General features: G+C 35.1%; 3 protein-coding genes and 1 long non-coding RNA gene across 4 annotated transcripts; 3 read left to right on the top strand and 1 right to left on the bottom strand.

Annotated features, from left to right (window-relative positions):
* Nucleotides 1-6670: 6670 nt before the first annotated feature.
* On the bottom strand, nt 6671-11106 carry LOC128217218 (uncharacterized). The gene is made up of 3 exons (XR_008258207.1): nt 11027-11106; nt 8208-8278; nt 6671-7541 (listed from the first exon to the last, which is right to left on the bottom strand). It is a non-coding gene; the product is annotated as an uncharacterized LOC128217218 (long non-coding RNA).
* An 80-nt stretch (nt 11107-11186) lies between these two features.
* LOC128217216 (dnaJ homolog subfamily C member 2-like) lies at nt 11187-43437 on the top strand. Its single transcript, XM_052924188.1, has 18 exons — nt 11187-11329; nt 12713-12900; nt 13773-13848; nt 14129-14227; nt 15708-15852; nt 16215-16295; nt 16883-16948; nt 19383-19474; nt 21291-21412; nt 21846-21914; nt 33589-33669; nt 34232-34320; nt 34901-34970; nt 36453-36622; nt 37105-37202; nt 40401-40514; nt 41549-41727; nt 42702-43437. The coding sequence occupies exons 1-18, from the start codon at nt 11224-11226 to the stop codon at nt 42762-42764; spliced, it is 1908 nt and encodes a 635-aa protein (XP_052780148.1). The 5' UTR covers nt 11187-11223; the 3' UTR covers nt 42765-43437.
* On the top strand, nt 25658-30865 carry LOC128217217 (uncharacterized). Its single transcript, XM_052924189.1, has 2 exons — nt 25658-26218; nt 27539-30865. The coding sequence occupies exons 1-2, from the start codon at nt 26124-26126 to the stop codon at nt 28887-28889; spliced, it is 1446 nt and encodes a 481-aa protein (XP_052780149.1). The 5' UTR covers nt 25658-26123; the 3' UTR covers nt 28890-30865.
* Nucleotides 43438-52970: 9533 nt separating the features above from the next.
* On the top strand, nt 52971-55605 carry LOC128215805 (uncharacterized). Its single transcript, XM_052922408.1, has 3 exons — nt 52971-53011; nt 53127-53455; nt 53942-55605. The coding sequence occupies exons 2-3, from the start codon at nt 53142-53144 to the stop codon at nt 55296-55298; spliced, it is 1671 nt and encodes a 556-aa protein (XP_052778368.1). The 5' UTR covers nt 52971-53011; nt 53127-53141; the 3' UTR covers nt 55299-55605.
* Nucleotides 55606-67158: the final 11553 nt, after the last annotated feature.

Here is a 67158-nt window from a genome sequence, read left to right as displayed (position 1 = left end):
GTTTAAAATATATCTTATAAATAATATATTATAACATCAAATCTACATTTTAAATGTTAAACTTTCAACGTTATAAGTTTTTTGGTTTTTGGTGTTTTTCTTTATTTAAATATTGATTAAGCATCAAACTAAAAACTGCACTCTCACAGATTTACCGTTTTGACAACTATTTATTTTTTTGTCTTGGAATGAGCAAATTTTTGCGTAAATATCTGCAAACTACTGATATAAGACTGCTTAAAAAAGATCATATCGCAGATTTTCATATTTCCGTTCGAAAAATAATGTTTTATGGCTTAAACCGTTACTTTAAAGCTGCACTCTCCCAGATTTACCATTTTGAAAACTTTTTATTTTTTGTCTTGGAAAGAGCAAACTTTTGCGTAAATATCTGCAAACCAGTGAAATTAAAGGTTGCTGACAAAAGATCAGATTGCAGATTTTTATATTTCCGTTTGAAAATTAACATTTTATAGCTAAAACCGAAATTCTTGAAACATCAATTTTTGAACTTGAATATAAAAATCTGCGATCTATTTTTTGGTCAGCATTCTTATATAACTGGTTTCCATGCATTTTCGCAAAAATCGGCTCGTTCCAAAATTAAGGAACAACAAGAATATATAATTTTACTTTTTTTTAAATTTTGAAATAATTTTTAGATTATTCACATCTTTTAAATACACATTTACAATGTATGGTAAAATGAATTATGCATTCTCATTGTATGTAATACAATATACATTAACATAGATGAAGAATGTATATTATATGGTAATACATAGTAATAAGGTCATTATGCAGCTGTCACTTATCCACGCAGAACATGCTTTAACATTTACAATCGATTTCAACATTAAATTGATTTTACATCTTATAATGCATGCTTGTTTATACTGTACAATCAGCCATTTTGTACTATTGTTGTATTGGTACCTACTTCTGAAGATAATTATAAATATTTCACTGACAACGTGTACACAAATAATAAATGCAGCAAATGAACAACATAATATTCCACTTTTTCACACAATGACCAAGTATAGCACCCACAAAATTTCTCTTGCAGTATTCTCTGTATCAGCTGTACATGAAACTGCGTCACCTGACCAACCACAGCCACCAGTTTCTTGTCCTGGTACCAGTCAAGCCTGTGACCCTGCAGAGTTTTGTCTATGATTCCCCAAGTAACACGTGAGTTATATTTGAATCTTGAGTATACTTTAAATGTTTATTAATGTAAATTTAGAGACAAAGGATTCTGATCATATCTTGTATGCATGCTCAGTCATTTAAATTAGACTTTCGGATGAACAAGCCCGGATTCTTTTACTATTGCATGAAATCATATTTATGAACAAACCCTGCTATATAAAATTCAGAATTTGGGCAAGTCCGAAAGACATTTTACCAGTGCAGGGCTTGTAGGCTTGTGTTAACTGTGCATGCTTAATTGGTTTGACTGCATTTTGGGAGAGTAGCAGAGTTTCACTGAAAGTGAGTCATTCTGTGGCAAGTGTTGAAGAGGGTATGTGTATCTGTTATTTTTATGTTAGCAATTGTAATAATTGTAAAAATATTTCAGGTATCAGATTGTCATGGACGGTGCAAGTGGAAGTACAGTCGAAAAAACAGACTTCCAGAAAGGTAACAAAATATACCTTTTAAACCTTTTGTTTGTTATGCAACAATAAATTGTTTGTTTGTAAAAAAGAAGTATTTTGGTATTAATAAGACTTTTAAATATATTTAATAAAACCATTTGGTATTTATTGAAATCTCATGCTAATGCTCATATCAGTTTAACCAATGTGTTTTTCTTCATTTAAAAGCTGAATTAAATGGTTACAACACACATAATAAAGACAAAATATTTTTTATTTACATTATTATGTGAATTACAATTCTTAGATAATATTTTTCATTTATCAAGTAAAAAAACTTCCCGCAAGCGCAAAGGACTGTCAGAAGAACGCCTGTTTGCGCTAGAGGAAAAACGGCTGCTTGCAGAAATAAGAGCTTACGACAGCCAGCATCTCTTTTATCAAAATAAAATAAGGAAAGACAATGAAATTCATGAGCTAAACAAAAAACTCCTTCTTAAAAGAATAAATGAAGAATAAATGTGTTCAATTTGATTGCTAGGCGCCGATATCTTGAAACTTCTTAAGTCTCTTATATTATAAACAGAACTAAGCTAATCACACTTTTTTGTTGTTCGATAAGATGCATTATATTTAATTCTTAAAGAGTTTTAAGAAATTATGTAGAAATAACCTATATAATATTAGAATAAACCAAGCTAAGTACGCTGCCTTCTGGTTACACTGCAAGCGTTGTTCTGAGACCGGGCGGACATATATACACATATCTTAAAAATATTACCACTTACCTTCAAATATACATTCAAATATCTTTAAAATATTTCAACTTACATTCAAATATCTTAAAAATATTACAACTCACCTTCAAATATATCTTCAAATTTAAAAAGAAGTGGGGGCTATTTGACCAAAATGGGGGCGTTTTGACCAAATTGGAGGCGTTTTGACCAATATTTTCGCAGTGGGGGCTAATTGACCAAAAGTGTGGGGGCTATTTGACCAAAATGGGGGCTAATTGACTTGGGGCTATTTGACCAGGTTCCATCTTATCTTAGAGACCTCTTCATTCATTTGAATTAATGATAGCATCTGACAATTGAATTATAGAGACCTCTCCAATTACTTTGTCAAGAGAGCTTTACAATTCAATTAAAGATATTTCCAAATCAACTAATTAATTAAAGTCCTCTGCAATTGAATTGTGCATATCAATTATAGAGACTTCTCTAATTCAGTTGGAGCTATCCCCAAATCATTATTATATATTGTTTTATTGTTTCAAATCCAGTGTGCTTTGAACTAAATACAATAAGATAACATTTTGTTAATAGTTTGGTATTTTAGTAATTATGATTATGATTATTGTTATTATCATTTTATTGACGAATCTGATCGCTTTCCGTCGAACGGTTCATTCAAGTTTCCGTTTTTACAAGTGCCAACATTAAATGATGGACATTCGGGAACCTTAGTTAGATACGGGAGGGTTAGGGGTAAGGCGGAGATTCAAGTAGGTTTGAATGAAACGTTGAAAAGAAACAGTCTTATGTTGCGTTGTTTACTCAAAAAATTAAATATTTTGTACGATGATATATTACATTGGATGCTGACTAGTTATAACTAAGATTTGGAGCTTTTAACAAATGTTTATAAAACCTGTGCATTGGAGGTTGAACTGCGGTCTGAATATTGAATAATTTTGTTAATTCACAGCCGCCATGTAGGGATACTGTAATAAAACATTCGATGCTAAAAAGAAACACAAATAAAGACTTCTATTTTTGCTCCAGTAATGATTCTAATGATCTGTCTAGATACAAAGTAGCTATATGCGAGTTCAAATCATATGCTCATTTTAGAAAACAGCACGTGAAATTGAGCTCGTGCAAAACCATGTAAATCTTAAGAAGTTTTGAAATTAGTTGAAACAGTCCGTGGTTGGTATGTGTTACCTGATTTAATCATTTCCCAGCGCTGCTGTGAAATGATGAGGACACTATCATTGATGACCCAGTGGGCCATACCAAAGAAGACAATGAAGATGCTGTTTTAAATGCCCCTTTTAGTGAAGAGGAAGCCTTATGCGCTTTAAATAACCTGTCATCTGGTATAGCACTAGGACAGAAACATTAAGAAATCTATCCATTTTCCTTCGCCATGGAAACTGTAATGTCAGTTTACAGAACACGTCAGAAAGGAAATCAAACAATTGCATTTTTGCAAAACAATTTGTAGAGAAAAATAAAACATGACAGATTGCAGAAATATTTTCAAACTTTTGTTACCCATGTTACAACAGTTGCTGTACCCTGTGCAATAGTTAAGTCTGCATTAAACAAACATGTACATTAATTTTTTTGCTGAACAGTTGAAGTTTAACCAAATAACCTGTCCAAATAATGAAAATGTCTATATGTCTATATACATTATAGCTGTGTACATGTTATTATATATTTCAAATCTACCTTTCCGATCCAGGACTATCTTTGCATCAAAACTCAAGTCTATTGGCCCTTAAGTAGATCCATCAAGTGAATCTGATCTTAAATAAAGAATAGTCTCACCTTCTTATGAGCTAGAAACACTAACTTGGCTGATCTTAGGGTCTCACAGATTGACCTTTTGACATTTTTTTTTGCAGACAAGGTCATTCTTTCATGCCGAATATAATAATCATTTTCTAAAAATATCAGAAGATTTATTATTAGGATGTTTTCAGACGGAATATGTACCTTCAGTCCAACTATACTCGATGTAAGAGGTCCAGAGTCGTTTTAATCTTAATATTTTCCATATTTCTTCTAGGTTTAAAAACATAATTTAATAAAAGGAAATCATGCAAAATAGAAATTAAACATTTAATAAGTTACGAGCGCATTGAGAAAAACTTTAAAATGCATTTTTTTCATAAGTGCATCTTTGATATATGAGTTGAAATAATTTCAATGATATTCATATATTTATTTAAAGGTATTCACAATTTTAAATAGTTTGTACAAGTTCAAACATTAAAAACGCAAAAACATATCCCAAATTAAAATTGGGTCCACGATCCTGCGTCCCGGCTGTACCGGGACCGACTGTTCGGACCCGGCAATTCCTCAATCGTAACAACTCGGCCATCTCCGGGCAAGCTTCGAGATAGACCTCGTAAATAGTAGTAAGGATATACGAAAGTGCGATGCGGCTGCCGGCGATTAACACTGTTTTCAATCCGCGTAAAGAAGGCCCATTGTAACAACAAGGAAATGGATTTTGTTAAATTAAATGTGCTTGTTTAAGAGAAAATATTTATTGTAACCTCAAAGAATGTTCGTTTTATGGATATTTAAATGTTTCCTTATAGTTGAAGCACTCTATTTCCTCTAGAAAAATCGTGAGCACACAGAAAAACCGCAGAAAATGTACTTGACAGTCATTGAAATGATCATACGGTTCATGGCATGCATGAATCATTACATCGGATTAAATGCATGCATGGACTAAATGTCAACATTTTCTCAACAGTTAATACCCTATGAAATGTAAGTTTTAAGTCATACTTTGCCGTGTTATTTTTTCACACCATGTCTTGCCATTAAAACAACATTACTATTCTGTAAAATCATTGATTGCATTGTGCAGACTTTTGTGGATTGTGGTAGGATGGGTGTGAGCTTGGCACCCAGTCAGCTTTACCAGCTGAAATCTATGCATGCTTTTACTTCAGCATTATTGGGTTTGGGCTGCAGTTTTTTTTTGTGTAAACAGTTCTGTGGGGTTGAGGTGGGGCGGTGACTATCTACGCAGTAAGCTCAATTGTTAGAGTACCAATACAACGTTCATGTGGATATGCACCAGACAATTGTAACCACGGCCTCCCCATCTGGGGAATAGTGGGGACTTTGACTTTCAGTACAGCCAACCCCGGCTAAAATCCCCACCCTGCGCGGACGATCCAATGGCAAAATCTCTGCCAAATGCCCCCACACCCAAGGGACTCTAGGTAAGGTCCATTCCCCTCTATATTTTAAGCGAAGATAAAACCAACGCATTCAACCACCACTGCAGGGCCACCTGATAGGTAAAAACACGGCCCATTTCCCCTGGTTAACCCCAGTATTCCCCCTGACCTGGGGTGGGAGGGGGGGGGTTACAATTGACTGGTGCACTAAGTTGACAGATCTTGTCTTAAAATTGTATTTGTTCAAGGCAGATCATGCTTCACTTTACCTCCTAGGCTGTGGATAAAACCCACTCATTAGAAGTGTCCTTACACATTATACTTGTCTAAATCTATAATTATTAGTCTCAATAACTTTGAGTAAATTGTCATTTTTTATTAAAAACAACAACACCAAAAGAGTAACTGATAAGATACTCAACTGATTCATTTTTTTGTAAATAAAAGCCTTAAACAAATATTTAGCCAGGTTACTAAGCTTTTCAGCAATGTATACCAGACAATAATACTTAACCTATTTTGAATAATTAGCCTTTAGATCACTCTTCACCAAATGACTCTTTTATGTCCAACTCCATAAAATGCAAACAAGAATAATTACAGTTTGGATCAACATGTCTCTTAATTTTATTTTTAATATTAGTCAAGTAATAACAGAGCCATGTGTATGCAATCCAATGTAAAACTAATGATAAATTAGTTTTTGCTCCCATTTTTACTTTCATTTCTTTGGCAAGACCTTTTAAGTGCATTGAGTCTTTAGGGAGACTTCACAATATTTCTGGCGCTTAATCCCCATATATGGCTTTAAGTTGCCATACAAATTTAAGTCTTCATTACAAAATATACTGTATGTCTCCTCTTTAACCATAAACACACAATGAGAGGACTATTTAAAGCATTACCATGTGTCAGAATTATAGATCTTTCTTTACATTTTATTTGTCTAATTGTATTACCGGTCTCTTTAGCAATATCCTTGTGCCTCTTTGAGTACTTGGCTTGACAGTTTGGTTTTTAATACATTGTTTTGAATGTTTTATTTGTACACAACAATGGTGATGATGATGATGACACTATGCTATGCCAAAACCTCAACACATTTTCTTCAAACAAAAAAGGATTCAGAATAACTTTTATTACATCATTTGAGAAAATAAACTCATACAATCAACGAAATAAACATGTATCAGCCATCCGTAAAATCACAAGCCATGTTATGTGTTTGTTAAATTCAACTTAATAAAGAAAATTAATATTGGTTGCAGTAAGCAATGCGCATCACTTCTAATAAACATTCCAACAGACTGAAAAATAAATCAACACAAATGGAAAAACTGTTTGCAAGTCAGCTAGTACTTATTTTATGCCTTATCAGATTGCTATGCAAGCTGGAAGCTTACAAAATCACTCTTAAGTCTGTTGCCTAAGAAGAAACAAGTATGGACATCCTTTTCCTGAGGTCAAGAGAAAGTATCTTGGAGGTCTTGAACTCACAACCTTGAATTTGGGGCTTATCCTCTAGACCACTTTCACCTTTTCACATTTTAAAGAGCCCAGTTTACAATATGGCATTTGCAAGGATGTGCTCTATTAACAGATTTTCTGCAGTCTTAAAAATTGAACTGAACAAAATAGTTCTCCTTTATTTGGTCTGCTGATGCCATCTGTTTCTGTTTTTGAAGTTATCTTCCCTCCATAATATAGGAAAACCACTTAAAGCGTATATAAATCCTTTATCATTTTACCCTTTTAAAATATATGTTTGGATTTATTTAATAATCACGGACCAACAGATGACTTTTATCTTCAACTTCACATCAATATGTAAGTCATCAAATATTTGAGATGACAAGATGTTCCACTGAACGCTTTGTTTCCATCTTGCACTCATTTTTCCAAGGAAGGCGTTGCAGTTGTGTTAAGATGATTGCCATGCATTGCAGGTCAATCCTCATACAATGGCATTTTTGATTACATTTGGATTCCAGTGCCTGAAATAGAAAACAGAAAATACAACAATAATAGGAATTATATTTTCAGATCAATTATTTTAAAAGCCTGTACAACAACAGAAAAGTATTCACAAAACATTAAGTGCAACACCAATTTAAAGCTGCATCCTCACAGTTTTACTGTTCTGACACCTTTTTTATTTTTGTCTTTAAACGAGCCAATTGGCAATTATTGAGCAAATGTATGGAAACCAGTGATATTAGACTGCTGACATAATATCAGATCACAGTCTTTCATATACAAGTTTGAAAATTTGGTAAAAATTCCTCCAACTAGTCATATAAGGTCACACATAATAGAACAGATTTCAATTGTTTGGAAAATATTTTTTTGCTATTGCTTTAAGCCATATAATTAATTATATGTGTAAATTTAATTTAATTACTCCTTTGGGCTTTTGAAGAATGACCAAGAAGAACTTGTCAATCTGTGAGAGAGCAGCTTTTAGCTCTGGACTGCTGGTTAATTAAAAAATATGAAATGAAATTGTTATCATGTTTAAATTCATCTACTATGTTGATATTTTAATACTGTCAATCCTTGTTGGTTAATTGTACAAACATGCAGGTACTTTTGGGCTTAAACCAATAGGATACTTGACTGTTAAATTATTGTCCGAATTTCGAAAATAGCACAACCATTACCTCATCTGCCTTTTTTCATTAGAACAAGCCGGGAATCAGAGTCAGCTGCACCCCTGGTACCATACTCTTCTCTGAAAATGACAATAAGATTAAAATTTAAATGTCTGCATTTCATTGGCACAGTAAAAATGTCAGCATTTTTCAATGTTTCTGCATCACCACCACTGTTGGATATCAAAGAATTTAGTCTTGAAAGAAATGTGTGCTGGTTTTTGCGTTCAAACTCATTTTGTTAAACCAATAGAATGAAGATCTAATTAATTCATTTAGAGAACTATATTAGTGAACAGGGCCGAGGTATTCAATTGTGCCATTACATTAAGTTGTTTGCTACCAACACTCACGGAAATATAAACCATACATCCTTGGTTAAAAGAATGTAAATTTTAATTATAAAAAATTAAAGTTAATGATATGAAATGTATGATAGTATCATACATTGTATGAGATAAATACACTGAGAAAGAAAGTCTAACCTATTATCGATATAAGTAAAGTCAGATTCAGACTTATTTGTTATTTAAAAAACAAACAAATAGAGTATTTGTTTTCTTAATTTTTGCCACTGATCACTGGAGCTTCAAAATTGTAATTTACTGAATTAGAATCTGTCAAATGAAAGAAGACTTTACCCCACCCACTAAGAATTAATGACATTTCCAATTACAGGGATGATAACAGAGCCAAGTTGCCAATCCTGAAAATGTCTGCATGGGGTTCAGGGGGCCGCTTAAGGCCCCCGATGGGTCCAGGGCAAAGCCCTGGTGGGGGGACAAGGGGGGCGAAGCCCCCCGAAGCTGTCCGTATTTCAGGGATTCTAATACCCTTTTTTGCCTTAGAATAGTGTTCAAGGAGTACACCTTTCGGTTTGGTAGATATAATTATGTTCAACACGAGACATCCACAATCAGAACAATTATCAGGAATCTTAGCAGTGAAGTTTAACACCTTTGTCTTTAAACAAAGTTAAATTTACTTTTTTCTACCTGAAGTCACAGGCATTAGACATGTACCTGACATTTTGATTCAGTTGTCCACTTCCCATAAAACTCAACTGGCTATGATCAAATGGCTGTGTATGAACAGTCTACACTGTGGGATGTTTGATTTATAATAATGAACAACATATCGATTATCATGCTTGCAAATGTTTATTGTAAGTGTTAATTATTCAATTTTTATGTATCATATAAAGAATATTTATTCCATTTCTGCACATTTGATGAAAATATAATGTTATTAATTATTATATATATTATTCCAAGTAATATCCAAACTGGACTTAAATGCTTTGACAGCGTAGCCGTTGTGGACATGGTGGACTTTGACGTATTATGGTCTCTAAGCCAGATTCTTTCCCCTCATGGTGTTAAACGAGTCCAGTAGCACACAAACTAGATTGTCCCACGGCAGTTCAAGTCTCTCAAACTGGCTTTCAATTTCTATGAAAATTGATTCAGAATCAGCCCTTGTGATTTTTAAGGAGGCCAAATGTCTCAACACTATTTCTTTCTCTATAGCAGAAAAATAGCTGAAACAGTTTTCTCAGTGTGTTTGTTGACTTGTCTTAGTTGAAACAAAACCGAGATCCATTAACTCCTCCACATGTTCATCATTGAAATGGCTAGCCACTCCGTAAGTCATCTTGTATGATGCTGTACACCTTTGAAGTTTTAATTCGCTGAGAGCTTTTGTACCTTTGGCAAGTGTCTTAAGTAAGACACACTACTGTGGTGCCAGGGAGCATGTTCTGTCATAAATCCAAGTATCATGGCCTCTGGATTGAATTGTCAGTCAATGACAGGAACAACTGGATGCATTGGCTGAGGTATCTGTTCATCCCTGACTTTTGTAACCATCAACATACCTGGAAATACAAATTACAACTATATAATTTAAATCTCACTCAAACTGGGTCCTCAAGAGGTTTTGTTGAACTGTCTCAAATAGAAAATAAAATGACTGCCTCTACGTAATATGTATTACTACTACAAAATATTTATTCTTTTTTTCTTTTTTCTTTTAATTTGAACCAAACCAATTTTCATTTGAACCTCCCATTGTGGTCAACAGCCACTTCTTATTGAGAACAATGCTTCAGACATTATGAGAATAATAAAGAAACGGTTTACAGCGTAAAATAATAATTTGTAAAATAAAAATCGATTATTATGACACAATCCGAATCGGGATGTCCGAAATAATGCTACATGCGCAAATTTCATTATTAGTTTGATCACTTTCTATAAACTTAAAAAGAAACGTTTCGGGAATTTCTCTTAAAAATAAATGGCAAATATACCCTTTAAATCGACGAATCTATGTTTCGAAGTTGGTGGTGGTCGTTTTTTTTCCAATTTTCCAATACCCGTTTATTCGTCTGTCATATCCGGATACGACCATCCGGATATTGTCTTCTAGTCCCATCGGTAATTTCCGTTATCACCGGATGCTATCTTAACCAATCATATAGCTCGATTGCCAAGACGTAAATAGGTTCGTTAATTTCCGGCTTTACACTTCCGAAAAACTCACCTTTCGTACCAATCTGATTAAAATCATATCCCCTATATTGCTGTGCTTTTCTTTCGTACCCATGTTGTTCAAACTGAGCTCGATTCGGTCCCTGTACCCCCCCCCCCCTAGAAAAAAACTCAACGGATTTACATTAATCTCAAAATCGATCCGTGAGGCCTTAAATCCGGAATTCCGGATTAATCCGGAATTTTATCATCCCTGCAATTAGTTTCTCATTAGGGCTCTTTTAAAACTATTTTTATATTTTATTAAAATATAATAAGTATAAAAATAACACTTACACACAAATAAGTGGTAAAGGTTCGTTCCTCATTCTGTCTTTGGACTAACATATCTCTTGGTTCTTTGAACATCTTCTTGGTCGGCCATGATGGACTATTTTCTTACGACCCGTATTATATCCGAGGCCATATCTTGATACTAGCCGAGGAGTTCCGATTGTCATTTCCTGCACTGTGACCTTATCAAGCGTTTTTGCATGAACTCTGTGTCAGCAAGCGCTTTCTCAAATTCATGTGCGACAAAAATGATTTTGCCGGCTGCAAATAACGAAGAAGGGACAGTTGTTCTCAGCAAATTGTCAGGTAACATTTGTTCTTAAATCCAAGGCAGTATCCAATTTATTTTTTAAATCATAGGCCTTGGTTATCTTCACGCCAATGTGTTTGTGTTGAGTGGTGGTGGGGTGGTGGGGGTTGTAAATGCATTACTTGTCATTCTCCTGGTAATATTGTAAAGCATAGTCACTAGAATTGGGGATAAAACAGTTCTTTGACATCTCTCAACCTCATTTACTAGCAATACTCACAGTGGCTGGTTCACGCTCAATGATGTCAACTACACTTATAAAAAGAATCTTGATGTGGAAGGGGAAACCCCTTCCTAACCCTCCCCATTAGTCCATCCCGACAAGCCTTTGGAAAATCTTGGCAGAAACCCTGTATGGCATGTGTTAAATTCACTATTTAAGGTATTTGAGCAAGTGCTCCGCTAAGGCTCATTCAATGCACATCAAAAGTGCCCTTTCTGTTCTAGCACTATGCCCTTTTCAAGTTCTGGCTAGAGAACTGCAGCTCATACCAACAAAGACAGTATTTCATAGTTTTCATTAAACAAATGATAAAAAAGAAACTGTCAGGTGTCTTATTATAACACTATGTCATGATATTTGGTGCTAAAGGTACTCGGGTATCTGCGGGTAATTGACGATAGGGTACCCTAGTCCAAACTTTCTGCCTATCCATGCTCCTAGTCCACTTAAATGGCCGTCAACGAGTCTTTTGACGATTTTTTTAATATGGCAGACTCGTGACGTCCACCATCCCAGGAAAAAAAAAGTAGCAAGCGGTCCTTGCGCAGAGAATCCTCGCGGCCACAATTTTGAAATTATCTCCGTTATAAATTCAAATTTCTACGCAAATATTATTGCCTACTATTATACACATATAAAGTTATGTCAGTATGCCCAAAAAACATGTTAAGTTATCATAAAACACGTACAAGTGTTGATTGTTTATCAAGTATCCCGATATCGGTATATCTGGGACAAATCTGACTGGTTGTGTACATGTATGACGGTATTTGTGACCCATAATATATTAATGTGAAAATAACAACTCTAATGACAAATTAAATCCAGTTCAGATCACTGTCGGATAAAAATTGAAAAACTTTGTCATTATTATTCAACATCAATGCATATTATTACAGTACAATGTATATCATTTCGCCCGTTGTTAAATGGTAGAAAATTGTAGCGTTGCAGGGATACATAAGAAATGTCAAAATAATAAAAAAAGTATCCCTGATCGCTCATTATTGTAGCTATCCATGCTCCATGCTTCCAATGTATATAATGACATATTTAATAATGTATTTTTCATGTTTCTTAAGTGAAAATATTACAACTGAATCTACACTGTCACTGCTTAAAATATTAATTTCAATTCTTTTTTATGTTTTGTCAGGATGTAGTCGCGTTGAAGTTGAGCCAGTGGGTCGATGGTTCGAAGCTGTGAGCCTGCGGCGACGACACAAACACACCCTGTCCCAGCATTCCCTATCGAGTTCAAGCTCGTCGGAAAGTGAAGATGACCTTGACGATGTACAGGATGATGACAAGCTTCTTCTTAGCCTTGACCCTAAAGACTGGAAGGTCAGCTGTGTTCTTTTCCATCATTTTATGAATGGGGCTGGGACCCTTTGAATTGTGAAAATAGCGACACAACAGACAAAATTGATGGTTTAAACAATTCATATATATGTGTTTTTCTTTTCAAATAAAACATAGGCTGTAATTTTCAAAATTCCAAAAGGTGTACTTTTTTCACGTAAAAAAAAAGTAAATTATTTCTGATTTCCAGACTACATTGACCCTAATTTCTTCTGCTTGATCCAATTTGTTTTAATTGCGATATTACTATTTTTGCACACATTTTTTTCCTTCTCCTTTTGGTAACATCTTTTTAGTAAATTCTTGCTTCAGAAAGACGCATAAATGGATTGTTTTTATTAAACACTAAAACTTAGGATAATACAGACCTTGACCGCCGTTAACAATATGACAAGGATATCAAAAGACAGCTTACATAAAAAAGATCGAAGGGCAGTATTCATAAAACTTTTTAAAATTCATTTCCTAACTTAAGACACATTCCTAATTTAAATATCTCTTTTTAATAGTCATATGAAATAAAAAAAAATAAGGAATTACAAAAATAAAGTATTTTCATTGACCTTATTGAAAAATGTTAAAAAAACTTATACATTTCTTTTGATTTGACTGAAATAAAAAAAATAGGAATTACAAAAATAAAGTATTTTCATTGACCTTATTGAAAAATGTTAAAAAAACTTATACATTTCTTTTGATTTGACTATGAAATCGACTTAAGTTAGAAAACAACTTAAGATGCTTTATGAATACTGCCCCAGACCTACAAAGCCTATTTTTGGGGGAAAGTGAGATCAGAAACAAGATGTTTGTTTGGCCTAATTTATAATTATTAAATGTTTTAAATATTTCAGAATCAAGACCACTATGCAGTACTTGGGCTTGGCAAACAGAGGTTTAGGGCATCAGAAGCTCTTATCAAAAAGGCTTGTAAGTCTAGGGTAGTGGTCGAAAATAAACCTTCACAAGCCCTCTCCACTGGTTAAATGCTTTCAGGATTTGCTTAAATTATGAATTTGTAATGCAGGGCTTGTTAATTGGTTATTTTTAGCAAAGGGTAAAAATGAGGGCTTATTCATACAAATGTTTCGATGACTGCTCATTTAAAAATAATATAACTATGCATTTTAAGGATCTTTTCTCCCCTAAGTTATAGCCCTTTATTTGGTCAATTGAGTGATTGAATAATAACCAAAGGCTGTAATTTCAGACAAGAAAGCAGTGCTTCATCATCATCCAGACAAGCGGCGCGCACGTGGCCTACAGGTGAAAGAGGGGGAGGACGACTACTTCACCTGCATCACTCGAGGTATTCATAGAAGAGCCATTATACTTGGCTATATATGTGAAATAATTGTGCACTTTCTGTAACAAGCACCAAACTTAGTATAGTTGTTGTACAAACAATCCTCTTTCATTTAAGGCAAGCATGGTAGTGCAATTGAGGCCCCATTAAGGTATCTCAAATTAACTGTAAAACAAGATAAAAAAATCATTGTGAATTAAATAATTTATTGTTTGATTTATTTTCATTGTTAACAATTACTTATAATATTATATGGAGCTTCCAATTATTTCACATGATAAACTTTTTTATATATAATTGGTTATCAATTCTAACCGAGGCCCAAAGGGCAATTTGAAAAAAACAACAGAAAAAGTTGAAAATATTTCTTCAAAACAAATAAGAATCAAGACACATAATGATTACATTATCAAGTTTGGTGTTGTTACAGAAAGTGCACAATCCAGCCCTTTTTGTCACATAAATAGTCAAGTATTAGGGTACTCATACAGGTTTTCAAGCCTGCCCGACTTTCCTACGTTTTGTTATGATGCTACTTTGTCTTGAAAAACTTGAGAAAATGAACGCTCTTAAATGCACGCAATATTGCCCAGAATGCCCGATATGAAGTGCTCCATTTCAAAATGTATCTTAATGAAAGGGGGAAATTTTGGACAGTTCAACATTGATATGGGACACTGCACTATATGTACATCGAAATTGATGAAAAGGTTCGTTAGTTTTGTTTCGGTAAAGAGGTCCCTTCTTATTCATTCAAATCTCTACTTATTGCCGTCCAAATCCCTCTTAATTGGCCTCCGAATTCCTATTTTATACTCTCCAAATCACTACTTTTCCATATCTATTGCCTTTCAAATACCTACTTATTGCCCTTCAAATCCCTACTTATTGCCCTTCAACTCCGTACTTTTTACCCTTCAAATCCTGTCTTGTTGCCTTTCAAAGCCCTACTTATTGCCATACAAATCCTTACTTATTGCCCTCCAAATCCCTACTTATTGCCCTACAAATCCCTACTTATTGCCCTCCAAACCCTACTTATTGCCATCCAAATCCCTACTTATTGCCCTCCAAATCCCTACTTATTGCCCTACAAATCCCTACTTATTGCCCTCCAAATCCATACTTATTGCCCTACAAATCCCTACTTATTGCCCTCCAATTCCCTACTTATTGCCCTTCAATTCCCTAGTTATTGCCCTTCGAATCCCTACTTATTGCCCTTCGAATCCCTACTTATTGCCCTTTGATTCCCTACTTATTGCTCTTCAAATCCCTACTTATTGCCCTTGTAGCATTTTTTTGCCTGAATGGAGACCAGCATGGGCACCTCTCCCCCTCATAAAATTAGTTACTTGAGAAAATCACATATTTTCTGTTTTGTTTAAAATTTCTACCCGGTAATAGGGTTATAAATACGAAAAACTTGACATACTTCCTAACATTTTCTGTCAAATTCATAATGTACGTGTTATCTTCTAAGCCTGGGAGACGCTGGGAGTCCCATTAAAGCGGCGGTCCTACGACAGCATAGACCCGCAGTTTGAAGATTCAGTACCTTCACAGAACGCCAACTCGAAGGAAAACTTCTTTCAAGTCTTTAGGCCGGTGTTTGCAGAGAATGCCAGGTAAAACAAGATCTTGTGAACACCAGCCCTTTTTGATAAAAAAAAATCGTGGCCCTCATAGGAGATTTATCCACATATTCATAATAATCAAAGGATAAAGCTTATTGCCCATGACCTTCTAACAAGTAAATCTACAAATATAAACATAGGTTTTACCAGAGCCACATAAACATAGGTTTTACCAGAGCCACATAAACATAGGTTTTACCTGAGCCTCAGAAAAGTTCCGCCATTATGAACTTTATAGAATGTTTGCCTTTTTGCATGTAGTTGTTGAAATGCACTACCTATTGTTATAAATGCAAATTATTACGGTAATACAACAAAATTGGTTATCTCACGCTTCATCTGGATATGTTTAGGTGGTCGAACAAGAAGCGTGTGCCCGACATTGGAGAGGACAGCTCCAGCTTTGAAATAGTCAACAGATTCTACTCATTCTGGTAGGTCCACATTCCGGTAGGTCGTCTTTGTGACATTGTATAGGTGATGAATTCCATTTTTTTTAATTAGTCAACAGGTTTTTCATATTCTGACAGGTCCCCTTTGCAATAGACATTGTATAGGGGACGAATTCCATTATTTAAATTAAGCAACAGATTCTACACATTTTGGTTATTCCTTTTTATGATAGTCATTGTATTTGCTGTGAATTCCATTATTTGAATAAGTGAACAAGTTCTTCATGCTCAGTCTTGATATTCTACACATTCTGGTAGATTCCCTTAGTGATAGACATTGTTAAGGTGATGACTTCAATTATTTGAAGATTCAGATTCTACACATTCTGTAAGTATACACTTGTACATCTTTAGGTATTACAGAATTCATATATGTACATGATCAATAATGTTTTTCTAGTTTGGATAGAAAAATCAGACCCTGCCTAGCCCGTAAATGGCAAGCCGTGTTACTGGCTTACAAATATGCTTTGAGGTTTTATTTTTTTTTATCCGGATCATAAACACATGATAGATCAATTATACATAATGTTGTATGGCCTTACAAAGCCAGGTTTTATCCACTTCAGGTATGAGTTTGATTCATGGCGGGAGTTTTCTTACTTGGACGAGGAGGAGAAAGAAAAGGGGGAAAAGTAAGTAATGTCCGTCTTCTTATTAATAAATTGTAGCCAACTATTAGCTTATCTTTTTTTAGGTCACTACGTGAGCTATTGTGATAGGGCGATTGTCCGTCGTCAGTTGTTGGTCGTCCGTCGTCAACATTTTTCTTTTATCATCTTCTCCTCCTAAATCACTGGAACAATTTCAACCAAACTTCTCAGGAATGTCCCTTTGGTGGTCTTTTTTCAAATTCTTTCACTACAAGTGGTTCCATGCAGAACTTGGGTTGCCAAGGCAGCCGAAAGGAAAACATTCAGAAACCACTGACCAAATTCAACATAGTTTCAATTTACTTCACCCAATGTTGATTCTAAAACAATGGCAACCTGGTGACGGGGTTACTTCTCACTAGATATGTCTCTCTGGAAAACTTTGAAAATATTCTCTTCTCCTTAGAGTCTGTTGGCGTGATTTAAAAATAATTTCACAGAAATGGTCCTTAGGTGGCATTCAACTGAATTCCATCAGCCCATGTTCATTGGTAAAAAATCATGGCCGGCAGCTGTCGGGGCTACTTTTCTCTATATGTCGATATGGAAAACTATGAAAATATTTTACTCTTAATTTGCTGTTCTGATTTTAAAATAATCTTACAAAATTAGGTGACTGACTCTATCAAATTCATTAAAACAGCATGGGCGCCAGGGGATGGGTCTACTATACACTATTTGCATACATGTGATAATTTCTTGGGTCGATTCCGGGACACCCATCGTAATGTCAACGCACACTAGGGGGGTCCGGGGGCATGCCCCCCCGGATTTTTTTTTAAATGGGGAACGTCTGTGGTGCATTCTATAGCATATCTGGGGCTATTTTAGTCGTTTTTAACGTCGGGAAAATGTACCTATTTTGACTGCCAAGACGTATTTTTTACTTGACATGGTTGTTTTTTTCTGCATTTTCTTGAAAAAATAAAACCACCAGATATTTTCCCAGGCTTTAAATGAAGTGCTAACCAGGAGGATATGCAGTCTACTTTCGGTTTCATCAAAACAGGAAATAAACAACTATACGGGCACCTGTTTTCCCGCGCTTTTGAGAACATGCGTTACAAAATATTTATTTTTTCATCACATTTAAAACGTTTGCAATTTATGACACACAATATTTTTCAGACGATAAAGAAGATTTTCCAGTCGATGAGCTTTTTTCCGTTTGGAGATGCATATAATTTTGATAGAGACGTGTCAACAATCGGCTGTATAAAGCGATCACGTGACTTACCATGGTCACGTGATTAAAGCACTCTATATAACCACCTGTAAACCCCATATCGTCAGTTTTATTTCGGCGTAAAAATACACACGATAGTTCGGAAAAAAGGTCAAAACACTAAAATTCCTTATGGACGCATAAGTTGTTAAAAGTATGACGACGTATCGACTTTGAAATTTGAAAGGAATATGGGATGTTTTCCGTGTTTTAATTTTGTTTTTTTACTCATTTTGTCACTTTCTTTGAACTTACCTTCATGCTCGTTTGTTGGTAAAATGTGTGAAAAATATCAATTCATCAATTAAAAGCTATCATTCATAAGACCAAACAAATCCATATGAAAACAATGAATTTGTATACAAGAACCCTCCCCCACTCGTTAAGCACAACAATAGGCCGATAGATCAATTATCGGGTGATTGACGATGACCTCGACGACACACGTACCGTAACGGATTAGTGTCAACATGTCCTGTGTTTTACGACCAGTGTCCCGGACAGGCAAAATAGCTGACTTACATTGGTAAAATTAAGATAATCGATTCCGATTCCGAGATTATTATTTTTTTCTTTTTTTTTTATGACTTTCCGGGACAAACATGCACCCTCCGTGACTCCGTGACAGAGGTACGATTTCCGGGACAATCCCGGACGTCCGGGACGTTATCACATGTATGACTATTTGTGTCAATATGAGAAACTTCGGAATTCTTTTTCAGAAACTAATGGCTCGATTTCAAATAATTTCACTTTAATGTTCCTATGGCACCCTTCTGTCAAATTCAAATTACTTCACACCATATAAAACATGGTTGCCAAGGATGGACTAGTTACCCTTACATGTCTTTATAGATTTATAGAAATCTTCCCTTCAGAAGGCTTTGTCTCGTTTTGAAAGTAATTTCATAGAAATGTTCCTTAGGTGACCGTTTTATTTATTTACATATGTTTTTTTTAAAGTTATTTTATTGTTTTGTAACCATTAATATCAGCTAATATAAATGCAACGTGAATATTGTAAGAGTTCTTGTTTTCGTACAAGTGAGGATTTTTATTTATGACGACACATAAAACATTACACTTGTTATGTTTTAAATATATAATGATATTTTATAATGCTGTCGACATCATTTAAGATATAAATATGCTTATAAGCTTTACTGTTTTATATAAATTATCATAATTCAGTCGTGACGAACGTCGTTGGATTGAGAAACAGAACAAGGCTGCGCGGCAGAAGAGGAAGAAGGAAGAGATGACGCGCATACGCCAGCTTGTAGGTATGTAAACTAAACTCAGGATATAAACAGATAAGCAACCTTGTGACTTAGAAATCAGAGGGTTAGGGTCCAATGTTTTTATGATCAAATTTTGGGCTGGAGATTGACCCCATTTTCAGTGCAATCCAAATGTGAAAATAAAATTCACTATTTCTTTTTTAAAGCCCCGAATGTGTATTAAAATTGCACTGTCCATCTGTGCGTCCCGCTCAACTTCTCGTGTCCGGGCTGTAAATGACTCTTGTATGGACAAATTTTGAATTAACTTGTAACATGTGTTTGGCATATAAAGACGATGTGTTGCGTGGGTTCCTAACTTTAAGGTCAAGTCACACTTGTTTGAATACTATGGAATGCTGCATATAAGGACATAAGAGTATTTTTTATCATGTCCGGGCTGTAACTTAATTGATATTAATGTCATAACTATGTCTCCCCCATTCATGGGGAGACATTTTGTTTTTGCCCTATCCGTCAGTCAGTCCGTCAGTCAGTCCCTCACACTTTGTTTCCGCTCAAAAACTATAGATTGCTTAGACCCAGGAACTTCATACTTAGTATGCTAGTTGGTCATGACTAGAAGATGACCCCTATTGATTTTGGGGTCACTAGGTCAAAGGTCAAGGTCACCCTGACCTTGAGGTGAAGAAACGGTTTCCGCTCAATAACTAAAGAACGCTTGCACCCAGGAACTTTATAGTTGGAATGCTAGTTGGTCATGACTAGAAGATGACCCCTATTGATTTTAAGATCACTAGGTCAAAGGTCAAGGTCGCCGTGATCTTGAGGTGAAGAAACGGTTTCCGCTCAATACTTGGTATGCTAGTTGTTCATAACTAGAAGATAACCCCCTATTGATTTTGAGATGAAAAGGTCAAAGGTCAAGGTTACCTTCAGGTAAAAAAACGATATGTTGGCGGTGACCTTAAGCTTAAAAATGGTTTCTGCTCAATAACAAAAGAACGCTTGTACCCAGGAACTTCATACTTGGTATGCTAGTTGGTCATGACTAGTAGATGACTTTTATTGAATTGAGATCAGTAGGTCAAAGGTCAAGGTCACCCTGACCTTGAGGTGAAGAAACAGTTACCGCTCAGTAACTAAAGAAGGCTTGCACCCAAGAACTTCATACTTGGTATGCAAGTTGGTCATGACTAGTAGATGACCCCTATTGATTTTTTTATCAGTCCGTTAGTCAGTCAGTCAGTCAGTCCGCCAGTCTGTACGTCACACTTTGTTTCAGTTCAATAAATAAAGAACGCTTGCACCAAGGAACTTAATACTTGGTATGCTAGTTGGTCATGACTAGTAGATGACCCCTATTGATTTTGAGATCAGTAGGTCAAAGATCAAGATTGCCATGACCTTGAGGTGAAGAAACGGTTACCGCTCAGTAACTAAAGAACACTTGCACCCTAATACTTGGTATGCAAGTTGGTCATGTAGATGATCCCTACTGATGTTGTGATCAGAAGGTCAAGGTCACGATGACCTTGAGCTGAAAATTGGTTTCCAATCAATAATTGAATAACGCTTGCGCCCAGGAACTTCATACGATGCTAACTTCGTTTACATTTTCCAAGATTAATCAACAACACTTTTTTCTCCTCACTATTTATTACAGGTGAATAAACCAAACTTCACTGTTGGTTCGTCTCCAGTCCAAAATTGCAAATTTCATGTCCATCTTTTATTTTTTCTCAGCTACGACCACACCATAGGGGAGACAAGCGCTTTTTCAAAAAAGCAATCTCTTGTTCAGGCAATGTTTTTGCATGTGACCCTCAGATTAGTTGACATATATGTCATATTTCAGACAATGCATATGCGTGTGATCCCCGGATTCAGAGATTTAAAGAAGAGGAGCGCGAGAAGAAAGCATCGCAGAAACGAGCTAAACAGGATGCGGCACGGCAACGACAGGAAGAGGAAGACAGGGTAGGGTTATTGCCCTTTTGAAATAATTTGATAAAGGATAAATTCATGTGCTATTTTACAACCATGTATTATCTATACTAGAATTGCATGTCAAAGTTTGGCTGTAAAAACGTGACTTGACATCAGCAGGATTTGCCTGAGAGGTCCTGGTTTTAAACTAGAGACTATACTAAAGTCAAGGGTCAAAGCAATGTGTGCCATACAGAGTTTAACCACTTAATATTGCATTTCGCTAAGTAATGCTTTTCGCTGAAAAGTAACAACGTTTTGAGTCCACAATCAGAAATTTGGTTGTAAGCCGAATTAAAAATTAACACTGATTTTTATGTGTTCATGCATCTTAGTGAGCTGGAGGATGCATTTAATCACTGTGCTTATGTCAGGGTGATGTGAGCTTGATCAATTTACTTCTATTATATTATATACTATTCAGCGCCGTCGTGAAGTGGAGGACGCTGAAAGGAAGCAAAAAGAAGAGCAGGAAGAAAAGGCCAGGCAGCAGGTATGTAGATCATAACCCTGAAGGTGGCCATATTAAAACTGCACTGACAGCCTGTCCATCCATCGTGAGTCCAGCTCAATTTCTCTCTTGTATGGACATATTTTAAACTGACTTTTCTCTGGTATGGACACATTTCAAAATAACCTTCTACATGTATTCGACAAACCAAGTCGACGTGTTGACTCGCGTACAAACCCCTTGTCCTTACCTCTAAGGTCAAGTGCACACTTAGTATTTGTTCGCAAGGGAATGCTCCATTTAAGGACAAGGAGTAGAGGTGGTCGTGTCTGGGCTGCAACTTTCTCTTTTATGAACACATTTAAAAAAAAATCGCCACAGGTGTTTGACATACCAAGGAGACGTGTCGCATGCAAGACCCGTGTCGAGGTCACACTTAGTGTTTGTTTACAATGGAATGCTGCTTATAAGGACATAAGAGTATAGTTGGTTGTGTCCGAGCTGTAACTTTCTCTTGTATGGGCAGATAACAACATAACTTGCCACATACATTTGACATACCACGAAGACGTGTAGCTTTCAATACTCATGTCTATACCACTAAGGTCAATTTACACTCAGTATTTGTTCACAGGGGAGTGCTGCATATAAGAACATAAAGTATAAGTGGTCTTGTCTAGGGAGTTTTTCTTGTATCGATAGATTTGAAATTACTTTTCGAATGTGTTTGACATACAAAACGACATGTCACTTGGAAGACTTCGTGTCCCTACCTCTAATGTCAAGCTCACACACCTGTGTTGCTTATAAGAACAAAGAGTATAGGTAGCCGTGTCCGAGCTGCAACTTTATCTTCTATGGACAAATTTTAAAATAAATTGCCATAGGTGTTTGACATACCATGAAGACGTGTTGCGTGCATGACCCATGTCCCTACCTCTAAGATCGAGGTCACACTTAGTGTTTGTTTACAATGGAATGCTTCTATAAGGTCATAGAGTATGGGTGGTCGTGTCCGGGCTGTAACTTCCTCTTGTATGTAGAGATTTAAAGAAACTTGCCACATGTGTTCGACATACCAATACGACGTGTCGCGTGCAAGACCCGTGTCTCTACCTCTAAGGTCAAGGTATACTGAATGGTGTTCACTATGGGATGCTGCAAATTAGGACATAGAGAGTAGGTGATCCGGGCTTCAACTTTTTCCTTTATTGATCTTCTTTATAGGTCAGTGTCACATTAGAGGGAATTCTTTACAAACTTTGACAGCTCTTGTTTTTGTGCATTTTTTTTTTAAATTGACGAACAAGCCTTGCGTGTCACGCTTAAATCGAGTATTTAGTTTACGTACATTGTTTTGGGGTTGTTTGTGATTGTACTGTTTGTTCGTCTTTTAATATTGTCTAATGGATTTATAAATGCATGATGTTATGCATCATAAAACAGTTTTATCATATATCAACAGAGAAACATGTTTTACTACTACGTGGGCAAATTTGCACCTGGGATATCAGTGTGCATATGGTATTCAGAACATTGAATTTATGTAGTAAAACGCAAATAGATTGTATTGAAAAGAACATTTGAGAATAATGCAGCTAATATTACGAATGTAAGATATAAATATCTGTATCTGTAACTCTTATACACTGAGCGATATCATGTTTCAGTCATTTAAGGAAGGTATAACAGATATCTGTCTTTCAAAAACAGTAGTGTCATACTGTCGGAAAACATTTAAACTGTTAAACTTCACTTATTCACGTTTATTTCATTCTAAAAATGGAATCAAGAATGTGTTTAAACATAATATTATCTTAAATATCAGCTGCAATAGGAGTGCGATAGCTTCTATAATTAAATGCTTTTGAAATTTTGGTCGAAATTAGCTCAAGCCCGCAAGCCCTGCACTGGTAAAATGTCTTTCGGGCTTGCTCAAATTGTGAATTTTATATAGCAGGGCTTGTTCAAAAATTTGATGCCAAGCAATAGTATAATAATTCGGGCTTGTTGATTCAAAAGTCTAATATCAATGACTGGATAGCACATGAACAGTCAAGGGAGACGATATAGCTTAACTTGAACACAAAACATGATCTTTCGACCATTCCAATCCATTGTTAAAGAAATTTCAAAAAGGTTTAACAGAATGAACAAAGTTGTATTATAACAATTTCTCTATGCTTTTAGGTTTTCACTGTAAGGTTATACACTACTAATTAATTTCCTGATACATTTCAATGTAAACAGGAAACAGAGTGGTATCTTTTTCAGATTGGAAAAATGCATTTTTTAGCATTTTAACGTATATGACCATATGTTTCCTAAACATCCAGCTCAAAACCAATTGATTTAAACGAGGTATGCCTCATTTCTCCTTTTAAAGTTTATACACATTGAAGTTTAACTATGTCAATTTTTCGAGAAATTCGTGTCTTTATCCGGCAGAAGAAAGCCAACGTTCGTTCGAAACAAAGAATTAGCGGCAATAGCCATTTCATTGGCTTGTAAAAAGCACGTGATGTCCACCTAACAATTTGTTTGGTTCCTGTGCCAAGTGAATAAGAATTGACAGTAAGAGCGCGAAAGAAATTTTTATATGCGTGTCGTTACAAAGAAACAGTTTTAAAATTTTATTTATGTAAAAATAGGCGTTCTACCAAATCAATTTTCAAGTTTGAAAAATGTTTGTACTTAGAATTATGGGCTATAACGATTCAACATATTACATTGGAAAAAATTGACGTGTGAGTGAAATGTATGACAAAAAATGAAATGGTAATGCCATATGATTGTCTCCAGAGTTTATGGGTTCACGCCCACAAAGGTCAATCGATATTATGAACACTTAAAATGACAATTAGTACCGGGGCCCTGCTTCAGTAAGAAAATGCGGTGATGTTGTTGTTGTTGAGTTTATAAAGGTCTGCTCGCGCCCTATAATGGCTGCATTATGGCTTGACCCTGTCACATCTCCAAGTGTGACTTAAACAGAATTTTGAAGCCAAAGGGGGAGTTTTACTCCCATCGGTTGATGGGATATTCGTCAAAGGAGTCATTTTGTACCCAAAATGCTGCAAAACCGGCGATGAATGACATCGAGAGTGATCCCACAGCTCTACACTACTGAATGTTGTTATTGTTAGGGTTATAGAGGTTTGCCCGGGCACTAGGGCTGCATTAAGGCTTGACCCTGTCCCCAAGTGTGACTGAAAAAAAAATGCAGTCACACCTGTAAAGTTTAAGACATAATATAATCCACTAAATGGGATTACATCTGCAAATTTACGAACTTTACGGGCTTAAATTTTCCAGGTCCTTTCAATCAGTTACAGGATAAATCCTGAAATAAAGATTGAAAGCTTTTATCTCAAGGCTATTGCATCATAGATGTTTGTTTGTTCTTGTAAATTCACATGAAAATCAATGGAAAGTTACTTGAAATATAAATGACTTTGGAAACAATTCAAACAGGTCTCAATCGCTTATAAAAATGGGTCTGATGGGGATAAAAACTAGGTCACAATATCAAATTTTAGAGAAATTTTTGAACACACTAGAGGCATTATACTTGGCTTGTGGGCAAAAACAAAATTAACATTGTTCAGATATCTTCGCCAATATCTATTTTACTGAGTAGCATGGCTCATTGTTGCATAAATGTAAATACCACACTTGACTCTTTATAAATATAAATGTAATTGAAATCTCTAGCTGATCATGTTCTACTCCTATTATAGTGTGGTTGTTATGTTTATCTCCGTCTGTTAAGTTTGTCGATGAAATAGATCATTGAATAATTTTACTTCCTGGTCTTTTGAAATTCACAGGGGAAACTAAGCAAAACAATGGCGTCCAATGCTGTGTTCCACAAACATATGTGAATTATAATTCTTTGAATGCTTAATTATGTTAGTGAATGCTTTGTGAATTGTCATCATTTTCGAACAGTTGTGATAATATTGTAACATACATTCAAGGAACATTTAAGAGTTTAAATAAACTTCAATTTAACAATAAAAGTATGAAAACATAGCCTCAAGAAGTTCATCTTTTTACAAAGGATCTGATCTGATTCACGACTACAGTTGTTTTAATTGTGAGGAAAGTGACCTGAACACAGAAGCCCAGCACTTCTGCCCAAAGTGTGAACACTATCTGTGTGACAAGTGTGTGAAGTTGCATGGGGATTATTTTAAGAAGCATGTTGTGTATGGGCGCGGGGACATTCAGAAGTGGGCGGGGTTCTCCATGGACAGATGTGCCCAACATGGCAAGGAGCTGGAGGTCCACTGTGATGATCACCAGGAACTTTGCTGCAGTGTTTGTGTGGCCCTTAACCATAGGTGAGAGTTTAACCACATGTGATTACTGTTATCAGTCTTATTATAATCCTAAGGCCTAAAAAAATACATTTGGTTCAGGTTACCCAACCCTACCTACGGAATAGGTGCCGACCTTATTGTTTTTATAGTCAGTTGGAAAAAAAAAATGAAAAACTAAAAAAAAATATATATTTTTTTTCAATTGCTTTTCAATATGTAGTTTAAAACCTTAAATGCTTACTCAGAAGGTAACTTTAACACCATTCTCCAATGATGAAAATGACAGTCTTATATAAAGCCTAATAAATATAAAAAAAAGCCTACCTACCCTACCTATTTTTGAAAAGAAGTAACCCTAACCAAACAATTATTTTTTTAGGCCTAATAAAGTTACATGTACATGTAGGTGTGACACCTCTCCTTTTGTTTGTTTGTGGTGTTTTTATTTAGATCAGTAGGACAAGGTTATCAAGGATCAAGAGTCATATGAAATTTGTTTGTCTGCCAATCAAAGGGTGAACTATTTGATTTCACTTTCCTGAAAACTATGTCCAATCAGTAAAACACCTTTATTCGTGTTATTCCTGTTCAGTATGTTTCAAAGGGGGCATACTGTTTAAAAGACATGCCTTTTCAGGGCTTTTTCACCAAAAATTGTGAAGAGGCCTAGCCTTTCAATTTGGGAAATTTAAATGCGTGAAATTCTGCAAATTGGGAAATTCAAATGAATAAAGTTCTCAAATTGAGAAATCCACATATGAGGATTGACGACACCTTTAAAACACTTTTAAAACGTACGGACTTCCAATTAATACACATGTAGATCTTATTGGGGGAGAAATCATGTCTGTGACATCCCTTTTGTAACATGACGCAATGAAAAGAGAAGGAGAGAGATTAGTTTTAATCTTCATAGAGTTGATTCTTAACTGAGGGGAAGAATTAATAACAATATGTTGACTAAATAGTCCTCGAATTATGTTTTAATTATACAGCATTCTTCGTATGTTAACTTAAAAGATAAACATAATAATTTGCGCAAATAGAATACATTTTTATTGTAAATTTTTGAAGAAAGATCTTCCTTTTTGGGAAAAATATCTGGGAATTGGGAAAAAATATCTGGAAATTGGGAAAATATGCCATTTTTCCCAATTGTGAAGTAGCCTACTTTCGGCCCCTAGCAAAGAAGGTGAAAAAGCCCTGCTTTAAAAAAAAAAAAATCAATAAAATTGAAATACATCCAATGATAAATGTATTTGTTAATAAGCAGACATGCATCCTTATATTAATTTCATGAACTTGTGTTAGCCAGCAATCACTTGAGTACATGTATTCTAGGCTGTGTAGCAGCATCAGCCTCCTACCTGACCTGGCCAGAGGCTTCCTTGATACAGCAGAGTTCAAGCAGCTGCCAGCTGCAGTAGACAATATGAGGCGCAGGCTGGATGAGCTCAAGAATGACTGTATGAAAGACCAAGCCTCACTGAAAGACTCCTACAAAAACATCACTGCTGAAATCAAGGCCCTCCGCAAAGAAATAAATGAGATCTTAGACAAGCTTGAGAAGAAGACAGTTGAACAGCTGGATAGTATGATGGAAGATTTAGAAAAGCCTTTAAAAGATAATTTAGAATCCTTTGCCAATATGGATGATCAAATAAGTACAATGATTGAGAAACTCCGGCAGATTTCTGGCAAAAACAGGGAAAGCAGTTCTTACATTGGATTAAAAAAATGCCAGTCTAAGTTGAGTGAAGCCAATTGTCTTGTACAAGAAATACGGGAAAAAGAACAAATGAAGTTTAAATCTGATGAAAGTGTGTTATCATTTCTAAGAAATCTTAACAGCCTTGGAAATGTTGATAGTGTTAAAGACACTGATAATATTCATGTGTATAAGAGTAAGAGTTCAAGTGAGTTTGAAGTAAAAATGGATAAAGACAAGAAAGAGTGCTATATTGAAGGTATATGTGAGTTGCCAAGTGGAGAGGTGGTAATTGCTGATTATAGTAATGACAGAGTAAAGCTTCTGAACAGTCAATTTGAGGTCATTGGTCACTATGATCTGCCTGCTCCACCCCAACACTTGTGTCACACCAAAGGCAGTGAAGTAGCAGTAGCTGTAGGTGAGGTCTCTACATATGAGATCCACTTGGTCACAGTGACGAAAGGGAATCTGCAAGCATTGAGAAAGTTCACCACAGACCATAAGTGCATGTCCGTTGGCCACCACCAGGGCCAGCTGTATGTGGGCTCGGGCAAAGCCCTGTACTTGTACAGTTTGGATGGTAGTCTCATTAAGAAAATGTATGAAGACAATTCCTATTCCCTCACAGTGTATAGTTGTGCTGTCTCTCCTGATGGGGAGAGAATTTATGTGACAAATTATAATGCTTCTAAATTAATAACGCTTGATACATCTGGTCAAGTGTTATATACAGTAGATGATCCTGACCTACAAAACCCAACTGGACTATGTGTCAGCCCAAGTGGCCATGTGTTTGTGTGTGGGCAGGAGTCTCACACTGTGCTACAGGTGGACCAGGAGGGGAGAAAGAAGCTGGCCACAGTGGCCAGAGAGGCTGATGACTTGTGTTACCCTCGTTCAGTGTGGTTTAGTGAACAAACCTCCACCCTCATTGTTGGGAATCTTCACCAGGACAACATCACTGTTGTCAAGTTATGTTGACCTGAGTATAAATCAGATTCTGGTATGCAAAGAAAAAAACATTGAAAGAAGATGTCCATCTTTTCTTCCATTATTCAATCTTGCTAGGATGGCAGTTTTTCTCTTATTTTTGTAAATACATTTTCATTGATATTTTGCATTAGTTCTTTTACAAGTGATGTTTAGCAATTGAAAATAGTATGTTGTGACGTAATAATGTATGATGTATACGTCTCAAGGAATGCCTGTTCTGGGATCTTAATATTTGTAGACATGAAATGATTTTAAAAATAATTAGATTTGTAGAAATTGAGATGTTTCAAATTGTCAAGTTTCAGATTTATTAGTTCAGTTTAAACATATTTATTTTACAACGATTTTGAAACAATTTATTACAACATTATATTAATCACTCTCGTCGGCATGATTTAACGCGAGAGTGTGGTCTTGTGTTGTGGGGGAAACCAGAGATCCCGGAGAAAACCCACTTCTCCGGCTTGGTGACCACATACCAAACATACATGCGCCCAAGTCGGGAATCCAACCCGGGTCGCCTAGGTGAGAAGCGAGTGCGCTAACCACTGCGCTAACCGAACAACCAGATTTATTTGAGATTCGTCATCGCAATTGCTTTATCGAGTTCCCGTTGACCAAATGACAACATATTCCATTGTATAGATAACAAGTTTTAGGTCAGACTTTATTGTATAGATTAAGAATGTCATTATATATATAACATATTTCATCGCATATATAATGAATATCATTGTAAATAAAATCAATTTCATGGTGTAGAATTTTCACGGTATATAATGGTGAAAAGGATTTTTTTAATTCCATTTTTGTATGTCCAGAGTCAACTTCTTAGATGTAATTTTTATTTCTCCTAACTTTAAACCTAAGGTAAGTTGGGTTGAACTTGTTATTTTGAAAACGTATTTAAACAAAAAGTATTATTATGCCTCTTTCGAAGAAGAGTTATTGCTTTTCACATGTCGGTCGGTAGGTCGGTCGGTCCGTCCGTTCATCCGTCGGTAGACCAAAGCTTGTCCGAGTGATAACTTGATACTTCCTGGACTTATGGTCATCAAACTTGACATAATGGTTGGGTCTGACCAGCAGATGACCCCTATTGATTTAAGGGATCATCGGGTCAAAGGTCAAGGTTACATTGATCTTTAACAGGGAAAGATTGTCAATTCTTGTGCGAGTGATAACTCAACGATCCATGGATCTATGGTCATCAAACTTTACATGGAGACTAGGCCTGACCAGAAAATGACTGCTTTTGAATTAAGGGGTCATTGGGTCAAAGGTCAAGGTCACAGTGACCTTAAACTTGAAAAGGTTGACAAAGCTTCTCTGAGTCAGCAATGCCTGGACCTATGGTCATCAAACTCTACATGGAGGCTTGGTCTGACGGGCAGATGACCCCATGATTATAGGGGTCATCGGGTCAAAGGACATAGTGACCTTGAATTTGATATTTTTTTCACAGTGTTAACTCCACAACGCTTGCACCCAAGACATTCAAACTTGACTTGGAGGTTTAGCCTTTACAGTAGATGACCCCTTATGATTTTAGGGGTCATTGGGTCAATGATCAATTTCACAGTGACCCTGAATGCAAAAAGCTTGTCTGTGTGGTAACTCGTCAATGCCTGCACCAATGGCCCAAAAACTTGACATTTAAGTTTGGGGTGACCAGTTGATGACCCCTCATGATGAGGTCATAGAGTCAAAGGTGAAGGTAGGTCACAACTCAAATTGGTCATTAAAATGAATGTCATATTTACTTATTTCCTGCTGCTAAAAGGATACATTTTCATCTGCAAATATATTTCATCTGAACATGATTAAAAACTGTACCTACTATCCTCTCACTTGAATGGTCAAAATTTTAAAACAGCCTCAAAGGCATCCAATGTCAATGACAAATCAGCTGTCATTTTGGTCCATGCAAATTTCATTCGTCCAAATATTTCTAACAACATGGCGCTCGGGGGGGGGGGGGGGGGGGGGGGGGGGGGGGGATGTTGTGAGAAACAATTGTACTAAATTTAGTAGCAGTGGTTATCCTGAAAAATTCACTAGCAACTTAATATGCAATTGAAAGTGTTATTGATGTTAGAACTTTTTAATGAACAATTTCAATGTTAATGTTATATTGGAATAAACTTTATAATAAATTATTACAATATTACAATGTCAATGTCAAACTTTGAGGAACCTTTTAATGGACTTAATTTCAATGTTGATAAACAGGTTCAGTGGTAATCATGTTCTGTAAGGAAATTAATAAACAGTTTCGATGTTAATGATGTACTGTTAGGAACCTTTTAATGAACAGTTTTAGTGTTACTGATGTACATATGTACTGTTAGTAATTTTAAAACAGTTTCATTGTTAATGATGTACTGTTGTGTAAGCCGTTATAAAAAAAAATTGCACCGCGAAAGTGTTAATGTATGTCGCTGAAATGTTCATTCACATTGATTAAATGCTGTTTGAAAGTTTGCATGTTTTCATGATTTATAAATTCATTATCACGTTAAAGAAGAAGGAGAGCTTTTTTACTCACCCTGGCATCGGCATCACAACTTGGCTAAAACTTGGCTTTCCAGGTCATATCTCAGTAACAGATTGACTATGATACCTTATACAAAGTTTCCACAGAACTTCTAAAAATTTGAAATCTTAAAAATAAAAAGAAAATAACATAAATTTTGCCATGAAAACGATCAACCTTATTTGTAAACAAGTTTCCCGAATGTTTTCTTGGTGGTCCAATTTTATTTATTATACTTAACTTTACATAATACAAAAACATAATTGTTGACTTGTTGAATGTTAATAAAATGTAAAATATTTTTTCTTTTTTATTCTTTTTATCTCATGATAATTTTCATTAATTGCATTGTGCTGCACTTGGCTATAAAAACAGGAATTGTCAGAATTCATTCATGACTGGATGCTTCTTTTGTTATCTTCAACTTGTCTGTTTTGCAAATTTGAGTTGTTATTATTGAAAATTCTTGGTAATTTGGTCAAAGAAAATCTTCGCGACAAAAAGAGGCAGTATATACGCTCCAATTTTCATAAAACTTAATTAATCACAGTACGTCCTTGATGAAATCTTGAATACTTTTTTTAAATCTAAGTCACATGGGTCAAAACTAGGTCACTAGGTCAATTGTTATAAAAAATGAAAACACTATATTGTTGCAATACTTCCAATCAAACCTTCATGCTTTAATATATAAAATATATTCTTTTATTTCAAACAAGTGCAAACAAACTCATTTCTCGTATTCAATGTTCATACAATTCCATCACTCTGCAGCCATATTGCATGTTTCGTTTGGAAGATATACAAAGAAATGATGAGGTTGCTTGGGAGTAACTCAATAATCATAACGCTTAGTATACCCATTTGTTAAGATAAACAATGTACTGAAATAAACGATTTTGATTCAAGTTTTATTTACCGGATGTATGATTCATGTATGATTCCAATCAAAAGAAAAACAGCTTGATGTTCTTCACCCTTAAACATTTATTATGTCCCTAGATGGTTGAAAACACAAATAACACGTTTTTTATATTGCCGCCCCCATGTTGTACTATTTTCAAAGACCTGAAGTATTTTCGTGGTCGTATTTGTTGGATAATGGCCCAGGTGTTCTGACTCCGTTCCGATCTACAACTCAGTGCAAATACAACTCGTGTCTTTGTCACAGAAGTCAGACTCCTGTGTGATGTATATCCGCCTCTGAAATCTACCAAGTCCCTAAAGATTTTTTATATAATGGAAATATCACAATTAATTCAAAATTTCTAAATTTACTGCTGAAATGTCATTTTACTCAGTTTGTGCTCAAAATGTTTGAAAAAGAAAATTTCCAAAAATGGGGCCATATTCAATGAGCAACATAGATTGAATTAAGCTCAGAAATTAGGTGTTTTGAATGACCTGTATATTGAGCCAACCAATAGGCTGGAGCCAATTTTCAGCTTATAAAGACTTCCAAAAAGTTACTTTATATTCCGCAAAAATACCCCTACAAAAAAAGGAATATTTTACAATAGCATTGCCAATTGGTTTGGGGTTAAATTATGTTGTGTAGAACTAGGGTCAATTGACTGTAAAAATTTAATAATGAAGTTTTATTTTTAATACAAGTTCTAAAATATTTGTGGTGTCGTCATCGGAAATTAGTTGTTGATTGCTTGTTCGATTTTTCCTCTGGTTAAGGAGGCTTTATCCCCTTTAGAGTGATTGAAAATCTTAAACATTTGTGTACATATTTAAAGAATGTATACAAACTAAAACAGATTAAAATGATATACGTACGCTCTCTTTAGTATGTAATATTTTGGGAAAACTCTATAAAAAATGCTTTAAAATTAACTTTAATGTGATGCAATCAAACAAAAGGCCATTGAAATAATCATTTAAACAATGGTAATGTTCTGATTGTTGTCTGACAGGATACTCAATATTTATGTATCTGCAGGGCATGGTCAATTACTTTCACTATTCACTAGCATCAATTCACTATCATGTTTCTGCATGCAGTAAGCATAAATATTTGGCTTTTGACCGACAAACCATTTAAATAATTGTACATTTACATATCCCCAGCGGCGAGGGCAAATAGGTTTTACTAATGACTGATAAGCCATTTGATACATGTATTATATATATATACATCTACAGGCAGCAGAAGCCAAAAAAGAGAAGGAAGCACAGAAGAAACTGCTTAAGAAGGAGCGTAAAACACTGAGAACAGTTGTCAAGGTAACAAGTTAGCTCCCTTTCAACCAGTGCTTTTCTATGCACATCTATTTTTGTAGTTTAAGTTCACATAATTCTTGTTTTAGTGGATGAATGGTTAATCAGGACAAACGGAGTAGCTCATTGGTTCAATATTAGAAAAATTATTGTAAATTAAAACGTGTGTGGCAGTTTTTCATAGCATGACTTTCAAAATGTTTCTCTTGATGAAGTCTGAGTCAAGTTTAGTTATAGGACCCGTTAAGTCAAGTAAACAAGAAGGTCAATTGTACTTGCAAAATAGGGACTAATAGAGCATTTTGCTTTATTTTTCAAATTTTCACGTAAAGTTTCTTTAGCTGGTGCTGTTAAAATAGCTGTCAACATGAACATTACTCAATTGTAGTACGGAAAAAATGAATTAAAAAAAATATTAGGATTTTTGAGAAATATGCACAGCGGGTAACCTTCTGGTATCGTTCTAGCATACAGCCTACTAGTTTTTCATGGAGGAACATTCATATAAACCGGTCACCTTCTAGCATCTTCCATACATAAGTCCCATAATGTGTCTGTTATATTTCAGGAGTATGGTTTCTTCACAGAAGAAGATTCACTGCGAGTCACCAACATGGCAGAGTTGGACAAGCTGGCGGAGCTCCTGGAACTCACAACGTAAGTACACTCTCCTTGAAAAGTTCATTAGGAACTGATGAAATGGGGGAGGGGAGGTGGCCGTAAATGGTTAGGGATGTAACTAATGTAATTAATAACTTGTGGCTCCACCCTTCTACAGCGTAAGTACACTCTCCCTGAAAATTTCTTTATTGACTGATTAAAGAGAGGAAGGCCGTAGATAGTGTAACTAAAAACTTGTGGCTGCGCCATTCAACAACGTAACTACATACTCCTTGAAAATGTCTTTTGTGACTGATTAAATAGGGGAGGTCAAGCAGTAAAAAGGGTGGGCCTGAACTAATGAAGTTATATTAAGTACATTGAATTAGTTTACTCTGGGTAGTTCAATCAAATCTCTGAGCTCAAATTCAGTGCATGCCATAACTGGGCCCTGAATATGTAGTTTAAAGAAAAAACCTTTATGCTCTAATATTTGTAACGCCGTTTTCAAATGATGACAATAACATCCTTACATAAAGACTACTTTCCCTACCTGTTTGTGGCCAAGATGTAACCCTATCCATACAATTTTATTTTGGGGACTTATTTTGATGAATAAAATGGTGTGTTTTTTCAGGTTACAGACATTGAATGAGAAACTTACGTGTGGAGATAAATCAAAAGCCTCGGAGGCTTTTACAGAACAGGTAAAACCTTCAACATCATTGTCAAATATGGATTACTTTGTACGGCGTCATCCATGTCATCAGTGTTGTCATCCTCTGTGGCACATTTTTGTTTCTAATCAATTGCTTAAAATTGATATGGCATAGAGTCTTTGAACTTGGTATGCACATTGGTCAAGGGAATTAGAGAACCCCCTTTTTAGTTAGTGGTCAGTGGGGCATACGTAGAGGTCTTGGTTCTCTAAAATAGTTTTGATATGATGACACTATGACCTACTGACTTCAATGTTTATATATATATATAGGGGTCATTTAATGGCTAGCTGGAATTCTAGTACTCGAAGAATGATATGGAATTTATTTTGCTATTTCAAGACTGATAAAGAATTCTAGTATTTCAAAAATGATTAGGATTTCTAGTATTAAAAGAATGATAAAAAATCTTGTATTCCAAGAATAATTAGGAATGTAAGCATTCCAAGTATGATGAGGATTTTTAGTATTCTAAGATTAATCGAATATTCTTGTATTCCAAGAATGATTAAGAATTATAGTATTCCAAGAATGATTAGGAATTCTTGTATTCCAAGAACTCTTGTCTCTAAATTTTTAAGAACAATTAGGTGTTCTTGTATGCAAAGAATGATTAGGATTTTTAGTATTTCTAGAACGAGTAAGAATAATTTCTAGAACAAGTAAGAATAATTCTATTCCAAGAATGATAAAATAATTTTAGTATTTCAAGATTTATTTTTTAAGAATTATTAAGAATTCTAGTATTCGAAGGATGATGAAAAAACAACCATTATTTAAAAAATGATTAACACCTCTAGAATCCATAGAATAATGAAGGATTTTATTAATCTAAGAATGATCAAGAATTCCTATATTCTAAGAATGACTAAAAATCCTAGTATTTAAAGAATGATGGAGAATTTAAGGAGTCCAAGAATGATTAATAATTTTAGTATTTCAAGAATGGTTAAGAATTGTAGTATTTCAGAAATAAATACATTTCTAGTATTCCAAGAATGATTTAGAGTTTAAGTATTCCAAGAATAATTAAGATTCTTAGTTATTCAAAAGTGATAAGGAATTCTAATATTCCAGGAATGATGAGTGTCATGTTATTAAAATGACACTTACTATGAAAACATGTGTTGTTTTAGTGATTAACTTAGCAATGTTTAATAAAAGGTTCATTAGTTCTTCACTTTGGTCGAAAATGTTATTTTTGACTCGAGTGGATATTTGCAGATTTTGATTTCTGTCGGCTTTGCGACTCTTGAAATCTACCTGCTATAATCCACTCGAGTCGAATACAACCTCCTGGATCAAAGTGCAGTACTAATAACTGTATTATATTTTAAGATTTCTTCAACTATGTCAACTGTATGTAATCATATGATTCGTGGGGAGTTAATTCCATAAGGTAGCAAGGGACATTAAAATATGGAAGGTTCTGGGCATTTCTGACAACAACTCAATTTGATTATATTGTAGGTTCGTCAAATGAATGCAAAGTTGGAAGAAGAAAAGAGACAACAGCTCGAAGAGATAGCCCAACGCTCTTCCGGTGATAAAGCATCCCGCGCGGGTAAGCCTTGGCCCGCATCTGAACTCCAGACGCTCATCAAGGGTGTGAACATGTTTCCAGCTGGCACTAAAGACAGGTGATTACTTTAATAAGCATGTCTGACTTTCGAAGATGAAATTGAGGTATTGTGATAGTCTTGGTGTCGTTGGCCTCAACATTGTAGTAATGATACTTGAACAGTGGTAAGGAAAAAATCAATATTCAAAGAAATTGGTACACACCAGTGACTAAAGGCAATTGCATAGCAAGGCCAATAGCTATGGATTTAATAAATGCAATGTTAAAAGCGTTCTCCACAAAACAGTAAACACTTGCTATTTGGAACTCCTGAGGGCTTTCTTGTCACGTAATTTTGCATTCACGTTGGTGATAAACAACCCAGTATTCCTACACAAGCGCTCAAAATAAAATTTTCAACAGGACCTGCTGTATAAAATGCAGAATAAGAGCTAGCCCGGCAAGCATCATACCAGTGCAGGGATTGCAAGAATACACTTCCATCACATTCGTGCAGATGCATCTTCAGAAAAAAATACATATAAATTTTACCATTTACAGATGGGAAGTGATATCCCATTTTATCAAACAACACAATCCCAACAGTGACAAAGGACCAAAGGATGTCCTCGCCAAGGCTAAAGAGCTGCAGAAAAACGGTGAGTTGAAAAGGTTACAAAAGCAAAACTTGAGTTTTTTTCCCAAAGGAACACCGTTGTGAATATTAATGTTGTTTACTTCAACTTCAGCTATACTGCTCTGAAAATTTAATGGATACATTTAAGACAAATGTCTCAGGTGGACTTTTTGATTTGAAAGTGTGAGCTCATCTTCCAATATTTCACTTTTAAAAGTTTACGATTTTATTGAACACGTTGTTAATTTTTAGCTTGACTATTTGAAGAATAAGGAGGGCTATACTACTTGTCCCAGCATTGGCGTCGGCGTCTGGTTAAAGTTTTAGGGCAAGTTGGGATTTTCACTTATAAGACCAATACTAGTCATCAATCATTTAATTGACTTAATATGTCACACAGTTGTTCAGGGCCATCACATAATGCGGTTAGAATACTCCATATTATCCTTTATACAAAATATGGCCCCTGATTGACTTAGGTTAAAGTTTTAGGGCAGGTTGAGATTTTCACTTATAAGTCCAATACCCTTGATTCAATTGACTTAATACTTCACACAGTTGTCCAGGGCCATCACATAATGAGGTTAGATAACTCCATATTATATTTTATACAAATTATGGCCCCTGATTGACTATGGAACTTGATAACTTTTATACCCTTCATTCAATTGACTTAATACTTCACCCAATTGTTCATGGCCATCACACAATGAGGTTACATAACTCCATATTATCCTTAATACAAGTAATGGCCCCTGATTGACTTAGGTTAAAATTTTAGGGCAGGTTAAAGTTTTAGGGCAAGTTGGGATTTTAATTTAAAAAACCTTCTATACCCTTCATTCAATACACTTAATACCTCGCAGAATTATTGACGACCATCTTACAACAAGGAACATAACTGTATTTTAACCCTAAATACAAATTATGGCCCTTGAATGAGTTTTTCTTTTAATTTCTTTTGAAAGGCACATTTTTAGCTCGACTATTCGAAGAATAAGGAGAGCTATACTACTCACCCAAGCGTCGGCGTCGGCATCACCCCTTGGTTAAGGTTTTGCGTGCAAGCACACATAGGTTAATATCTCAGCAACTACTTGAGGTATTGTATTGACACTTTATACTATGGTACTCAACCATCCAACCTACTAAATAAATGAAGTAAGGTAACACTTTTTTGAACATAATGCAAATTATGGGCCTTTATTAATTGACTTAGAAATTCTGGTTAAGGTTTTGCATGTAAGCACACATAGGTTAATATCTCAGCAACTACTGGATGTATTGCATTGAGACTTTATAAAATGGTACTCAACCATCCAATCTACTTAAATAAGCAAGTAAGATAACTCTAGTTTGCATTTAATGTAAATAATAGGCCTTTATTATTTGACTTAGAAATTCTGGTTAAGGTTTTGCGTGCAAGCACACATTGGTTAATATCTCAGCAACTACTTGAGGTATTGCATTGAGACTCGATACAATGGTACTCAACCACCCAACCTACTTCATTAACCAGGTTAGATAACTCTAGTTTGCATTTAATGCAAATAATTGCCCTTTATTATTCGACTTAGATATTCTGGTTAAGGTTTTGCGTGTAAGCACACATTGGTTAATATCTCAGCAACTACTTGAGGTATTGCATTGAGACTTTATACAAGGGTTCTTAACCATCCAACCTACTAATTTAATCAAGTTAGATAACTCTAGTTTGCATTTAATGCAAAATAATTGCCCTTTATTATTGGACTTAGAAATTCTGGTTAAGGTTTTGCATGTTACCACATTTAAGTCAATATCTCAGCAAATATATCATGTATTGCATTGAAACTTTACATATGTATTCCCAACTATATAACCTACTAAATTAATGAAGTAAGGTTACACTTTTTTGAACATAATGCAAATTATGGGCCTTTATTAATTGACTTAGAAATTCTGGTTAAGGTTTTGCATGTAAGCACACATAGGTTAATATCTCAGCAACTACTGGATGTATTGCATTGAGACTTTATAAAATGGTACTCAACCATCCAATCTACTTAAATAAGCAAGTAAGATAACTCTATTTTGCATTTAATTCAAATAATGGCCCCTTTTTTATTCCACATAGAAATTATGGTTAAGGTTTTGCATGTAACCACTTTTAAGTCAATTCTTACACTTAAAAGCGGCGGAATAGTCGAGCGCGCTGTCTCTGTGACAGCTCTTGTTATATTCTTAACCACATTTTCATAAAGGGAAAACAAGTTATTTGAACGACTTGTGTCATTGTTCAGGCGGGCTGGTGGGAGGGCAGCATCAAAGTCACCTTATGTATGGAATATTTTAGCTAGGTTTGACATAAAGAGACCAAACTTGGTGTATATGAAGAGTTTATGGAGACCTTTTATGGGAATGCGTTTGAGGCCCCTAGGATCAAGGTCAAGGTTACTATTAATAGAAAAAGGGTTGGTATTGAGTAAGTAAGGGTCTACATATTGTGACCAGACTTGGTATATAGGAAGAGTAATCCAGACCTTTCATGAGATTGTGTTTTGGGCCCAGAGAGTTATGGTCTAGGTCAAGGTCACTGTTGCTATAAATAGAAATATGGTTAGTACTGAATAACTCAAGTAAGGGTTGACATGGTGTGACCAAACTTGGTATTTAGAACAATTTTATGCAGAGCTTTCATGGATTGCCTTTTGGCCCCCTTGGGTCAAGGTCACTGTTGCTAAAAATAAATTACTGTTTCAATTATGGTTGACATACTGTAACCAAACTTGATATGTGTTTATGGAGGACTTCCATTGGATTGTGTTTGGGACCCTTAGAATAAAGGTCACTGCATGTTACAAAAAGTAGAAGAAATCAGTTGAAACTGAATCTCTTCTGCCAATCATTAAAAACCTGGTTTTGTCACTGCAATTCTTGTTCATTTTTTTATTTTGATTGTTTTATTGCTGTTGACAGGCACACATTACACATATAACATCATTGTTGCATTCACTTCTAAGTCAAAGTGGTGTAGTCCAGCGCCCTCTTCTGCCAGCTCTTGTTTACAAAGTTCTGAACGTTCGGCCAATGAGTAACAACTTATCATGTTCTGTTTAAAGGCACAAGAAAGGGCACTGAGACGTGATTTATATGCTTTCAGAAGTTTTATATATCTCAGCTAAAATAAATTAGTCTATTTTAGTGAAATCTAGTTAACATTATGCTGTCCACCTTTCAGACACTCGCCTCAAGTCGCAGGCAACGGATAATGCGTTCCAGAACTTTGAGAAAACTCAGAAAAAGGAAACTGGGGCCAAGCCAAAAGAAGGCGTTCTCAGTGAACGCACTGAAAGTAAGGCTTTAATTTAATACTTTTAACAGGAAAGTGATTTTTCCAGGGATTCAAGCATTCCCGCGGATCGGCAAGGGACCATTTGTTGCAGTTTTTTTGAATGATTAAATAAAAGTTCACCGGGTACTTTTGGTTGCAACGGTATTTTTTTAGATCTGAAACTCCAGTTTGCCTTAATTTTAATGGCTTTTTTAATATCACAATATTGCTTCTGCAGCAGCGCTGCCAAAATGGTTTCAGCTGTAAAGTTGTCAGGTCTATCGGACAACGCTGACTTTGCAACGTCAGTAAGCTTATTTAACTTGAAAAATGGAATTAATTTTATCAACGGTAAGAATGGTGCATTTATTCGAAATAAGGCATATATCTTTTAATACGTTTCATCATACTCTGAGCTTGTTATTTTAAAACAAAACATAATTTTTATTCAAACACATTGTTATTTGAATCAGTATCGGTCATATTTTGAAGTTTATGGACGTAAAACAAGCAGGGATACAAGCGCTGTGAAATGTTCCATAAAATTAAAAAAAAATCGATAACGCTGATTTGTATCAGAAAAAATATAACAGCATCCACATATTCCTAAAGTTTTACTTTAGGCTTGTTATTTTTTTTTAAATAAGTAAAATTCCATAATATTCAAACACGTTGCTTTTTGTATCAGTATCAAATTGTATTAGTTATCTGTCATATTTTAAATTTTAAAAATATTAAGTCATTTCTTAGCTTAAATCAATTTCCTAACATGTTCAAAGTCAAACTAAAAATGGTGTACGTGTTTTAATAAAGAAGAATTTGTATTCAATGAAGAAAATGCAGATGGAGTATTTATGAACTCATTAAATTATGATCATCATATAACCAGTGAAATCCCGAAGATAGGATTGAAGTTGCTTATTAATACGGCCCCTGGTCTTATGCTGAAAGCATAAATATCTCATAGCAACAATATTATTTGTATGCGTTGTAACTATGTAGAAAAAAAACACAACAGAAAATCATAGCCCTATACTATAATTTTTTTGTTATAGCTATTGCAGAACAACAGATACGAGAGACAGGTTTTAATCCCGCGCCCTGGACGCCTGACGAACAAAAGCAGTTGGAACAGGCGCTAAAGACATTTCCTGCGTCGACCACGGATCGCTGGGACCGTATTTCAGAGGCTGTCCCCAATCGCAGCAAAAAAGACTGCATGAAGCGATACAAGGTAATTTATATCATACATCACGGGGCTGGTTTGTTCAAAACTTCTATTAGTTTAAAGGATATATATTGTACAACAATTGTGAAGAAACTTACGATAATGTGTAGTCACTCTTGTTGGCAAGATGTTGCTCGATTGTGTACTCTTGTGTTGCAGGGGAATTAGGTGAACGAAGTTCCCGGAGAAAACTCACTTGTCCCGCTCGGTGACCACTAACCAAACTCGCTTGCTCCCAGACCAGGAATCGAACCCAGGTCTCATTGGTTAAAAGGAGTGCATTAGGGCCTTGTTAGTACTTTGTTGTCCCATGAATATCAGTCATCAATGAATTCTGGAGAAAGCATAAACTAGGAAAACAAAAAAATATATCATGTTTATTTTGTGTGCGATTTAGAAGTAAAAGATCGTAATAAACATGACAACCTTAAGAGGAATTTAACATAAGACAAAAAACACAAAATAGGGCAAAGTGAATCGACATCATTAGAAATTCAGTCATGTGTTCCTTTGTCAAGCACTCTGAGATAGCAACGTTGTTTGATATATTACACATCATGCGCAAGACATGGTGTGTCTTCCAGGATGGATTATGTAAAGATTCAACTTATAAACATGTTAAAGATTTATGTTTGTAGGTAACACTGTAAGACCAGAACAGGAATGCTTTTTGATCACATATGTTTTATTAATGACCAAAGATACATTATTGATTAGGTTTTTTCAAAATGTATTTTTTTGTTAATTATTCATCTGTATTCAGACATGAAGAGGCCAATTTTACCAAGACCCAAAAATGTGTTTGTAATATTTTTATTGCTGCAATCATTATACATGTATGTTCCTTCTATTCACAAAAAAACCTTTAAATTGATTCCATATTTTATAAAATAAACAGGCATCCAAATATCACACTATTGTTTATATAATACATAATCGTGCGTTAATATAACTTATTAATAATAAGTGTTCTATTGCAGGAGCTGGTTGAGCTAATTCGAGCCAAGAAAGCCGCCCAAGATGCGGCAAAGGCTGCAAAGTAAGCCCATCCTACTGCTGGCATGTACACGACCAACTCCTGGCAAGAATTGCTCGACCTTTCAATGATGGATATAATTGAGATGCTGCCAGAAATATCAGCCCTGTGAAGATATTCATGTTGTTGACAAATTGTGAAAGTTGAATAAACGTTATTGGAATAATACAAACTCATTTAAGAATGTGTACAATTGAATTAGAATAAGTCTTAAAAATGTTGCAAAATAGGTGAAATTTATGATGACAAAAAGGTGTCATACATGGTCTTTTTATAACAATGTACCTTAACAGTATACCTAGGTCGTTTAAACGGAAAAAAAAACAACAAAGTCTTTTTAACGAGTATCCATCTCGTTTTAAATCCTAAGTCGTTATAACGAAATACATATGTTGTTTAAAGATGTTGATAAGCCGTGTAAACGAGAAACTTCAGTCATTATTAGATTAATAAAAAAATATACGTGTCACTTCCATGCCACCGTAGAATTTGCCGTTATATGAGGCACAATATTTGCAAAACGTAAAAATGTCCTTTTTTCCTCATCGCGACTTATTTTCCCTGTTCATGTCACAATAATGCAACAACCATTTATTTAAGTATTTTGGATTTGGATCATATTTTTTCCGAGAACATTTGTGAACTGTGATTAAAAGTTTTGTATTAAATGTTTCATGCGATTTTCTTGATTTGTTGTATTTTATTATCATCCATATGTTGATAAAACAGTCACAAGAGCACTGCGGGGCGAACAGCAAAGCTCGCCTGCTTTGTTTTTGAAGTCAAATTGAAGAACTAGACATATTCTTTTACAAGAAATATTTATCCAGACCAACCTCTGTCTTTCCGACCGGATGTTGTTTTGGACCTAAGCGATGTATTTATTATAAAGCCGTTTACCGGCTGAGCCTGGTACTCTTTAAGAGAAGTAGGCGTAGTACCACATAATATGTGTTGTAGGTGATAAAGGTCACCATGCCGGAAAAACTCATGCAGTCGTTTAAAGCACATCCAATTAAAGCCCTGAAATCCTCAAAACTCGACACAAATCGTGTTTTTGAGTTGGACCTTGTTCTTACTGGAGTAAGGTAGGCGGAGTACCACCTAGTGTGTGTTGCAGGGTACATAAACACCTACCACTACTTAGAGATCACCTTAATAGGAAAACGCATTAACTTGTTTAAAACAACATTTCTGCCTAAGACGGCTTTGTCTAGTACTCGCGCTTGAGGTAGGCGGAGTACCATATATAAGTATAATAGTGGACACGTTAAAACAACCAAGCCGTATAGCTGACCATCATGAGAAAACTTAGCACGTTTAAAGCACATCCAATAAGTCAGAAATAAACAAAAAAGTTTTCCGGCTGGTTCTTGTACTCACTAGAGTGAAGTAGGCAGACTTAATTCTAGTTGGTGTGGTAGGAGACACATTCCTACTAATCTATAGTGAATGCTAGGAAAACCCCTTAACTCGTTTAGAGCACTCGCAAAGTTCGGCCTAAGACGGTAGATAACCCGTTTTGCGGCTGGGTCTGTTACTTGTTAAGAGTAAGGTAGGCGGAGTACAATCTTCTGTATGTAGTAAGGAACACAAATATCAACCAATATAGGTCACCAAACTCGGAAAACTCGTTTGTTTGTTTAAAGCAATCCCATCTTTCGGCCTAAAACATTAGAAACCCTCTTCTCCGGCTGGGTATGTAACTCATTATAGTGAGGTAGTGGTAGTTCAACGTAGTAACACCTATTACCCTATATAGATCACCATGCACAGAACACTCGTTACTTCGTTTTAAGCACATTCAAAGTAAGCAACAACTCCACACAACAAATCGACACAAAAACCGTTTTCCTGCTGGGTCTTGTACTCACTAAAGTAAAGAATGCGGAGAACCACATTGTGGATGCTATAGTGGACATAAACACATACCACCTCATCGTGAATACTAAAAACCTCATACATTCGTTTGAAACACTAGCAAAGTTTGGCATAAGACGGTAGGAACCCCTTTTTGTAGCTTGGTCTGGTACTTGTTAGAGTTAAGTTGGCGGAGTGCTACCTAGAAGGTGTTGTAAAGGATACGTACATCTACCATCTCGTATATGTCACTATGCTGGGAATACTTGTTAAATCGCTTAACTTAATTTTCCAAAGTTTCTTTAAAAAATCGAAAGACAATATCCTCTCCTACTGGTTCTGATACGCACTGGAGAAAAGTAGGCGCAGTTTCACTTGGAGAGTAAAACATGGCCTGCAAGTAGGTTTCATATATATATATATCAAAGTTCGTAACACACCTGGCTTGCAAGTAGATTACACAATTGCTGTGAGCTGCACAGGTCTGGTATCTCAGTTGATAGAACACCTGGCCTGTACCCAGGTTTGATCCAATTGTTAAATCATGTACGAATCTGGTAACTCAGTAGAACACATGGCCTGTAATCAGCTCTGAGCATAGTGTTATGGGTTGCACGGGACTAGCAGCTCTGTAAATAGAAAGACCGGCCTGCAAGCAGGTTGGATTCAAGTGGTTTGAGAAGCATGGCTGGTAGATCCCCTTGCCTGCAAGCAGGTTAGATCCAAGTGCTGTGAGCTGCACGGGACCGGTAACTAAGCTGATAGAGAACCTGGCCTGCAAGCAGATAAGATCAAATCGATGTGAGCTGCACGAGTCAGGTAGCTCGGTTGATAGAACATCTGGTCAACATTCAGGTTTGATGTGTGCTGCATGGCTCTGGTAACTTAGCTGACAAAGCACCTGCCCTGCAAGCAGGCTACATATATCCAAGTGATGTGAGCTGCACGGGTCTGGAAACGGAGTTGGTAGAACACCTGGCCTGCATGCAGTCTCTATTAATCCAAGCGATATGAGCGGCATGGGTCTGGAAATTGAGTTGGTAGAATACCTTGCATGCAAGCAGTTACAAATACGAAGTGATATGAGCTGCACGGATCTAGTACTTCAGTTGGAAGAATACGTAGCATGCAAGCAGGTTACATACAGCCAAGTGATGTGAGCTGCACGGGTCTGGTAACCCAGTTTGTATAAAATCCTGCCATATAAGCAGGTAACATATGTCTAAGTGCTATAAGCTGCCCGGTTCTGGTGGGTAAAACACCTGGTCGGCAAGAAGGTTAGATCCCAGTGTTACATACACTTAGCGCTATGAGCTACACGGGTATGGTCGCACAGTTGGCAAAACACCTTGTCAGTAAGCAGGTAAGGTCCCAGTCTAACATACATCCGAGTTGCTCTGAGCTGCACGGTTCTGTTAACTCAGACGAAAGAACACCTGGCCTACAAGCAGGTAAGAACAAAGTGATGTGAGCTGCAAGTATTTGGTAACTCAGTTGGTAGAGCGACTGGCCTGCAAGCAGGTTACATTTACCCAGGTAATATGGGCTGTACTGTTCTAGTATCTCAGTTGTACATCAATATATTGACTGGATTTACAGTTAAATGTTGTCTCGTTCTTGTATAAGGAGCTTGCCAATGTTTTATGTATTATACATGTATTATACGTAATATTTTAAGACATATATTGGAAAATTTACTTGTTATGTTTCAACTCCTCTGCTCTTCCATGTTAATACGTAAGTTTATTTCATGTAATTAAAACCTTACTCTTTTAACTTTATGTTTTTAATCGATCAGTTTGTAATATTTTCACATGTGCTGTATGATTAATGTATATTTGTTTAAAATAAGTAACATAATCACTGGTTAACGTAATAAGATTCGTATTACCACTTAACAAGTGAAAATCGCAAATCATAAGTAGATAACCAGTTGTATAAATATATCTATAGATAAATGGTTATACGAATCTTATTACGTTAACCAGTTAGTATGTTACCTATTAAGTGGAATTCGCAAACCATAACTAGATAACCTGTTAGCGCCTGAATCTGGAATGCATTTATAGCTAAGTGGTAACTGGAATCTTATCACGTTAACCAGTTAGTATGTTACTTATTAAGTAAAATTCGCAAACCATTACTAGTTAACCTGTTAATGTTGTGCAGGTAACAGGTGGCAGTTCTGGGCACTTGCAAGCCCGTTTTTAGTATTGTGATATTTAGCTTACCTAAAACGTTTCGCGAATATTTACTATATAGCTAGATAAATATCGCGAAAATTAATTGGTTCACACGAAAAATTAATTGGTTAACACGGAACAATTTGCGAACGTAAACAGCTTATCTTACGGCAGTTATATGCCACCAGAAGCTTTCAAATACGTTCCTATTTCAGCTGATACTTTAGATGTTATCGTGTTTAAACACATTCTGCATTCCACTTTTAGGAATAAGAGTTGTAAAATATACAGATATTGATATATTATGTAATATTAGCTGCATCATCTTCTTATGCTCTTTTCGGAACAAACTATTTGTATTTTATTAAACAAATCATATGTTCTGAATTACTATATGTATGCGTACAAAGAATACACCAGGTGCAAGTTTGACAACGTAATATTTTTATATATTTTTTATGGATATATGATAAAACTGTTTTATGATGCATAACATCATAGCATTGATACATTACTAATAATTTTTAATTAATTTTCACCTCTTATCCTAGTCATTCTAAAATGCCGTCCAGGCTTTTTTTTAATGATGGTTAGCCTGGACGTCATTCATAACAAAATTCAAAAACATGTAAAAACTGTCTATGAAATGAAATGTTCTTCATTTGTATTCGGTGGCTTAAGACTGCCAATAAATACCTTAATTCTTATCAATAACCATATCCATTTTGCAAATTCACAAGCTATTTTTTCAAAAAAGTAATTTAAATACCTGATTTCAGTTGACAGGAGCTTTCTTACTGCCAAAAAGAAAAAGGTTACACACAACTATACTTTCGGGTTTTAATCTGAAGTAGTATTTTTAGTCTGGAGTACCTTCCCCTAGCATTATCATTATTAGTTACCACACTATTGTATTATATGAATTTGAAAAACATTTATCGTCACATACAGGATTCAAGATTTATTTACAAACTATTCTAAGGGCAATGTGGACAATGCATACTATTATACATATATGTATATAAAATAAGACTAGATATTTAAAAAACAACAACATGTATATCAACGACATTGTACGCTAAGTGAATCAAAATGTTTTATTGTGTAATCTATTAATCACAATTAGACTTCAACATGACAAACCAAGTTTACAATAATCAGAGATATTACGTTTTTGCTGACTTATTAATTTATTCTGTGTGTGTGTGTGCGTATATATATATATATATATATATATATATATATATATATATATATATATATATATATATATATATATATATATATATATATATATATATAGTTTCCCTAAAACAGATGTTTTATGATTATATTTATATTAACAAATACCTTACTCCTCATATCAGAAAACCTATACAAAACTCAACTAAAGGGAATCTTCAGGAAATTACTATTTTTAATGGAATTGGTAGAAAAACGTAATTGCAGAACATTGTTGTTTGCTTTTTCCGACTAGAGTGCGTTTTATCATCAAGCTTAAAGCTTATAGGAAAACAACTAGAGTTAGAATTGTTGTGTGTGTTTTTAAAAGAATTATATTGGTAAACAGTTATAAATGAAATAACACTTACGTGTTTAAGAGGTTAAAACATGACAAAGCCGGGCCTCTGCGTGATAATTGGCCTTCATGCTCGTATAGAATATGCCTCGGGCTGTTATGAGACACTTGTGCAATTTTTGCCGACTAAACATTTAAATTGTCATCTTATAGAAGGTCAGATGCCCAGTTTGTGACGTAGATGACAAAAAAAACCCTCCAAATAATTGCAGAATTTCAAACCGTCATTGCAGGTTTTTGTCACCATACATACAAATGGTCGTTCACTGGGGAACACCAGAAAACTAACTCGCCTTCTGGTAGGAAGAAGGTAGGGAGGAGAGACCTCTTACAGTCACTAGTTTGTACCTGAGGTTGCTCTTACCACAAGTTTGTGACAAGTACTTGAAAAGGTTTTTTTGTTGTGTGTCAGAATCTGGATGCTTTAAAGACACCAAACAAAGGATATGAAGAATACAAAAGTCCAAAGACATCCAAGTGAGCGCAGATGAGGGGTAAATTACAAAAATAGAAAATAATGAAAACGAATTGAAAAAATGCCATGCTTGCAAATGAAAATTCTTCCCATACTTTGATAACATTCCACAAACTGAATGATATTGCTATTTGATTCATTTTGCAAAAACTAAATGCCTTTATTCCAATATACTAACAAAAGTAATTAATGTTTGAAAACACTTCATTCTTAACTAATAGTCATGTGTAACCTTAACCAGAGAAAAGGAAATGCATTTGGATATTCTCGGCTACATTCGTTAACAAAAACAATGGTGTTTGGTGAATTTTGATGGTGTTTGAAAATGCATGTTGTTTTAACAATTCGGAACATGATTATTTTATGATATATAGTGCAATTGATGTAAAAAGGATCAGTTTTAACAGGTAAAGTGTTCTTTTTTGTTTTAATAGACTAAATTGGAATAATCTCAATAAATGTGCGACCAAATTCTGATCGGCATTTTGAACATGTTTTTGAATTTTGTTATGAATGACGTCCAGGCTAACCATCATTAAAAAAATAAGCCTGGACGGCATTTTAGAATGACTACTCTTATCCAATAATTAAAGACATGCAAACCATACAATATCCCTACCAGGCGCAAGTATCACTTTTTAAGTTTATCCAGTGTTTTCTCCAGCCTGATGTGTTATTCTACACAAACAATCCAAAAACTACAGTACATAAACTGAATACTTGAATTTTAGCGTTTCACGCAAGGCTTGTTCGTTGGAAACGAAGACATAATGGCGATCGCGAATTCATTGGTTTGTAAAAAGCACGTTATGTCCATCTTACAATTTGATTGGTTTGTGAGCCAGTTGAAATGAAATTGCAGTACAACTGCGAAACAAATATTTTATATGCGTGTCGTAACAACGAAACAGTTAACATAAATGAAGGGACATTCCTAGCAGGCTAATAAATGCTTTTATGTCGCATTCAATTTTATATATGTAAAATAGGCGTTCTATCAAATTTAAAATAATCAAGTTTCAACTTTCAAAGAAACATGTATGCAGCTCTTAATACGATATTTGCACCATTCCGTGCCAAACAAACCTATGTGCAGCTCCATAAGCCTACTCAGTGCTAAGTTGTCCAGATATTTGCAACCTTAAAACCCATCCAAAGGCAAACACGCTTATGTACAGCTGTCATTAAGCATTTTCAGTGCTTATTTGACTATCTGTAGGCAACAATGTAGCCCATTCAGAGCCAAATAAACCCAAGTGCTGTTCTTATAAGGCATTTTTGGAAAACATTAAGCACATTCAAAGCCAACAAAACCAATGTGCATACTAATTTTGCGGCATTTTCGTTCCTTGACCGTGAAATAACATTGACCTTGAACCTGACGTAGTCAATACAGCATGCAAATTTAAGGTACATTTATCCATTCAAATAAATGTATTATATATTTAAATGTTTGCAATATTTAAAGATCGTAAATACTCAATTAGAAATTTATGGTGGTCATTTTGAATTCGATTTTGTATTTTCTTGGTCCTCATCATACAAAGATTATGTTCAAAAACGTCTGTAATAGTGCAACACATTTGATGGAAAATTTCGTCATAATAAGCATCACAATTAGAAAATATGGGGTTCTTTGTCGTTAAAACTGGAAAATTAATCATTTTCAAGGATGTAATGAAAACCAGGGCAACACAAGATCTTGTTTTGAGGAATATCTGTATGGATTTTTAAATAGTTCACTTCCAACATCTTAATAACCTTTAAACATCACTAAATAAGGCATTTATTCAGGTCAAAGGAAGCACCAAAAACACTATTTATTGACATAAATTTGGTATTGGAGGCTATCTTGAATATGGCAGCCATTTTGGATGAATCAAGAGTAGGTCCCGAGCCTTTTCAACGATACGCTGTTTTCTGCAAGTGTACAAACTTTCTAAACTCTTTACAAGTGTGCACATGTTTTCACAATATCAACCAACTATTTGTTTTGATAACATTAATAAAGAAAGTATTTCAAGTATGTCGAGCGTACTACAAAATATCGGGTGTACTACAAAATATCGAATAGACTATACAATTACATAACATAAGGAATGTTTAAATATTAAAAGAATGTCGAAAATTAAAATCAAATTTACCTTGACAAGGTATAACTAACAAACCGTGTTTTGACTAAAAAAGTACAACTGAAACAGCTGTCTCGCAGATAAAATGGGTCACCATCAACATTCCAGAGCAGTAAAGGAGCCTGGCGGGCCCCAATTTCTCGAAACTTCTTAAGCTTAACAGGCTTAAGTCGCTTATTTCAATTAGTCAAAATACATACTGAAAATGGATTTTGATAAATGAAAAATGGTTTATTCTGATAATAATTCAGTTTATTCCTACATAATTTCTAAAATTTCTTGAAAAAGTTAAAACAACACATTTTATAGAACAACAAAAATAGTGAGATTAGCTTAATCCTGTTATAAGGGACTTAAGAAGTTTCGAGAAATTGGGGCCTGAAGATTTTTAAGGGTTTAACTTTAATTTTCCTTATTTTGTATTGGTACAAAAAGACTGGCTGGACCGGACATAATTCAATTACGCATTGCTATATTTTATAGATATTATATCTATTATAAAATACATTTTATTATGTCTGTCTGTGCGTCTGTTCGTGCGTCTGTCTGTATGTATGTCTATTTGTGCGTCTGTACGTGCATCTGTCTGTGCGGTTGTCTGTGCGTCTGTATGTACGTCCGTATGTATGTATGTCCGTATGTTTGATTGTCTGTGAAACTGCCTGTGCGTCTGTATAAATGTCTGTCTGTATGTATGTTTATTATTATTATTATTATTATTATTATTATTATTATTATTATTATTATTATTATTATTATTTTTATTGTTTTTATTAGTATTGAAACCTAACATAATAAGATATATTAATCAATAAATAATATATATATATGAAACATAGCAATGCGTATTTTAATTTGGTTCGGAAATTAGGTTAACTTCCGAACGATTTCCGTAACAGTTTGGAGATTTCATTTGGTCCGGATTTTACATTCTGATTGAAGAAGCTGAAACAAAGACGGGTATGTAATTAATGCTTTCTTTTACGGAGTTATTGCGTTGTTTCGTCTATTTGTTGTAAACTGAAGGCATGTGAGTACTGAACGTTCACCCGGTCTGACAAGTGGCTTTCCTCTTAGCTCTCCATTTTATTCCCTGTACAATTGCAGCTGCTGATCTACGGCCAATGTCGTTACGTCTGAATGGCATAAATAGACACTAAGTTAACATTCATTTATCCCATTTCAAACTAATTATTTAAGACCGATGAGTTTGCTATTTCTCAGTTTTTTATTAGTACCTGTATATGTTATGAAACTGTGTATAACATATGTTGCATATTTCATACTTGAAGGACACATCTGTGTTTCAATATCATATATTGTTGATTGCATTCTGAATATCATGTCACACTCATTTCTAGTCACTTCTTTTTTTAACTTGCATTTATATTGTTTCAATTTCAAAATTTTGAATAAAAGTGCCACCTTTTATTTCTCAGTTCATTTCGTCTCATTTTCCATTGTGTCCTGACTAACATGACTAGAACAAATTAGCCTTATAGTCATTTATAGTGCCTATTCGTTCTAATTTCAGCATTTCAAAATGCAGCTTTGTTATTTTTACAAACAAAGTTCTCATTACAAAACGTTTCAATGTGTATTACTCAAAATCTGTCTTGAAGTAAAATAAAGCTTGAAAAATGTCCTGCACTATTTGAATACTCATCCATGTTTGCATTATATATATTTAATAAGACAAACATAGGCTGATTAAAATTACCATGTGTCAGTACTGAAACTGCCCATTTCGCCCCCACACTCAACACTAACTGTACATTGCTATAGATCGATTTAGAGCGAGCCTTTTTTGCTGTCTCCTACAGCAATTTTGTGCTTGTTTCTAAGTGTGATTGTTATGTTTGTCTCGATCTGTTGAGTTTATCGATAAAATTGATCATTGAATAATTTTGCTTCCTGGTTTTTTGAAATACAAAGGGGTAAGCAGTTTAATCTTGTCACAACTAGGGTGCCCAGTACTGTCGTCCACAAACATATGTGAACTATAATTCGTTAAACGTTAATTATGTAAGTGAAGGCTGTGTGAATTGTCATTACTTTCGAATAGTTGTGATAATATTGATTGATGTAACACAGATTCAATGGACATTTCAGAGTTTTAAACTCCCCATTAATTTTACAGTAAGAAGAAGAAAACATGGCCTCTGGAGGTTCATCTTTTCACAAGGGATCTGACATGATTCACGACTACAGTTGCTTTAAATGTGAGGAAAATGACCTGAACACTGAAGCCCAGCACTTCTGTCCACAGTGTGAACACTATCTGTGTCAGAAGTGCGTAAATATTCACGGGGATTATTTCAAAAAGCATGTTGTGTATGGGCGTGGAGACATTCAGAAGTGGGCGGGGTTCTCGATGGACAGATGTGCCCATCATGGTAAAGAGCTGGAGGTCCACTGTGATGATCACCAGGAACTTTGCTGCAGTGTTTGTGTGGCCCTTAACCATAGGTAAGAGTTTAACCACATGTGATTACTGTTACCAGTCTTATTATAATCTTAATTAAGTAACATGTATATGTACACGTAAATGGACACTTTGTTTGTGGTGTTTGTTATTTAGATCAGTAGGTCATTTTTTGGAGGAGGGGGAGGGAGGGAAAGTGATGGTGGTCGGTACATCACGGTCAAGGCCATGATCAACAGTCTTGTGAAATGTATTGTTCCGCAGATCAAATGTTGACTTCACTTTCCTGCAAACTATGTTCACCCATAAAATACCTTTATTCGTTCTTCAATATGTTTCTTACTAAGTTGCGATAAGGGGAAATACATACTGTTCGACAGACTTGCCTTCATTAAAAAAAACAACACATTCAATAAACAAGAAATGTATACAATGATAGATGTATTTGTTGATAAGCAGAGATGCACCCTTAATATGTTCGTTTTATGAAATTAGGATAGCCTTTGATCACATGAGTACATGTATTGCAGGCTGTGTACCCGCATCAGTCATCTGCCTGACCTGGCCAGAGGCTTCCTGCAGACAGCAGAGTTCATTCAGCTGCCAGCAGCAGTGTACAAGATGAGGGACAGGCTTGACGAGCTAAAGAATGACAGGATAAAAGACCAAGCCTCACTGAAGGACTCATTCAAAGACATCAGTTCAGAAATCAAGGCTTTCCGCAAAAAAATAAACCAGATCTTAGACAAACTTGAGAAAAAGACAATTGAACAGTTGGATAACATGATGGAAGATTTCGAAAAGTCTATAAAAGACGATTTAGAAACCTTTGCCCTTATGCATGACCAACTGAGTACAATGATTGAGAAACTCCAGCAGAGTGCTGGCAAAAACAAGGAGAGCAGTTGTTACATTGGATTCATAAAATGTAAGTCTAAATTGAGTGAAGCCAAAAGTATCGTGCAAGAAATACGGGAAAAAGAACGAATGAAGTTTAAATCTGATGAAATTGTGTTACCATTTCTGAGAAAACTGAACAGCCTTGGAAATGTTAAACATGTTAGAAAAACTGATAGTATCCATGTTTATAAGGCTCAGAGTTCAAGTCAGTATAAAGTTAAAATAAAGAAGGACAAGAGCATTTGCGATATTGTAGGCATATGTGAGTTGCCCACTGGAGAGGTGGTTATTGCTGATTATAACAACAAGAGAGTAAAGCTTCTGAACAGACAGTATGAGGTCATTGATCACTGTGATCTGCAAGATCCTCCTGAACAATTGTGTCACATCACAGGCAGTGAAGTAGCAGTAGCTGTAAATGGCATCTCTGTTACATCATATGGGGTCCACTTCTTTACAGTGACTAAAGGGAAGCTACTGGCAGTGAGGAAGTTCACAACAGACCATGAGATCCACGCCATTGCCCACCACCAGGGTAAGCTGTATATGGGCTCCCACTTTGACCTGCACCTGTACACTATGGATGGAAACATCATAAAGACGATTTGTGATGAGAAGTCTCCTTACCACATAGTGCATAGGTGTGCTGTCTCTCCTGATGGGGAGAGAATTTATGTGATAAATCCAAATACATCTAAATTGATAACACTTGATACATCTGGTCACGTGCTATCCACAGAAGACGATTCTTATCTTGAACGTCCATATGGACTATGTGTCAGCCCAAGTGGTCACATGTTTGTATGTGGGCAGAGGTCTAACACTGTGGTACAGGTGGACAAAGAGGGGAGAAAGACTCTGGCCACAGTGGCCAGGATGGCGCATGGGTTGTGGAACCCTCGGTCAGTGTGGTTCAGTGAACAAACCTCCACCCTCATTGTTGGGAATTTCGAGGATGACAGCATTACTGTTGTCCAATTGTGTTGAACTATCAATCAGATTTTGGTATGCAAAGAAAATTCAATGAAAGATATCTAGTATTATTGTTAAATCTATCAAGGATGGCATGTTTTCTTTCATTTGTTGTAAATAAATTTTCAATAACATTTTACATTATTACTTTTACCAGTATTGTACAGGAATTGAAAATATTATTTTGTGTCAGTAATAATGTATGACGTGTATGTTTCAAACAATGACTGTTCTGTGAACTTAAAATTTGTAAACATGAACTCATTTTAAACATCATGTAATTTAAATTGTGTCTGATTGTCGTACTTCAGACACATGTATATCAAAGAATCGTTATCACAAATTTTATCCAGGTCCCGATGATTATTTAAAATAGATTTCATTGTACAGATAACGAATTTTATTATATAGATTACATGTTATATTGTATAGATTAAGAGAATTATTGTTATTATTGTTTAGATAACATATTTCATTGCATAAAAAAATTCGATTTCATTGTGTAGAATTTCCATTGTATATTATGATGAAAAAGAGTGTTTTAACTCCTTTTTTGTGTGATATATGCATAACTAATTCCAGAGTAAATTCTGTTTTTACTTTTATTCCTCGTTGTAACTTTTAACCCAAGTTAAGTTAGGGTTGATCTTGTACTTTTGAAAATGAATATAACGAAAAGAGAATTATATTTCAAAAGAAAAGAGTGATCATAAATAAAAATGAGGAGCCAGTTTGAAAATAAATAAATATAGAGAATGCTGTACGAAAACAGTTAGTACTTAATTTTGTAGCAGTGGTTCTCTTGAAAATAACACTAAGCTACTTAATATACAATTTAAAGTGTTTGACGTCAGGAACTTTTCAATGAAAAAATATTTATGATGTACTGACTTTTCAATGAACTTTTTCAATGTTAATGTTGTACTAGTGGATTTTATTAATGAACTTTATCAATGTTAATATTGTACTGGAGGAACATTTAAATGAACCATTTCAATGTTTATGTTGTACAGAAAGAACTTTTTAATTAACTATTTCAATGTTAATGTTTTACTGAAGAAACTTTTTAATGGACTTTATCAATGTTAATGTTGTACAGTAAGGAACTTTTTATTGAACTATTTCAATGTTAATGTTATACAGGAGGAACTTTTTAATAAACTTTTTCAATTGTTGTACTGGAGAAACTTTTTAATTAACCTTATCATATTAATATTGTCCTGGAGGAACTTTTTATTGAACTTAATCAATATTAATGTTGTCCTGGAAGGAACTTTTTAATGAGCTTTATCAATGTTAATGTTGTCCTGGAGGAACTTTTTAATGAACTTAATCAATATTAATGTTGTACTGGAGGAACATTTTAATGAACTTTATCAATGTTAATATTGTACTGGAGGATTTTTTTAATGAACTTTATCAATGTTAATATTGTACTGGAGGAACTTTTTAATGAACTTTATCAATGTAAATGTTGTCCTGGAAGGAACATTTAAATGAACATTATCAATGTAAATGTTGACCTGGAGGAATTTTTAGTGAACTTAAACAATATTTATGCTGTACTGGAGGATCTTTTTAATGAACTAAATTAATGTTAATGCTGTCCTGGAAGGAACTTTTAATGAAGTTTATCAATGTAAATGCTGTCCTGGGGGAACTTTTTAATGAACTTTATCAATGTAAATGTTGTCCTGGATGAACATTTCAATGAACTTTATCAATGTAAATGTTGTCCTGGAGGAATTCTTTAATGAATTTTATCAATTTTAATTTTGTACTGAAGGAATATTTTAATCAACTTTATTAATGTTAATGTTGTCCTTGAAGGAACTTCTTAATGAATTTTATCAATGTTAATGTTGTACTGAAGAAACTTTTTAATGAATTATTTCAATTTGAATGTTGTACTGAAGAAACTTTTTAATGAATTATTTCAATTTGAATGTTGTACTGAAGGAACTTTTTAATGAACTTAATTAATGTTAATGTTGTACTGGAGGAACTTTTTAATGAATTATTTCAATTTGAATGTTGTACTGAAGGAACTTTTTAATGAACTTTATCTATGTTAATGTTGTCCTGGAGGAACTTTTTAATGAATTATTTCAATTTGAATGTTGTACTGAAAGAACTTTTTAATGGACTTTATCAATGTTAATGCTGTACAGTAAGGAACTTTTTAATGAACTATTTCCATGTTAATATTATACTGGAGGAACTTTTTAATGAACTATTTCAATTGTTGTACTGGAGGAACTTTTTAATAAACTTAATCAATATTAATGTTGTACTGGAGGAACTTTATAATGAACATTATCATATTAATATTGTCCCGGAGGAACTTTTTATTGAACTTAATCAATATTAATGTGTCATGGAAGGAAATTTTCAATGAACCTTATCAATGTTAATATTATACTAGAGGAACTTTTTAATGAACTTTATCAATGTAAATGTTGTCCTGGAGAAACTTTTTAATGAACTTAATCAATATTAATGTTGTCCTGGAGGAACTTTTTAATGAACCTAAACAATATTAATGTTGTACTGGAGGAACGTTTTAATGAACTTTATCAATGTTAATATTGTAATGGAGGAACTTTTAAATGAACTTTATCAACGTAAATGTTGTCCTGGGGGAACTTTTTAGTGAACTTAAACAATATATATGTTGTACTGGAGGAACATTTTAATGAAGTTTATCAATGTATATGTTGACCTGGAGGATCTTTTCAACGAACTAAATCAATGTTAATGCTGTCCTGGAGGAACTTTTTAATGAACTAAATCAATGTTAATGCTGTCCTGGAGGAACTTTTTAATGAACTTTATCAATGTTAATGTTGTCCTGGAGGAGCTTTTTAATGAATCTTATCAATGTAAATGCTGTCCTTGAGGAGCTTTTTAATGAACTATTTCAATGTAAATGTTGTCCTGGATGAACTTTTTAATGAACTTTATCAATGTAAATGTTGTCCTGGAGGATTTTTTATTGAACTTTATTAATGTTAATGTTGTACTGGAGGAATATTTGCCTTGATGAAATCTTGGATACTTTTGAAACTAGGTCACACAGGTCAAAACTAGGTCACTAGGTCAATTCTTCTATGTAAATGAAAACACTAGAGCGGCTATATTTTTTTAATACTTCTGGTCCAACCTTCATGAAACGTAAATGAAAGGCTACACTATATACAATATTCTTTTATCTTAAAAAATTGCTACACTATATACAATATTCTTTTATCTTAAAAAATTGCAATCAAACTCCGATCTCATTTCCAATGTTCATAAGAGTCAATCACTCTATAGCCATATTGCATTTTTCGGTTTAAATATTTCACTAGCACTTGATTTCCATTACGTCTACTGTACGAAGAGGGTATATCAATTCAAGGCAACACATTTTCTTGCTGAATTTTAAATCAAAAGCTCAATTGAAAATCATACTGCCTATGCTACCCATAACAACTCTGCCATCTCCGGCAAGCTTTGGGATAGACGTCGAAAATAGGCATCAAGATAAATGAAGAAGTGATGAGGACGCCTGCGAATAACTGGATTATCAGTACGTTTTGTAGACCCCTCAGTTAACGTTTACAATTGACTGAAATGAAAGATTTTGATTCGTGTCTTATTTACGTGATATAAGATTCAAATTAAAAGAAAAACAGCTTGATATTCTCCTCCCTTTGAAAATGATAGATAACTGCTGGTCTGACTTAAGTTTAGACGCTATGAGACTTGTTCATCTATTACTATTACTCCACCAAAGGAATTATCAGACCTTTGAAGGGCCCGTGTAGAAGACCGCTTTTGTTAAGAGTACTGTTTTTATGCTGCTTTGGGTTTTCCCTTACACATGATGTACTAAATTGTAGTACGATTGTGTTTATTTTGAACCGAGTTGATTGTACAAGAGCTCTTCCGTGGTATGCTGACACTAGATTCATTGAAGCAGAATTTAGTTTTACAGTGCACTGAATTTCTTTACGTGAAATGGTCTCGAGTATATCAATAATAATGTTTAATGGAAACTTGATGGAGCTTAATAGGGCATCGTTATTGTATGCTTGGCACAAAAGTGCTCTTAGACACACAATGTAGGTTAGAAAAATCCGTCAGTGGTGACTGCATGGCAGAAATGGGTTTATGAGCCATAATGAGGATGATTGAGCTCTGGCTTGAATTCTATAGGGCCAGTCTTGGGCTTGTGTAATAATAAGTCGGGGTGACTGTAACCTCAATAAGGATACAGAAGGTTGCTATGGATATATTGTGTCTACAAGATACAATATGAACTTGCGCTTCTAAAAAAAAAAAAAAAAAAAAAAAAAAAACCTTTTGGCTTTCAAATACTGATTCGACCTGAGTGAAATATTAATTCGGTAGTTTGGTACTATAATATTAATATATTAGGTTGGAAAAATCACTGGATGAGCTTAAAATAATGACACTTCCGGTTGGCTAACATGAAACTCACAAAAATATGTATATATAGCTGGTTAAGCACTGGATGCGCTAAAGTAGGGGCATTGTATGGTTATCTTGACTTTTAATAAGGAAATTTGGAAAAGGGATGAAATATAAATAACAATGTTTTGTGAATTTATTTATGTTATGTCTTTTTCCAATAAAAAATATATTAGTAATAGCGCCGTCATAATCAGTCATATTTGCATTTTGACATCCAACTGACTTTGACCTTGATTTTGAAATGCTTGGTATGCCACTATTAGATGTATCATCTTTTTATTAACATTTGTTGCGTTTTAATACTTCGTGGGCAAATTTGCACCTGGGGTAGTTTTGGACGCGTTTCTTTGGTAATTGAGAACATTGATTAGTTTTAATGAAATGCAATTTGTTTGTGTTGAAAAGAACATTAGACAATGATAATGCTAATATTACTAACGTAAGACATCAATATCTGTATCAAATACAACCCTTGTTCGTTTCGCCATATTATGTTGCAGTAACATTATTAAAATATTAAAGATATCGGTATCTTTTACAAAATGAATAATGTCATACTGTCAAAAAACATTTAAACTGCACGTATTCAAATTGGTTTCATTCTAAATAAGAACCAAGAATGTGTGGAATGTTGATAACTTCCAAAGTATCACCTGACTTGAGAATGTGATAACTTTTACAATTTAATGTATTTGACTTGTTTTAAAAAACCCATTTGATAGCAAATGAGGCTCAAATAAAGGCCAAAAGGATAAAGAAGCTTAAAAAGAAGAAAATTATATTTGAAAAGGTGAGAAAAGTTTATACCCTGACCTTAAAGCTGCACTCTCACAGATTAAACGTTTTGACAACTTTATTTATTTATTATGTCTTGGAAAGAGCAAGTTTATGCGAACATGCATGTAACGGGGTGATATAAGACTGTTGACAAAACATTAGATTGCAGATTTTTATATTTAAGTACAAAATTGATGATTAATGCATTTTCTTAAACCGTTAATAACGGTTTTAGCCACAAAACATTAATTTTGGAACGGAAATATGAAAATATGCGATCTGATCATTTGTTAGCAGTCTTTTATCACTGGTTTGCAGATATTTACGCAAAAAATGCTCACCCTAAGACAAAAAAAATAAATAAAAAATGTTAAAACATTTAATCTGTGAGAGTGCAGCTTTAAAATGAGTATTACATGTACTTGAAGTGGTCAATGTTGTATGTAACTTTGAAGTACAGGTCTGGAGAGAAATAATACCCATGCATCGTTGTACACCAGAATGATGATGCTATGCGAACAACACTCTGGTTCAATCGGCCAGATTCCGAGTGCAAACAGCGAAAAATTCAACCAATCAGAGACGTTTCGCCGTTTTCTATTATAGATTCTCTAGGAGTTGGCATACCGTGTCGATTGCCTAAAGCCAATGAAAAAAACGTTACAAACATAATTAAAATTAGGAATCCTGACAGGGTGGGGTGGGGTGGGGTGTGGTGGGGTGGAGTGGGGTGGGGTGGGTAGGTAGGTAGGTAGGTAGGTAGGTACACAGAAGTGAATTATGTTATCCCACAAGGTCCTACGTTCTTCTTCTCTTTTGTGACAAAAGCAAATTCAATGTCCAGTATGACCTTCGACCATTAGATAAAAAGTGCATAAGCGTCGTACATGGTTTCCGGAGACGAGGGCTACTTCTAATAACAAACCATAGCGGCGAACATTTGTACTCCGTAATGATGTTTTGCAGGGCCTCGCCCCTAGAAGAGTTCGTCATGTTATCATACTTTATTGCTTTAATGGGCATCATAACATTTCTCTGAAAGATCCGTTTCCAGGATACCTTATTTGGGAAATCACCAGAACCAATATATACGTGTAGTTATTTTACGAGACTGCATTTTTGATGTAACTTATATATGTCCGGTAGAAATCCAGTCTTCGGTTTATCACCGTTCATGAAACGTAGAAGTCCCAGTACGAAAATCTATTCCGCCAGATAATATCATGGCAACACGCACAGTTGGCCTAGAAATTGGAGTTTTCGATACTCAATAATTATTTTAACTGGTGTCATGTCTAGCGTACAAAGCGCGAAATTCGTAGCCATATATTTGTGAAAATGATGCATATGTTTGATACAAAAGCGATGGGCAAGTTCTAGTTTATGAATATCGTCCTAAGAATAAACACTCCACATTTCACAGCTGTATTAGCTTTTGGCAGGATAACGGATATATAAATAGTTCTCAGGGTAACCGCACTCATCATGTTCAGATGTATCCCACTGTTAATAATACTAAAATATATCCCACGGAGTTTCACACTTGCAGTATGCAGCAATTCCTTACAAGACGATGTCTCATTGCAGTCTACACGTAAATGAGTATATTTATTTACGTCGGCTAAAATGTTCTGTCCGAGAAGAAATGGTTGATGTTTAACCGCTTTTGGCTTGTTAAAGGTAACAATAGCACACTTTTGGGGATTGTATAGGAATCGCCATTTCTTTGAGTATTCGCAACATATTCTTAGCATATTGTCCATCCCTATTTTTGAATAGGACATCAAAACTACATCATTTGCTACTGTAGAGGAACTCATTTTCATACCGTATATGCATTATCCGTTGTCACTATCCTCTAGTTCTTTAATGAGACCATCGATATACAATAAATACATGATTGGAGGACTCTTCCCTCCTTGGCGGGTCTCTTGCAGCACTGGAAATTCCGCCGACTGAATGCCTTGATAGCGCACCTTACTCTTTGCGCCACCATACATATTTCGCAACGCCACTAACGTGTTGTTATCAATACATTTGTTGTTCGGTATATGGAGAGAAAACGACGTCATCAAACAGCCAAGTTGTTGTTGAAATCCACCCTGCTGCATGTTAAGAGTAGAGATTATTTTCTCTTTGCATCTGTCAAGCAACACCATCTCATATACCTTAAGCACAGTTGAAGATAAAGTGATCGCGCGGAAGTTTGGGTTATCTCTACTCTTGTTGCCTCCTTTATGTAAAGTTATTATATCTCCCCGTTACATTTTATCTGGTATATGTCCGGACCTCAGCATACTAGTAAATATATGTGCAAGGCACGGGGAAACAATGTAGTTTGCAAATAACAAATATTCATGTGTAATCATGTCTGGCCCACAGGCTTTACCTCAAGTGAGGGATTTTATTGCCAGGCGAGACTATTACACAGGTATCTAGTGAACTATCATAATAAATGACATTTTACCGCATATTTTGTACTTCAATAATACCGGGAAAATTCAAATATGGCGGCGATGACAACATTTTGCCGTACAAGTAATAATCCAACAATTAGGCTCATACAGAATCCATCCTGCGTTGAAACTCTGCTTAAGGTTTTGCATTCAAGCAACCACAAATCAATATATGAGCATGGCTTATACATTTTTCAAACATCCAATCTACTTAATTTATCTGTAATGTTTAATTGATGATGTTGTCTTCACCTTGTCAAAAACCTTCTATATTTTCATGTTGGTTGGCACCTTCAAACATCCTTCTAGGATGATTCTAGCATAAATCCCGCGAGTTAGTTCATAGAGGTATAATCAAGGTGGGTCACCATCTAGCATCCTACTTAAATCCTTCTGAGATAAAACCCACGAGTTTCTTCAAAGGAGAATGATTCACAGCGGTTTACCTTCTAGTATAGTTCTTGAATCGTTCTAACATAAAATCCACGAGTTTTTTCATCGAGGAAGATTCACAACGGGTCGGTCACATTCTAGCATCCTCACTGCATAAATCACATAATGTGTCTGTTATATTTCAAGAGTATGGTTTATTCATGGAAGAAGATTCACTGCGATTCACAAACATGGCAGAGTTGGACAAGATGGCCGAGTTCCTGGAACTCACAAGTGTGATCTCCGTGAAAAAGTGTTTGGCTAATTAAAGAGAAAGACCGTGGTATATCAGGGTTGTAACTTATGTAGTTAATATTTTGTGGCTCCACCCTTCAAGAACATCAGAATAATCTCCTTGAATTTTTTTTTGTGACTGATTAAAGTGACGACGGCAGTTGTAAAAGATTCGGTTTGCAACTAATATACTTAATTACCTGTGGCCCAACCCTTCAACAACGTAGGTACACAATTTTGTGACTGATTACAGTTGGGAGGGTATTACAGTAAATAAGGAAGGGCTGTAACTAGTGAAATAATTATTTTTTGGCCCAATCCTTTTGCATATTTGATTATTTATTTTTTAATCTAAATATCAATCATAATCAATAAAAAAATCTGTATATATGTACATCCTTATTTTGATATGTATTAAATTTCAGTAGTTATATGCAAAATAAACTATCTAAGTCCAAATTCAGTGCATGCCTGATTAAAAACAAATATAAAATACATTACCCAATGCCCTTGATATTCTTAACTGTCAAACCAATTGTAAAAATTACTAGTCGCATGAAAAGCCCTGACAAACAAATAAATGCATGTGGATTTGGATTCAATTTAATCATCAAGGCGATGTGATGTTGTGCTGGCCATCTGTTTGTCTATCTATCGACATGTTCCACTGTGGTAATATTTCAAAGAGTTATTACCCTATGGTTGTAGTGTCAATGGCGGGCATAGCGATTAGTTTGTCCGCATGAAATTTCCTTGCTAAAACAATATTTAGTTCTAATTCTTCTAAATTGTGAAACAACTACCATGACATCAGTTTTGATTTAAACCTTGAAATCTGAGTCTCTGAGTTCGTCAGCAATTTTATGAATAGCAAGGGAGTAACTGCATTTGTACACAATCAGATTTTGCATACAAATCAAAAGAGAAATGTCATTTGAAGTTCAATTGTGCATTTAATAGTGTTGAAATAAGATAGATACTGATGTTAAAAGCGAATTTCCAAATGAACAAAATTGATGCATTGTTTTAATTTTGTTCGGAAAAGAAGTTGGTGTTCTGGTATATATTACAATTAAAATAATCAAGTTGATATTAAGTTTTAATACTGGAATGAATATAACTGTTGTTTAGTAATGAAGCCTGAAAAACAACTTCTGGTTCGTGTTTTCCGACCTAACCTACCGTGTTTATAGTCTGTTTGTTTTGTTGTTTTATTATGTTTGCGTACGTGCCTTTTTACCCGTTTTGCCGTGACCGATACCCAGCTATTTTTACAAGGACAAGACCCTATTTCTCCCCCCCCCCTGATATATATATTTATATTTTAAAAAAACATTTGTGAGGAAACTTATGAAAATGTATACAAAGTCACTCTTGCACCAGATGTTGAACGATTGTGTATTATTGTGTTGCAGGGGAAATAGGAGACCGGAGTAACCGGAGAAAAACCACTTGTCCCGCTTAGTGACCACTAACCAGACTCGCTTGCTCCTAGACCAGGAATCGAACCCAAGCCTCACTGGTTAGAAGCATTAAGGACTGTTCTTATAGAAAAACCTAAAACCTTCATTAAACTAATGATGGTCTGTTAAATCTGTAAAATTAAGTGTTAGTAATTTATTGTGCCATGAATAACAGTCATCAATAAATTCTAGAGAAAGAGTAATCCAGGAAAACAGTTCATAATTATATCATGAATATTGTTTGTGCATTATTGAAATAAAAGATCGTAAAAGAACATGACACCTTAAGAGCAAAGTAAGCCCATCTTACTGCTGATATGTACATGACTAACTCCTGCAAGAATTGCTCGACCTTTCAAGGATATATTTAATTGAGATGTTGTTTGCATTATCAGCACTGTGGAGATATTCACGTTGTTGACACATTGTAAAAGTTGAATAAACGTTATTGGAATAATACAAACTTATTTAAGAATTTGTACAATTGAATAAGAATTAGTTTAAAAAAATGTTGCAAAATAGGAGAAATTTACGATGACAAAAAGGTGTCATACATGGTATTTTTATAACAATAATACATAAGTCGTTATAAGATGTTGATAAGTCTTGTAAACGAGAAACTTAAGTAGTCTAATTTGATTAATAACAATAATATACGTGTCACTTTCATGCCACCGTAGAATTTCTCTTTATATGAGACACAATATTTGCAAAAAGTAAATATGCCGTTTTCCTCATTGCGACTTATTTTCCCTGTCCAAGTCACAATAATGCATTAACCATTTATTTAAGTATTTTCGATTTGGATAATTTTTTTTCAGAGAACATTTGTGAACTGTGATTAGATTTTTGTAATAAATATTTCATGCGATTTTCTTGATTTGCTTTATGTTATAATCTTCCATATGTTGATAAAACAATCACAAGAGCACTGCGAATCGAACAGTAAAGCTTGCCATCTTGTTTTTGTAGTCAAATGAAGAAATAGACATATTCTTTTACAAGAAATATTTAGCCAGACCAACCTCTGTCTTTCCGACCGGTTGTTGTTTTGGACCTAAGCGATATATTTATTATAAAGCCGTTTACCGGCTGAGCCTGGTACTCTTTAAGAGAAGTAGGCGTAGTACCACATATTATGTGTTGTAGGTGATAAAGGTCACCATGCTGGAAAAAACTCATGCAGTCGTTTAAAGCACATCCAATTAAAGCCCCGAAATCCTCGAAACTCGACACAAAACGTGTTTTTGAGTTGGACCTTGTTTTCACTGGATTAAGGTAGGCGGAGTACCACCTAGTGAGTGTTTAAGGAGACAAACACCTACCACGCCATTAATATCACCTTGATAGGAAAACTCGTTAACTTGTTTAAAACACTCGCAAATTTCTGCCTAAGACGGATTGGTGTAGTACTCACACTTGATGTAGGTGGGGAACCACATAGCTATTATAGTGGACACGTACAACAAACCACCCGTATAGCTCAACATCATGAGAAGACCTGTTAACACGTTGAATGAACATCCATTAAGTCACGACAAAAACCGTTTTACGCCTGGTTCTCGTACTCGCTAGAGTGAAGTAGGCAGACTACATCTTAGTGTGGTAGGAGACACACACTCCTACTAACCTATAGTGAATGCTAGGAGAGCTCGTTAACTCGTTTAGAGCATTTGCAAGTACGGCCTTAGACGGTTAATTAATCGTTTTGCGGCTTGGTTTTGTTAGAGTAAGGTAGGCGGAGTACAATATTCTGTATGTAGTAAGGGGACACAAATACCAACCAATATATGTCACCAAACTCGGAAAACTCGTTAACTTGTTGAAGCAATTCCATATATCGGCCTAAATCTGTAGAAACCCCCTTTCCGGCTGGTTCAGTTCCTCACTTGAGTGAAGTAGGGGGGCTACAACCTAGTAAGTGTATTAGGGACAAGCACACCTATCACCCCATATAGATCACCATGCAGAGAAACCTCGTTTATTCCTTAAAAACACATCCAAAGTGCGCAAAATTTCTACACAGCAAATCGG

This window comes from Mya arenaria, chromosome 14 (assembly GCF_026914265.1).
Source record: "Mya arenaria isolate MELC-2E11 chromosome 14, ASM2691426v1".
Taxonomy (NCBI): Eukaryota; Metazoa; Mollusca; class Bivalvia; order Myida; family Myidae; genus Mya; species Mya arenaria.
Note: the sequence above shows the minus strand (reverse complement) of the source record. Positions and strands in the feature narration are given on the sequence as shown.

What these genes read in the sequence shown, in the direction of transcription:
- LOC128217217 (XM_052924189.1), top strand. Translation starts at nt 26,124, where the DNA reads ATGGACAGATGTGCCCAACATGGCAAGGAGCTGGAGGTCCACTGTGAT. An exon ending in TGTGTGGCCCTTAACCATAG is followed by an intron (nt 26,219 to 27,538) that starts GTGAGAGTTTAA and finishes CATGTATTCTAG; the next exon opens with GCTGTGTAGCAGCATCAGCC.
- LOC128217216 (XM_052924188.1), top strand. Translation starts at nt 11,224, where the DNA reads ATGAACTCTGTGTCAGCAAGCGCTTTCTCAAATTCATGTGCGACAAAA. An exon ending in AGCTCTTATCAAAAAGGCTT is followed by an intron (nt 13,849 to 14,128) that starts GTAAGTCTAGGG and finishes CTGTAATTTCAG; the next exon opens with ACAAGAAAGCAGTGCTTCAT. An exon ending in AACAGATTCTACTCATTCTG is followed by an intron (nt 16,296 to 16,882) that starts GTAGGTCCACAT and finishes TATCCACTTCAG; the next exon opens with GTATGAGTTTGATTCATGGC.
- LOC128215805 (XM_052922408.1), top strand. Translation starts at nt 53,142, where the DNA reads ATGGCCTCTGGAGGTTCATCTTTTCACAAGGGATCTGACATGATTCAC. An exon ending in TGTGTGGCCCTTAACCATAG is followed by an intron (nt 53,456 to 53,941) that starts GTAAGAGTTTAA and finishes CATGTATTGCAG; the next exon opens with GCTGTGTACCCGCATCAGTC.